Source organism: Enhydra lutris, unplaced genomic scaffold (assembly GCF_002288905.1).
Source record: "Enhydra lutris kenyoni isolate GAN:26980312 unplaced genomic scaffold, ASM228890v2 scaffoldscaffold39, whole genome shotgun sequence".
In the NCBI taxonomy this organism is placed as follows: Eukaryota; Metazoa; Chordata; class Mammalia; order Carnivora; family Mustelidae; genus Enhydra; species Enhydra lutris.
In genome coordinates this window covers 28,441,412-28,513,231 of record NW_019154123.1, presented here as the reverse complement: position 1 = coordinate 28,513,231, position 71,820 = coordinate 28,441,412, and the positions used below count along the sequence as shown (strand labels likewise).

Here is a 71,820-nt window from a genome sequence, read left to right as displayed (position 1 = left end):
ATGTAAGTTTCCTTTGCTATTATTAAAACTGCCACCTACCAAGCCATCTTCCGCCCAGGTATATGGTCTCTTAATAACTCTGAGAAATAGGTAGAAGTAGGTACTGATAGTCTTAATTTACAAAAAAAAAAAAAAAAAAAAAAAAATCAGGCTCAGGTTGATCACGTGTTTTGCCTGAGGCCACACACTCAAAAGTGTCAGTACCAAGTTGTTTTTAGTAACAGTTAGTGGTTTCTTTAAAAAAAAAATTCCGATTATAAAAGCATTACATAGATACTGGAAAGGCTAAAAAGGAGAAAATCAACCACAGAGGCATAATACAGAGACAACTCATTATTAACATTACGTTCTGCTGCCTCCCAAGCTTTTTCTATGCTTAAGTGATATTTTTTAATATAAAGTTAAGACCAGATTCCATGTGTTCTTTTTAAAACTTATATATAAATAATTTATAACAATACGCTGGACTTGTTTTCCTAGGTCCTTAAGTTTTCGTGGATAGGATTTTGATTTGCTCCACAGTATTCTGTCACATGGGTGTCTCTAATTATGTATCAGTCCTCTTTCTTGTGGCATTACAGTCCAGGTCCAAATAATTGGTTCTTATGCCAAAATCCTGGGGCCAAAGGTGTTTTAAAAAATCATAATTTGTCATGATTTATAAGGGTGACACAGGGCATATGCCCGCTAATTCTTTCAACAGGGTCTAGAACCACACTCCCAAATCACCACATTAATATTTTGGCAACAAACGTACATATCCACATTCGGGGGTAAATGATAAAGGGAACAAAATAAGCTTCTGTCAGCTCAGGTCAGGTTTGGCAACCGAATGAGTTTGTGCCCATCAGGGAGCAGGTGGGTCTCAAATCATTGGGTTAGCTCCTCTTGCTTCTTGGGGCCCACCAGGTGGGGACTCACACAGTTCATAAAACTCTCCCAGGAGAAGAAGCCCATGGCCTCTCTCAGCCACTAATTCCAGTGACTGGCCTCTGTGTGGACACTGCCTCTTCCTCTTCCAGAAACACTGACAGTATCAACATACGATCAAAGATTTTGTGTGGCGCACAGATGACAAGAATCTGGCAGAAGTCTCCTATCAGTGCCAGGGTGTGGTGAGCCCTGGGTTGTTGAGGGGGAGGGACACGCACAGTAGGCATGTTTCTGTTCAGGGCAGAATTGAGGGGAATCATAGACAGGAATGAGGCGCTGGGAGGGTCATGGGAGAAGCACCCACGGCTAGTGGGTGACTTCAGAGGCAGTTTTGTGGAAGAGGCAGCATCTGAATTGTGTCCTTCAGAGACGGGATTGGGACTGGGGTCAAAGACTAAGAAGAGATAAGGAAGACGGTGTGTGAGATAAAGTCCCCGAGAGGAGAGACTGTAGGAGAGATGATGGGATCTCTTTGTGTCTCTACGGGACTCTGATCACGGTTCTGTCTAGTGCTGCCCACGGCCAGTTCTTGTTCTGGTTCTGCAGGTCCTGGGGCCAGGGGTCCTGCCAGGGATTATGGTTTGCTCACTTTGGTGTGGATGCCCAATAACACCTAGTCTAGCACCTAGTGCGTACCTAGCAAATTTTTTTTCTTCTTTATTGAATTATAATGGGCACACAACACATAAAATTGTATTTTGTTTTAGGGGTACAACTTAGTGATTCAACATCTATATACATTAAGAAGTGATCTGTGATAAGCCTAACTTTTGTCACCATACAGGGTTGTTACAATATTATTAACTATATTCCCTATGGGGTATATGACATTGCCTTGATTTCTTTCTTTTATACCTGGAAATTTGTGCCTTTTAATCCTCTTCTCCTATTTTACCCATCCCCCAAGCCCCTTCCCTCTGGCAACCACCAGACTGTTTTCTGTATGAATCTGTTTCCGTTTGTTTTGTTTTTTAGCAACAAAAATTTCTTTAAATGAATGAAGGTTAAAGTGTCATTTGCTCTGGAGCAGTTGGAGAGGTTGAAGTTTTAAAAAAAATCACTTGTTGGTCATTGAGAAATCCTTTTTCATAATTGATGACTATAAATCTGAGTCCTTACCATGGTTTCTAGGCCTTGCATGATCTGGTCCTGTTGGGGGAATGTGATCAAAAAAGACATGACCACTGGGATGCCTGGGTGGTTCAGTCGGTTCAACGTCTGTCTTCGGCTCAGGTCATGACTCCAGGGTCTTGGGATCAAGTCCCACATCAGGCTCCCTGCTCATTGGGGAGCCTGCTTCTCCCGCTCCTTCTGGCGCTCCTCCTGTTTGTGCTCTCTCTTCTCTCTGTCAAATGAATAAATAAATAAATAAATAAATAAACAAATAAAATCTTTTACTTAAAAAAAAAAAAAGACATGACCACTGATTAACCCATGAGCTGGACGAGGATATTTTCAGGTTCTTCACTCCCTCCTGTATCCTGGGAATGTGGGTTCCACTTGCCTTTCCCGCTCCCAGAGGCTGCTGCATGGACATAGCCTTGAGATGGTGACAAGATGTTGAAAATACCTGCAGGGTATATGTGGCTGAACCTGGTTAGGTCGTCTTTATACACTTTTAAGATCGGAGGTCAGGTCGGGGGATCTATTCATCTTGCCGCTCCCCATGACAAACCTGGTATGTAAGTTTCCTTTGCTATTATTAAAACTGCCACCTACCAAGCCATCTTCCGCCCAGGTATATGGTCTCTTAATAACTCTGAGAAATAGGTAGAAGTAGGTACTGATAGTCTTAATTTACAAAAAAAAAAAAAAAAAAAAAAAAAATCAGGCTCAGGTTGATCACGTGTTTTGCCTGAGGCCACACACTCAAAAGTGTCAGTACCAAGTTGTTTTTAGTAACAGTTAGTGGTTTCTTTAAAAAAAAAATTCCGATTATAAAAGCATTACATAGATACTGGAAAGGCTAAAAAGGAGAAAATCAACCACAGAGGCATAATACAGAGACAACTCATTATTAACATTACGTTCTGCTGCCTCCCAAGCTTTTTCTATGCTTAAGTGATATTTTTTAATATAAAGTTAAGACCAGATTCCATGTGTTCTTTTTAAAACTTATATATAAATAATTTATAACAATACGCTGGACTTGTTTTCCTAGGTCCTTAAGTTTTCGTGGATAGGATTTTGATTTGCTCCACAGTATTCTGTCACATGGGTGTCTCTAATTATGTATCAGTCCTCTTTCTTGTGGCATTACAGTCCAGGTCCAAATAATTGGTTCTTATGCCAAAATCCTGGGGCCAAAGGTGTTTTAAAAAATCATAATTTGTCATGATTTATAAGGGTGACACAGGGCATATGCCCGCTAATTCTTTCAACAGGGTCTAGAACCACACTCCCAAATCACCACATTAATATTTTGGCAACAAACGTACATATCCACATTCGGGGGTAAATGATAAAGGGAACAAAATAAGCTTCTGTCAGCTCAGGTCAGGTTTGGCAACCGAATGAGTTTGTGCCCAACACACACACACACACACACACACACACACACACACACACACACACACATTGCTGGCTTTTAGAGTTATTTGGATTTCAGAGTGGTGGACTCCTGGGGCAGATTCGAAGCCCGGCTTGTTCCACATGCCTGAAGACTATGGCATTCTAGAATGACAGCAGAAGGAAAGGCATAACCATGAAACAAGGTCCCGACTGCTCAGGGACGAAAAAGAATTTTTAAAAAAATAGTTGGGGGGCATCAGGCTTCTTGCTTCGCGGGGAGCCTGCTTCTCCCTCTGTCTGCCTGTACTCTCTCTGTCTCTCTGACAAATAAATAAATAAAATCTTAAAAACAAAATGGTGGGGGGATTCCTCAAACAGGGAGGGGTGCAGGCCTGAAGGCCAACTGTAGGACAAAGAGCAGGTTCCTTAGAAGTGAGGGAGTGCTCGGGAGGGAAGGAAGTGCAGGTTATGGAGACCAAAGGGGCCTCAGCAGTGAGGCAAAGTGCAAATGTCACAGAGCACTGGTCAAAAGCTCCCAAATTCAGTTCTCACACACACACACACACACACACACACACCTCAGAAGCTCTACATGTCAAAGAGGAAGACTACCCCAGGGGCTCCTGCCAGGCCTCCTGAGACCCTGGGATTGAGGAGAGAAGGGTCAAAGGCTCAGAAGCAGCCTGTTGTGGGAGAAGAAGGAGCACAACCTTGTTGATTTCATAGAGGAGTAGAGTGTGGGCCCCATTCTCCTCCCTGTTCCTGTGTCAAGTGTGGTTTGCTGTCAAGTGGTAGCAGGTTCAGCCACAGCCAAGGCAGGTAGTGGGGAGAGGCGCCCAGAGAGCGAGAGGTCCTGTGCTGGGCGCCCTGAATCCGGAGGATGATTTGCTACGGCTGCTTTCAGCTGGGGAACAGAATGAATGGTGGGGACTGGGGCTTCTGGGGTGTGCAAGGCATGCTGGGAAGTGTGGGTTTTAATTGGCAGTTGGGCAGTTTAGCCACAAGCTGGGGGCAGGGTGGGGTCCGAAGACGAGGGGAAGCTGGTGAGCTGGAAACAGGGAGGAGTGATCTTTTTTTTTTTTTTTTCACATCAGCACACCAGAGGATGATTGACCTATCAGAACCCATTTTTATTAGCCTAGCACTGAGCAAAAAGGCTGAATTTAGGCCTTTCCCCGGCTCTGAAGGACATTCTTCCTCTTGTTCACTTCTCAGCACAGTTACCAAGATCTGTCACAGCCGCGATGCATTTCCCATATGCATCTTGCCAATTCCCTCCTTTGGGAATCTCCTCATCTCTACCAGGTTATTGTCACGACCCTCTTAGTGATTTCACTAAAGACTCACCTCCCCAGAAACCTGCTCCAATGAATCCCATCCTATTCACTCTATTATCTCTCCTTACACAAAAACACCACCTAATTCTTCCAACTGTCAGCATCTTGATGCTTGAAAACATTATACTAAGTGACAGAGTGACACGGTTCTTGACCGTACTATCTTGAAAGAGTGCAGAGTTTCTCTTTGTTGCTGTGGGGTATTTTGAGGCTATACATTTAGCTTTCCAAAGGAAAAATATTTCCCTGCCATTGACCTCTCCCTTTAACATCTATTTAAATGTTTTTAAATGTTATGTTTTGGAGATTTTTTAAGTTATAGATTTTTTTAATTTATCATTCCAATTTTCGAATACGAGCTGCCAGAGGGAGTGCTACAGATTTCTTATTTAAAATGGAATTATCGGGGCACCTGGGTGGCTCAGTGGGTTAAGGCCTCTGCCTTCGGCTCAGGTCATGATCCCAGGGTCCTGGGATCGAGTACCGCATCGGGCTCTCTGCTCCGCAGGGAGCCTGCTTCCTCCTCTCTCTGCCTGCCTCTACCTGCTTGTGATTTCTGTCTGTCAAATAAATAAATAAAATCTTTTAAAAAAATAAATAAATAAAAAATAAAATAAAATGGAATTATCCTTGGGGCGCCTGGCTGGTTCATTCAGTTGAGCCTCTGACTCTCGATTTTGACTCAGGTCGTGATCTCGGGGTCATAAGAATGACTCTTGCGTGGGTTCCATGGTCAGCACGGAGTCTGGGAGTCTCTGCCTTTCCCTCTGCCTCTACTCCTCCCCCTGCTCATGCTTTCTAGCTCTCACTAAAATAAATAAATAAAATCTTTAAAATACAATTATCCTGGGGGGCCAGGGTGGCTCAGTTAGTTGGGCGTCTGCCTTGGGCTCAGGTCATGATTTCAGGGTCCTGGGCTCGAGTCCCACATCAGGCTCCTTGCTCTATGGGTAGCCTGCTTCTCTCTCTCTCTCCCGCTGCCTGCTGCTCCCTCTGCTTGTACTCTCTCTCTCCCTGTCAAAAAAATAAATACAATCTTAAAAATGTGTATAAAAAGAAACATTTCTTTCTCTCTACATGTGAAATAAAGAGCCCTTTGGCCTTGACTAAGAAAGCTTTAAAAAATAAGTAAAATAGGGGCACCTGGGTGGTTCAGTTGATTAAGCAACTGCCTTAGGCTCAGGCCATGATCCTGGAGTCCCGGGATGGAGTCCCAGGATTGAGTTCCTCAGTGCGCTCCTTGCTCAGTGGGGAGTCTGCTTCTCCTTCTGACCTCTCCCCTCTCATGCTGTCTCTCTCTCAGATAAATAAATAAAATCTTTTAAAAATAAACAAATAAAATAAAATAAAATTATCCTTAATCCTATGTTGGAGGTGGTTGCTAAGGAGATCTTTAATGTATATTAATTAAACCATATTAATATACTATCCAATTATTTTAAGTATAATATAAAGATAATAAATACTTAAATATTTATAAATTTATATAATTTAATGTAGAAATTAATTATATATCATTAGATATCAGAAAACTCCAGGCAGCTGGTATTCCTTGTTAGAGAGAAAGGGGCACTCATCACTCTGAGAGCAGAAATGACTCCCTTCATCTGTTAGAGGAAAAGAAGACTGTGTACCTAAGGCTTGGATCTATACTAGTATTTGCTGGGCTTCTGAGGAGTGGTCAGCATCCAAACCCCCTTACTATGTAGGGCAGTCATTCTTTGCCTGGCCTTGGTAGGAAACAGAGCCCCATCCCTTGGAAATTAGGGAGTGATTGCATGATCCAGGCTCATCCATCTGAATCAGAGAACCATGGGTCTGAAGTAAGCAAGACAAAGAAGCTGACTGCACCAGAGGCATGGCAGGGGCCTCTGATGTCTGAGCCAATGGTGGCAGCAACGCCAGGGCCAGGGCTCAGCAGCCAGAGTGACACCGCTTTCCAACCAGGCTGTCCCCTTAGCATGACCACGGCTGTGGTTACAGCTGCCCACTTCCCCTTGGTGCTGCTCATTTGCTCATCAGGATCTTCAGCCTTCACATTGACGCTCACCCACTATCCTTCCAAGAATCCCTTTCCTGCTCAAAGGAGCCAGCATCAGTTTCTGTTGGGTGCAGTCGAGAATCCCTCCAAATGGGGGAAAAAAATACAAAAAACCCTCTTAAAGTTGGAAAAGTTGATGGGGGAAAGAGGAGAGGCAGGGGAAGGGAGGAGGTATTGCAATTTAGAAAGGTAAACTATAAGGTTTTTCCTGGAATTAGCAGAAAGCCATGACAGCAACAACTCTTGCTGGAATAAGAACACATTAGGGGCTCCTGGGTGGCTTAGTCGGTTGGGCATCCAAGTCTTGATTTCAGCTCAGGTTATGATGTCTTAGGTCATGATCTCAGGGTTGTGAGATCAAGTCCCACATCAGGCTCTATGCTCACTATGGAGTCTGCTTAGGACCCTCTCTTCCTCTGCCTCTCCCCACCGCCCCTGCTCTCTCTCTCAAATAAACACATAAATCTTTAAAAAAAAAAATCTCTCTCCCTCTCCCTCACCACTCTCACCCATCTCTTTCTCTCTCTTTCTAAAAAAAAAAAAGAAAAGAAAAGAAAAAAGGGATAAGAGTACATTACATTCAGTTATGAGCAAAGCTTTTGGATTCCCAAGGAAACCAGGACTACAATTCAACTGGCACAAGTCAAAAACTAGAGTCCACCGCCATAGAAGGACTTGTGTGAGTGATAAAATTCTTTTCAGAGACAGCTGTGTCTGATATTCTGAAATGGTGTTTTTGGTGGGTGTACTTTAGGAGTTAAGCCTGGAAACACATTAAAGAACAAGAGTGAAATGTTAGCCAAAACTCGATAGTAAGAAATCTGAAATATTTAAAACATGCCAAAAATATTAGAGGAAACATTAAGAAAGAATAATTTTTTCAGGTGAAGTCATCTCAGCTCAAACTGAAGAACTGAAAGAATTAGCTTATGATTATGTGGTAGAAATATTGCAGTTTGGGTTATAATTACTATTTAAATTATTCTGAAATTAGAATTCTATGTAATTATAATCACAGTTGTTATAATTGAAATTATTGACAAGAAAATGGTATTTTCTAAGTTTATAGTGATTTATAGGTTAAATTTGGCAATACTGAATTTAAGATCACTTTAATGAAATGATCCTTCTTTCAACCTTAGGATCAAACATCTTCAGTCATACAGATGGTTTTTTATTACATGGGATAAAGTCAGATATACTCCCGGTGACTGGAAAAGGAAGCAGGCTTAGGCAACAGCTTAATTGAAACAGCATTACTTAAGAAACCCAAAAGGTATAGCACTCTCCAAACTCACATAATTTTAGAAGAAAAAGAAAAACAAACAAAAAGAGAAGAACTCTTTCTTTCAAGGAGGAGCCACAAGGAATAACCATTCTACTTGGAATCCATCGCTAACCTCAAGCGGTCCCCAGAAGTGTGCCCCTGTTTTCGTTCTGTGTCTGTGAGGAGTGCGAGATGGTTCGTTGGCAGGAGAAGGAAAAGGTGTTTAAGAAAAGCCTTCCTGCGCCACTTGTCCTAGGAGGGGATGAAGGTGTCCTGGGAGGTTAGGAATGGAAATGGTGTCAGGTTGTAGGTCATGGGGAAAAAAGGCTGAATGTGGAAGGAGAGAAGAGATCCAGAAATCAGATCACCAGCCTCTGCACATCAGAAAAATGGCCCCAAAGTGGGGAGATGCGGCTGGAGGGGGGCAGATCTTTCCATCCTCAGGCCGGCTGGATGTCTGTCCAGCTAGAACCAGACCGTGTGACAAGATCTTTTAACCAGAGACAGAACTTGGGCTTCAGAGTTAGACTCTGGCTCGAATGCTCATGCTTCAGCAGCTGGCAGGAGGATGAACTTGAGTAGACACGTGTCCTTTGGGCCTCGGCTTCCCCATAGGGAAGGTGCCTCTCACACAGCAAGCGTTCAATAGACCTTAGCTATTATTATTGCCTGCTGACAATTTCATCTTCCAGAGAGCAGAGGAAGTACTAAGGGGAACTGCCACTCTGAGCCTAAATTTGGCCAAAAGGAGGAATTGGTTGGCAGAGTGGAAGTGACAGAACCTTGCAAGAAGGCAACTGTATCTTCTTGAAGTTGGCGATGGTGAGAAAAATGACAGCGCACTGGGAGATGTGGTCCCTCGATTTTAATAACTGAAAGAAAATACAGGGCTTGAGACTTTAGAAAGATAATTTCTTTTCTTTTTTTTTTTTAAGATTATTTATTTATTTATTTGACAGAGAGACACAGCGAGAGAGGGAACACAGCAGAGGGGGTAGGAGATGCTGGCTTCCTGCCAAGCAGGGAGCCCCATGCGGGGCTCGATCTCAGGATCCTGGGATCATGACCCAAGCCAAAGGCAGACACTTAACGATAGAGCCATCCAGGCGCCCACAGTTCAGTAGCTTCTTAAGAATAGTCACTTTACCCCTCAGATCCCAAGTAAGTGAATAAAGGGAAAGGAGCTTAAAGAAGCCATATAGGTACATATATGTTTGACTATAAGAGAAAGGCAGCCTAAGATGAACAGAGAGGGGCATGCCCACTGGTGAACACAGAACATAGAACGGATACCCAACACACTTTTGAGAAAGTGAAAGCCTCACATGACTAGAGGCCCATTAAGTGCTCCGTAAAGTCATATTCAAAGCAAAAAAGGGATACGCTGTTTGTGGTCAATGCTGTCATGTTGGTGGGTGACAAAGAGAAAGCAGAACTCCTCAATTTATGTTTTGCTTCTGTTTTCTCTGTCAGCGGGAATGTTCTTAGAACAGAAACACCCAGAGGAAAAGTTAACTCAAGGTGGGAGAAAAGGCCGCAAGAGACAACCCCAGTGTCTCTACACGAATTCCAGGAATCCGACCAGAAGAAATGATCTTCCAGAATGTGGGGGGATTGCGAATGAATTACCCTGGAAGCATCATCCAACTGTGGAGGCAGGTACTCATCACAATGTTCAAAACAGTGAGAAAATTCAGTTCCACACACCACAAGCCATTGTATTTATTCTGATTCCTAGAACCAAAATGGATTATTAATGAGAAGGTTCACGAGCACTTCAAAGGGGCAGTGGTCACTAAGAGTCAGCTTAGAGGACTACACATTTTGATCCTTGCCATCTCGTCCCCAGGGAAGTTTGCAGTGCAAACACTTTAAATGAATTATGCCAACATTGATTAATTTCCATCAGGATTGTGTTTTCTGGAACAAACAGTAAGTCACTTTAATGCTTTGATCATCTTTCGATGACACTGAGACATTTCCATTTTATCTGTTTTAGTTTTAATCAACTGAAAGATTTTTCACCAAGATCAATGCTTCTTCATTTCAGTTTTTAAATTTTGTCTCATGGCTTGGTTCCTTTATCTGTGTCAGATTGGTCTCAAATTTTACTAACGTTCCTATCATTTTAGGTGACATTGTGATTGCATCCCTGCCCCCCACCACCACATCTGTTTCCTTATTCCCGGTGACTACCCCAACTTTTGTCCATATCTCCACCAGGCAATCTGGGAACTCTGAGGGAAGCTAACACCACCCCTGGCTGAAGCAATGGGATGTTATTATGGCAGGAGATAAGACGACTTAATTCAGGCCAATGAGGTTTAAAAAGGCCTTTTGTGGGGCTTCTAGGGAAGCAGTTCCCTTCTCTTCCTTGCCTAATGTGGTATGAAGATGTGACGTCTAGAAGCACTGCAGCCATTTTGCTGCCATGAGGAAACCTCAGCTGAGGGCTAAGCCAGCACACAGAGTAGGTCAGGACCTGGGGGCTTGCATGGAAACTAAGCTGACAAACTATGTTTGAAGGAGTTATTTATGGGCTTTACAGTTGTAGAAGCCATTAAGTCCCCTTTCTGCCCCCCTTTTTTTTAGCTAAGTTTAGTTGAGCTTTCTGTTCCTTGCAACTGAAACTGTCTTAACAACTCTTAGGAGTTGTTTAAATGGCCATTATGGGTATAATTTTTCTTTTTTTTTTAAAGTTTATGTATTTATTTTTAGCAACCTCTACACCCAATATGGGGCTCAAGCTCACAACACCAAGATCAAGAGTTGCATGCTCTTCCGGCTGAGCCAGCCAGGCACCCCTACCAAGTCCAATTTTCTGCCTCAAAGTTTGCAGGCCTAAATTTTGTTAAAATTTTTATTTTCAATTGTTTAGTTAAAAAAATTGGGGGGTGCTTGGGTGGCTCAGTCCTTAAGCATCTGCCTTTGGCTCGGGTCATGATCCCAGGGTCCTGGGATCAAGCCCCACATCAGGATCCCTGCTCCCCTGGAAGTTTGCTTCTCCCTCTCCCACTCCCCTTGCTTGTGTTCCCTCTCTCACTGTATCTCTCTCTGTCAAATAAATAAAATCTTTTAAAAAAATTTTATGTTTCATTAAAAGCAATTATCAGTTTTATTTTCTATTGATTGTGTCTGTCAGTGATAGTCATTATGAATGGGATAAAAGATTAAAGATGGTTTAGGGTATTGCTAGCAGTGAGTCAGAAAGAAGGAGGGAGAGAAACAGGTGGAAGGTAATCCTGCAAGCATAATGTAAGAATATAAATGTATGCAACAGAGAAAACACTTAACAAAGCTAAAAGGCAACCTACAGAATGGGAGAAGATATTCACAAATGACATATCAGATAAAGGGCTAGTATCCAAAATCTATAAAGAACTTATCAAAGTCAACACTCAAAAAAAGAAAAAATCCAGTCAAGAAATGAGCAAAAGACATGAACAGACATTTCTCCAAAGAAAACACACAAAGGACCAAAAGACACATGAAAAAATGCTCAACATCACTCAGCATCAAAACATCACTTACAAATCAAAAGCACAATGAGATATCACCTCACACCAGTCAGAATGGCTAAAATGAACAACTCAGGAAACAACAGATGTTGGCGAGGATGTGGGGAAAGGAGAACCCTCTTGCACTGTTGGTGGGAATGCAAGCTGGTGCAGCCACTCTGGAAAAACAGTATGGAGTTTCCCCGTGAAGCTAAAAATAGAACTACCCTATTGACCCAGCAATTGCACTGCTAGGTATTTATCCAAAGGATACAAAAATGGTGATTTGAAGGGGCATCTGCATTCCAGTGTTTATAGCAGGAATGTCCAAACTATAGAAAGACACCGGATGTCCACTGACAGCTGAATGGATAAAGAAGATGTGGTAGGGTGCCCGGGTGGCTTAGTGGGTTAAAGCCTCTGCCTTTGGTTCAGGTCATGATCCCAGGGTCCTCAGATCGAGCACTGCATTGGGATCTCTGCTCAGCAGGGAGCCTGCTTCCTCCTCTCTCTCTGCCTGCTTGTGATCTCTGTCTGTCAAATAAATAAATAAAATCTTAAAAAAGAAAAAAAAAAAGATATGGTGTAGGGATGCCTGGGTTGTTCCATTGGTTAAGCAGCTGCCTTCAGCTCAGGTCATGATCCCAGGGTCCCGGAATCGAGGCTGGAATTGGGCTCCCTGCTCAACGGGGAGCATGCTTCTCCCTCTCACTCTGCCTGCTGCTCTGCCTACTTGTGTTCTCTAGCTCTCTGTTAAATAAATTAATAAAATCTTTAAAAAAAGAAAAAGAAAGAAACAATGTCTCTGGGGGCATCTGGGTGGCTCTGTCATTAAGCCTTTGCTTTTGGCTCAGGTCATGATCCTTGCTCAGGGGTAAGCCTGCTTCTCCCTCTCCCAGCCCCCCTGCTTGTTTTCCCTCTTTCACTGTGTCTCTCTGCCAAGTAAATAAATAAAATCTTAGAAAAAAGTAAAGATAAAATAAAAATAAAACGATGTCTTTGTGTGAGTTAGAAGGAATGCCACTCCAGCCAGACACAGCCTCCCAGTAAAAGAGGAGGTTTAGCCTTTCCTCCTCCCCTTTGCAGTAACCCAGCACAACTATATGGCGTGGTGGTGAGCTTGGCAGAAACTTTGGCCCCTGGGCCATGTTACTGGGAGCACCGAGCTGAGGGACCCAAAGTTTCAGGGACATCAGTCTGGGTCATGAAGGGATGATAGTCTGCTGAGGAAAGAAGCAATGACTGGCCAAGTAGGTTGGCTCAGGGCTGTATAGCTTCCTAAGAGCAGGGCAAGATGAAGTGGCTCCAGCATTGGTCTGATTTTAAAAATAGATTAAGTATTAAGTAATTGTAATTAATTTTGCTAGGTATTATATTTTGATTTCAGCTCTGCTGGAAAATATTCTTTTTTTTCCCCTAAAGATTTTATTTATTTATTTGAGAGAGACAGCATGCAGGGGTGGGGCAGAGGGAGAGGGAGAAAGAGAAGCAGACTCCCCATAGAGCAGGGAGCCAGATCTCGGTCCTGGGATCATGACTTGAGCCAAAGGCAGATGCTTAACTGACTGAGCCACCCAACCGTCCCTGGAAAATATTCTTATGTTGTAAAGATATATACGGAAGTATTTAGGAGCAAAATGGCATGATGTATTTAAATATACTTTTAAATATGTTAACAAAAATTTAATAAAGTGAGCTGAATGGGGAAAAAATATTCCCAGAAGACATTAGGGACACAGGAGGAGGAAAAGGGAATATGTCAAGGTTGTAGTAAACATCGGGGTAAACCCCAGGCTCCTGGGCCAGGAAAAGAGCTCACTAAAGGCATTGTTCTCAGCATTTCCTTCCCACTTAGGTTCCTGTCCTGACTCCCTTTGGGTTTGCAAGTTTCTGAGAAATTCATGCTCTTAGCAGGATCTTCCCAGGGTGTGAGCAGTCAGCCTGAGGACCAAGACATCTGAAGGGCTGTCCCATGTAGAGATGGCAAGAAGGACTGAGAAAAGCAGATTTCAGCTGGAGAAAAAGCAAAACAAAGCTGATTTCTTGGGGAAGCAGCCAAACTCCCATCTCTGGAAGTATCAGGCACAGGCTGGAAGACTTGAGAGCGTTGGCCTTGACTTCTACACCCTTTCAGCCTCATAGGCCAGGATCCAGGGAAAGGGGTGTGTGAGGCCAGAGGCATCGGAACACGACAGAGCTGTAGGAAAGGAGGGGCCAGAGCTGGGCCTTGAGCTTTTTCTCTGGCTTCCCTCCTGGACCCTGCCTCATAGTGCTGCTTCCTGTCTCTCACCATCTGGAGAAGCCAGTTTCCTTCAGTGGCTGATTTCATTTGATAAGGAAAGGGAGGGGAGCCCCAAGTTAAGCCATCATGGGGCCTGTCCTTGAGCAGAAACTGGAGTTCAGTCTCTCCAGTTCCTACTCCCGTCCTGCTCAGTCCCCCAAGGAGGGAGAGTTAGGAGAGAAGATGCAAGCCAAATTATTGCTGCAAGGTGTGTTTTGAACTTGGCAAATACTGTATTTCAAGAATGGGGACCACCTGGGTGACTCAGTTGGTCAAGCATCTGCCTCCGGCTCAGGTCCTGACCCCAGGGTCCTGGGATCAAGTTCCATAGTAGGGTCCCTGCTCAGCAGGGAGTTTGCTTCTCCCCCTCCTTCTGCCCCTCCCTCCCACTTGTGCACATCCACTCACTCACTCGCTCTCTCTCTTTCTCCAATAAAAAAGTAAAATCTTGGGGCGCCTGGGTGGCTCAGTGGGTTAAAGCCTCTGCCTTTGGCTCAGGTCATGATCCCAGAATCCTGGGATCGAGCCCCGCATCGGGCTCTCTGCTCGGCGGGGAACCTGCTTCCTCCTCTCTCTCTCTGCCTGCCTCTCTGCCTACTTGTGAACTCTGTCTGTCAAATAAATAAATAAAATCTTAAAAAAAAAAAAAGGTAAAATCTTAAAAAAAAATAAAAGGATTTTCTATCTCTGTTGAGGACAGAACAATACAGATCAGGTCAACAAAGAGGGCCCCAGGACCATTTTGTGCTGGGCTTATATGGGATATGAGGATGAATAGAGGCTTTCCTTCCCTCAGAGCATTCAGAAACTTCAACTGCAGCCAAAGGGCAAAAATAAAATATATAGACTCACTGTAAAACATACTTAGTTCTGAGTTACCAGGAGAGAATATAGAATTTCACTGGAAACACCTAACAGACTATCTGCCACATTCTTTCTTATCCGTCTGGTGTAGTTTAGATGCAGGCTTAGGTGAGGGGCAGGGAAATGGTCGGATACTAATGACTCTCTGGTGGTCTTGTCCAGACCAGAATTCTAGAGGAAGATATATCCTTATTAGCCTCTCTTGGCCACGGGTTGGGGGTGGGGTGGAGAAACCCTCCTCTCATAGAAGGTTAGAAGCCAAGTCCCTAGAAATAGTCCCACTCTGTTCTGTCCTGTCTTGCTTCTCGATAGCCTTGGAACCTTCAAGAATCCAATTTGTCCTAATACTTCATTCCGTGCCCATGAAACGGGAGCCAAAGAATTCTTGAGGAAGAAATAGTCATGACAAATGATGTTTTGGAAGACTTCTATTGTTAGTAAAACCTTACCATATCATTATCTTAGGTGACTAGCTCAGTTCTGTGAGGTGGTCACAGAAAGCACTGTTAAATTCCATGGGCAGAGGAGAGAGAGCGAAGGCTTGAAAGTAAGTGATTGGCCAAAACCACACAGCAGGAAAATCAGCATGTGGTTTTCGGCCAAGCCCCACCAGGCCCGAGGTGATAAACTCCCATGTCCTTTCTCCTCCTGACACTGCCTCTACTGGAACATGCCAGGGTAGAGAGACTGTAGAAGGCACTGGCACAGTGGATTTGGGGGGCAAAGCAGTGAGAAGGTACTAGGGTCACATTCTTTTGGAATCCCCACCAAGCTATCTCTCATCAATGTACTTTGGTCCCCAACCCCACGTGTTCGGTTCCCCAAGATGCCTTCCCCACATGGCATGTTGGAGCAGACCAAGCTACAGTCCGGACTGTAAGTGGGTGCCCACACTCTCCTCCAGCAAGTGATGGAAGGTGTGTAAGAGATAGACTGTCAGAGGCAACTGAAGTCTTGAAGAGAAATGTGATCCTTCTGGGGGCAAGGTGAAGAGCTAGAGGAACACCCCGCTTTGCCCTCCTTCTCAGTGCCTCTCTGCTCCCACAGTGACTGGGTGTCAATAAGGAGATTCTGTAGATTGGTTAATAATCATGGCAGTGGGAAAATGGAGGAAATGAAAGAACAGAAGAAAGAAAGCTGGAGGAACTAGAACTTTCATGGGCAAAAGCAGAAGATAAAGAATAAGGAAAAACAAAGAACAAAAAGTCAGGTCCTCAGAACTACTGAGAGCATCCTCCTCCTTCTAGAAGAAAAACACCATCAGCTTTACAGAAAACACGGTGTTTGTGGCTTAACCCACCCAGGGTGTGTGTTTGGCTCTGAAGTGGAACTGAGGAACTAGTTAACTTTTTCCACTCTATGGGTTTCCTCCTACAAGCTCCTCCCCTCAGGGCCCCTCACAGCACCTCACCCTCCCACTAGCACCTGAAGTGTACCACTGCTGCCCCCTGCTGGGAGAACCCTGTTGGACTCCAAGAAAAGGGATGCCTTCCGAGGGTGGCCTCTTTCCACATCAGGGGCATTTAAAGTACTCCAAGGAGTAGGCAGTAAAACACAGTATTTTAAATACAGAAACACACTAATGTGGAAAATGTCTGAAAGGTCTGGGCTTGTAATAAGCATATAGGCCTGTTAAAAGAAGGCAGGATAAGGAGAGATCCCCCCCACCACCAGAGACAAAAGGATTTTAATGGGTCTTAAACTATCCATCTTCTCCCTTTGGACTTTCTGAAATATATTAACCTTCCTAAAGCACAGTGTTTATTGTGTGTGTGTGGGGGGTAGTCTTCAGAGACTACATACGTAACTAAGAGAATAATGTTGAAAATCTTCAGCTATGCTTTTCTCACCTCTTATTCCAAAGTCCACAGACTGACATGGACCTACCTTGTCAGCCTTTCCTCCCATGGATCCTCCTTCCACAGACTGTGCGTCTTCTTCTTCTTTTTTTTTTTAAAAAAAAAGATTTTATTTATTTATTTGTCAGAGAGAGTGAGAGAACACAAGCAGGAGGGGTGGGAGAGGGAGAGGCAGGCGCCCCACTAAGCAAGCTACACTTGTTGTGAAATTGCATAATGTATAAACCCATCGAATCACCATGTTTTGCACTTAAACTAACGTAATATTGTGTGCCAATTAGCCTCTTTTTTTTTTTTAAAGCACATGCTGACTTCTAAGCAAGATAAATAAAAACAAATTTACATCTGGGCACACTGAGGTGGAATGGTGAAATAATAAGTATAAAGAAAATATCTTAATAGCTATCAGAGAAAAAAAGATTAACTACAGAGAGGTGATAAGACTGACAGCAGACTTCTTATTATCAACTATTCATGACAGAAGATAATAGGGTAATATTTTCAAAGTGCTAAGGAAAAGGAATGGTTAACTTAGAATTTGTTTCACTAGTCAAACCTATTCAAGAGTGAGGGCAGGGCACCTGGGTGGCTCAGTTGTTTCAGTGTCTGCCTTTGGCTCAGGACATGATCCCAGGGTTCTGGGGTCCTGGGATAGAGCCTCATGTTGGTCTCCCTGCTCAGTGGGGAGCCTGTGTCTCTCTCTCTCCCTCTGCCCATCCCCTTGTTTGTGATCTCTCTCTCAAATAAATATATAAATTTTTTTAAAAAAAGATTTTATGTATTTATTTGACAGACAGAGATCACAAGTAGGCAGAGAGGCAGGTGGGGGGCAGGAGAAGCAGGTTCCCTGCTGAGCAGAGAGCCTGATGCAGGGCTCATTCCCAGAACCCTGAGATCATGACCTGAGATGAAGGCAGAGGCTTAACCCACTGAGCCACCCAGGCACCCCTAAATACATAAAATCTTTTAAAAAAAATGAGGCAAAATGGAGACATTTTCTAGACACTTAAAGCATTAAGAGAGCCTCACAAAAAGATAATTGTCAAATGCCCAGATTTTATTTTCTAAATACCATTGCCTACTAAAAGAAACCAGGGCTTCTTGCTAAAACAATTGACTCCTGATCTGGAACAGGAAAGGTGCAAGATGAACCTAGGACATCTTGTTATGCCAAAATTCTATCCCATGTACAAGATTATTTATTACAGCATATCTGTAATAAGGGAAGACAGAGAATAACATAAATGACCATCAATAGGGTAATAAGTGATTATAGGTAGTAATAGGGTAAATAAGTGATGGGTCATCCATACAATGACCACGCATTAGTGTGAAAGATTTAGTGTGATGACTCTGGAATCAGACTGCCTAGACCAGAGCCAGTCTCTCCTACTTTCTAGGTTTGTGACCTTGAACAAGCTACTTAAACTCTTCATTGACTCAGTTTTCCCTATCTAGAAGAGGAATACTAACAGTGCATATTCCATAAGATTGTTCTAATGTTGCTTAAAAAGGGGTCACCATAGATAAACCGGTAGAATTCTTATATGCTGTTAATAACCAATGAGAAAATGTAATGTGAAACAAATTCTATTTTAATTTAAAGAAATAAGACACCTTAGATACCTCTAAGGAAGAATACTTCTTTCCTACTTATAAGATTTTTATCCATTTGAAAGGATATGTACTAGTGGGGTGCTCCATCACTCTGCCCCATTACTCATTCTGCTCCTTGGAGGACACAGTGACATTAAATAGCATGTTTAGGAAGAATAATCTGGGCATGCCAGGCTCAGTTCTGTTTTTCTTCTTGGGGAACAAACTGCTGACAGTGTCCTATATATAACTATATCTATGAGATTATTTGCATACATATTTTGAGTGCCTACTAATATTTGTTGGCTTGATCTACTAAGCACTTAGTTATCTAACCTACAGCCACATCTTCCAACTTGGTCTCTATCAGCAGTAAAGGTAATATTCTGGGTACTACTCCTGGGTACCCTCCTGGGTTCTACTGTTTTTTCCCTCAGTTTGTTCCAAACCTAAGTGGGCAACCTAATCTAATTATTGTATCCTCAAAGATAATATTGAAAGATATAAAAGATGGTAAGATATACCCTGATCATGGATGAGAATCCACTTTATCGGGGCACCTGGGTGGCTCAGTGGGCTAAAGCCTCTGCCTTTGGCTCAGGTCATGGTCTCAGGGTCCTGGGATCGAGCCCCGCATTGGGCTCTCTGCTCCGCATGGAGTCTGCTTCCTCCTCTCTCTTTCTGCCTGCCTCTCTGCCTACTTGTGATCTCTGTCAAATAAATAAATAAAATCTTTAAAAAAAAAGAATACACTTTATCATAAAGATAACAGTTCTTCCCAAAGCTATTAATTCAATATGTATATTGGTGTATATTTTCTATATTTATTTTTTTATTTTTAAAAGATTTTATTTATTTATTTGACAGAGAGCACAAGTGGGGGAGTGGCAGGCAAAGGGAGGGGGAGAAGTAGACTCTCCACTGAGCAGGGAGTCCAACACAGGCTAGATTCCAGGACCCTGAAATCATAACCTGAGCAGAAGGCAGATGCTTAACTGACTGAGCCACCCAGGCACTCCTATTTATTCATTTATTTATTTATTTTAAGTAGGCTCCATACTCAGCATGGAACCCAACACAGGGCTTGAACTGACCCGGAGATCCAGACCTGAGCTGAGATCAAGAGTCCGACACTTAATCGACTGAACCACCCAGGTGTCTCTATATTTTCTACTTTTAATACAAATCATAACAAAACTTTCAGGTAACTTGGCAAGCTAGGTCTAACATCCACATGGAAGAGCAAAAGGACTAAGAATAATCAAAACAATTTTTTAAAATTACGAGTTTGAGGGAACTGCTTTTTGAAAAATGATCATAAGAGGGGCGCCTGGGTAGCTCAGTCATTAGGCATCTGCCTTCAGCTCAGGTCATGATCCTGGAATCCTGGGATTAAGCCCACATCGAGCCCCACATTTTAAAGTAAGAACAACAAAGAGTAGATGATTTAGCCTATGCGTAGATAAATAGACCAGAGAAATACAAGAGACAAAGAAATAGAACAAATAACATATATGGAAAAAATTGGTAAGCACAGAAGGGGCATTGCAAGTCAATGGCAGAAAGCATGTGAACCATTCAGTAAGAAGCATTACATATTAATTACATCTTTTTTTTTTTTTTTAAGATTTTATTTATTTGTTTGAGAGCAACACTGCAAGAGAGGGAACGCAAGCAGGGGGAGGGGGAGAGGCAGAAGCAGGCTTCCTGAAAAGCAGGGAGCCCGATGCGGGGCTCGATGCGGGGCTCGATGCGGTGCTCAGTCCCAGGACTCTGGGATCATGTCCTGAGCCGAAGGTAGATGCTTAACAACTGAGCCACCCAGGTGTCCAATCACTTTGTTCTAAATAAGGAAACTTTGACTTTCTCCATAATAAAAATAAGTTCTAGGTAGATTAAAGACCTATATTAAATTTGCTTAAATACTCTCCCTTTGTACTACAGAAAGAACAAAAAGCCTTAAAATACCTTTTATAAAAATGCCTTTCACAGTCCGTGATGCAAACTCATCACAATGTTGTCAATGAATACACGCCCTGGGTTAGAAAACCTATATTTATTTTTTTTTTAAGATTTTATTTAGGGCGCCTGGGTGGCTCAGTGGGTTAAGCCACTGCCTTCGGCTCAGGTCATGATCCCAGGGTCCTGGGATCGAGTCCCGCATCGGGCTCTCTGCTCAGCAGGGAGCCTGCTTCCCTCTCTCTCTCTCTCTGCCTGCCTCTGTCTACTGTGATCTCTCTCTGTCAAATAAATAAATAAAATCTTTAAAAAAAAAATAAAAAAAAATAAAAAAAAATATTTTATTTATTTATTTGACAGAGAGAGATCACAAGTAGATGGAGAGGCAGGCAGAGAGAGAGAGAGGGAAGCAGGATCTCTGCCGAGCAGAGAACCCGATGCGGGACTCGATCCCAGGACCCTGAGATCATGACCTGAGCCGAAGGCAGCGGCTTAACCCACTGAGCCACCCAGGCGCCCTAGAAAACCTATATTTAATAAGCTCGCAGGGCCAAGCTGAAATGCAGAGAGAGAAACCAGCTTTTCACCTGAATAACCATGGTGAGCCTCTCTCAGATGGCCTAGCAATAAATTGACTCTTCATGGAACACTGCGAAGCATTTAGTGTATAAATTCTCTGAATTATTGGGCTGTTTCTAACACATTTCTCATACCAGAAAGGCTGACCCCTTAATCACAAAGCCAGCTTGGTCAGACAATCCTGATTCCTCCACACTCCTTTATAAAAGTGTGTGGAATTCTGCTAGTGTCTTTCTGGAGTCTTTCTAGAGTCCTTCTCTGGCACACAGGGCATGTTATGTCCAACTGTGCCGGGCCTGAGTGCACTTGCCCATGAAGTGGTCAGAATTTGGGTTTCCACATACATCCCCTTACTCCCGCAGGTTGAAACGTGCTTATATCAGGTATTATCCGTGGGTTTTGCCCTTGCACCTGGCTTGATAAACAGAAGTACTGCTCAGAAGAGTAATTGGTCTAAATAACTGATAAACAATTAGGCAATGTCCAGCAAAGGTAAAGCTGGTCTATAACCTATAACCCAAGAGTGCCATTTCTAGCAAAACATTCTAGAGAGAGGATAGCATTTGTACAGAATACACCCCAGTTTTGTTTATAATAATAAAAAGTAGGAAATAACCCAAATGGTCATCAACAGAAGAATAAATATATTGGAGTATATTTGTAAATGGAATACTATACAGTAATTTACAATGAATTAACAGTTCTACGATCCAGTTTGGTTAAGCCACAGGACATAACGATATAAAAGGACGTAAGCAGTATTATATACTCATAGATGGTAAATATGCAAAACTATAAACATTCTTTATGGAATCATGCATATGTAGAAAGTATATAAACAAACATGGGAATGACAACTGTCAGAATCTGGAGGGGAAGGGAAAGGAAAGGAATCAAATCACAGGCAAGGGCATATAGGAGCTTCAACTGTATCTATAGCTTTCTCTTCTGGGAAAAAAATTATCTGGAGCAAATATGGCAAAAATGATAAGATTTATTAAAACTGCATGGCGGGCACAAGGGTGTTTGTTGTTATTCTCTTCATTCTTCTGTTTATTTCAAAGATGTCAAAATTACAAAGGAATAGTCACAAAGCAGAGAAAACTTCAAGCATGTGTCAGGAGCAGGGGGTACAAATGGGAATCAAGTCAGTGCAGTCACAGAAGCCCAGGGAGGCAGAGAAATTGATTTTTTTAAAAGATATTATTTATTTATTTGACAGAGAAAGATAGAGCACACACAAGGTGGGGAGCTTCAGGCAGAAAGAGAGGAAGAAGCAGGCTTCCCCCCTGAGCAAGGAGCCCAACGTGGGGCTCGATCGCAGGACGCTGGGATCATGACCTGAGCTGAAAACAGACACCTAACCGACTGAGCCACCCAAGTGCCCCGGGAAAATAGATTTAAAATTGGATGGAAAAGAGAAATAAACCTTATATTATTTATGACACTTGGATCATGAATATCACCAGAGATTTAAAAAAAAAAAAAAAAAGGAATGAACTCATTATTTGGAAGTCTTGGTGAAAAAAACCCAATTGCTATAGATTCTACAAATACTTAAACAAGGTTTTAGTGAGCTGATCTTTTGACAAATTGATGAACTGCTATTAATCAGTGTTCAATGATTTAATGTTTAGCAAATTGAAAGACGTTTAAACAGTATTTATCCTTTGATAAATGTCCTTTGCTCAGATGACACCTCCTCCGTGAGTTTGCCCAGGTTGAATCACTTGCTTCCCCCCAAATGCCCTCTTCTTCCTCTGAAGTCCCACAGCATTCGCTCTGCACTTTCCTCAGGCGATATCATTTTCTACCACATGTTTGTTACAGGTTTTTAGATGGGTCTTGGCTTCCTTGCAGGACCACAAGATGCCCAAGAGCAAAGTTTTATTTGTCTTTGCTTGCCTGATAATGTGGTGCCCATGGTAGGTCCTTAGTATGTATCTGAACAGAGGAGAGGAGAGGAGAGAGACCAAGAATTCTAACCAAGGAAAGAATCAAGTAACCAAAACGTCTGCTTCTTTCCAGTGTGCAAAGTGAAAGAGGTTTTTACCTGCCCATGCTTTGAGTTTAGGCTGCAAATTTCTGCTGTTTCAACATTGTGTTCTCTTGGGCCATTTCCTTTGAGATGAACTTCTGCCAGTTTCTACCTTCAGGCTCAGCGTGTGGTGCCGAGGAAGCAAAGTCAGAAAAAAAATGATGAGACCTTTTCCCTACCCTGACAGCGGCTCCCAGTGTCATACAGACAGCGGCAGAGGAGTGCTTGGATGGGGAGCAGAAGCCCAACCAACCCCTATCAGGATGCTACACGGAAAAGCCATGGGTTCCCAAGGCTGCTGACAGCTGAGACAAGACAAGAGGCCTCTGGTTGGCTTTTAAAGTCACCAGATTTAGCAAATAAAAATAGAGGACACCTGGAGGAATTTGAATTCCAGATAAGTGCCGAATATTTCTTTTCTTTTAAAGTTTATTTATTATGTATGTATTTATTCATTTATTTAACAGAGAGCAAGAGATCACAAGTAGGGGCGCCTGGGTGGCTCAGTGGGTTAAGCCTCTGCCTTTGGCTCAGGTCGTGATCCCAGGGTCCTGGGATCAAGCCCCGCATCGGGCTCTCTGCTCAGCAGGGAGCCTGCTTTCCCTCCTCTGTCTCTCTCTCTGCCTGCCTCTCTGCCTACTTGTGATCTCTCTCTCTGTCAAATAAATAAATAAAATCTTAAAAAAAAAAGAGAGAGAGATCACAAGTAGGCAGAGAGGCAGGCAGAGAGAGAGGGGGAAGCAGGCTCCCTGTTGAGTAGAGAGCCCGATGCAGGGCTCGATCCTAGGACCCTGGGATCACGACCTGAGCCGAAGGCAGAGGCTTAACCCACTGAGCCACCCAGGCACCCCATTGTGCCGAATAATTCTTCAACATAATTATTATCTCAGGCAACATTGGAGGGGCATACTTAAACCAAAAAATGATTCATTTATCTGAAATTCAAATTTCACTGGGCATCCTGTGTTTTCTCTGGCAAGCCAGACATGGGCCAGGGATTGTGTAGTTATTGGTGGTTATAATTAATAGGCAGAGTAAGAGGGATTTATTCTCAGAGGTGGGGAGGGAAGCAGAGAGGAGCTCGTCCAGACCCTGACTTAGCCTTCCGGACAGGCTGAAAAATAAACAAGCCTGAAAAATAAAACATCTACCTGTGTCTCCAGTCTCTCCAGGCAAGCCAGCCACTGCCACCGCTCATGTCTGCCTTTTGAGGAGCACCCACCTGGTGATCTGTGGACATGTCTTATCCCCCCTTGAATAGATAGTGACCAAGCTTTTGAGTTAGAGATCTGGGTTCAAATCTGAATTCGGACACTTAAAGATGGGTGACTTGAACAGGTCACTTATCTGCTGAAAACATCCATTTTCCTTGCCTATGGAAAAGAAAAGCCATCATGGGGTGCCTGGGTGGCTCAGTCTTTAGGCATCTGCCTTCAGCCAGGGTCATGATCCTAGGGTCCTGGGATCGAGCCGCCCGTCAGGCTTCTTGCTCAGCGGGAGCCTGCTTCCCCCTCTCCCTCTGTGAGCTGCTCCCCCTGCTTATGCTCTCTCTCTCTCGCTGTGTCAAATAAATAAATAAAATATCTTTTAAAATGAAAGCCATCAAGATATTATGATAAATACACGAAGTTGTGCAGGTAAAGCCCACTGCAGGTGCTCTGACCTAGGAGCACATCTCCAAGGACCCGAGGACGGGGTCCTCCGGGCTGTGGGCTGTGGAGGAAGTGCTCAGCAGATGCAGGGACACGAATGAACGGTCCAAGTGAGGAGGGTGAGCTCTTGATTCATTATCTACACTAAAGCCTCTTAAATTTTGTTCTTACTGTTAGTCATGATCTGATGGAAAGATATAAGAAAGCCTCAGTCATAATTTTCCGCCAGAGGCTACCGATAAGGCTCTGAGGGAGAGAGGCCCCATGGGCAGGGCCTGGGGGTGCTCTTGTCACTTAGCTGGTCCTGTGCTTCCTCCCGGGAGGGGCCCCTGTGGGGAAGAGCCCCAAACTCCTCATGGGGTCCCAAAAGAGGGCAGGCCACAACAGCTTGGGCCATGTGGGGACACATCCAGGTTTGGGCAGGTAGGACTGGTCCCGAGGGTCCAGCAGGTCCTCATGAGCACCCCCTGGGCAGATGTCTGGCTCCATCTTCCTTCAAGAGCTCCTTTTCTCCATCACAACCTGCAGCCCGGGGTGCCTGGGGGGCTCATTTGGTTAAGTGTCTGCCTTTGGCTCAGGTCATGATCTGAGTCCCGGGATCAAGTCCCTGCGTCGGTCTCCCTGTCAGGAGGGAGTCTGCTTCTCCCTCTGCCCCTCACCCCGCTTGTGCTCTCTCTCTCTCTCTCACGCATGCACAGGTGCTCTCTCACTCAAATAAAATTAAAAGAACAACAACAAAACCCTGTAGCTCCACCCAATGAGAACCAGGAGCAATTTCATTTGGTTGAAGCAGTAGAGGCTTTGAACAAAAATTCCCTTGCTGTCTGTTATGGACGGAACGATTTCTACCAAAATTCATAGGTTGTGACCCTAACCCCCTCCACCATGTGACAGTATCAGGAGGCGGAGCCTTCTGGAGGTAAGTAGAATTAGATGGCGTTGCAAGGGTGGGGCCTTAGTGAGCGGGTTAGTGACCTTCAGAGTCAGGGGAGAGCACGCATCATCACTATGCTCTCTGCCTTGCTGGGGTACAAGTCTGAAGTCAGCTATTGGAAGAGGGGCTCTCACCACAGGCCAGCCCTGCTGATGCCCTGATCTTGGACTTCCAGTCTCCACAACTGTGAGAAATACATTTCTGTCATTCATAAGCTACCCTGTCTGTTCATGGTATTTTGTTATCATAGCCCCATCTGACTAGGATGCTGTCCTTTCCCTAAAATATTTTCTCAGTTTACCACATCACCAAACTCCCCTCCAGACTGACCCTCCCCAAAAGCAACTAAAATTAAAGTCGGGGGCAGATCACTGAACTGGCTTTCCTTTGAAATACCAACCTCACCCTCCTTGACTCTCTCTCTTAAACAGGGAACAGAAGCTTGAGGCAAGAAGCACAGTCTCTTTTTTCAAGATCCAAAAGACTTGAGCTTCTTATTCTTGCCCTTGGCGTAGCCGACCAGCTCCTGCCAAGACGCAGCCCCTGCTGTTTGGGCAGTGCCTGTTGCTTCTCAGAGCTGAGTGTGGCGCTAAGAAGCAAGTCCTCTCCCTCCCTTTCAGCTTCCTTTGTCTTTTCATGTTCTTGGATTCCTTAAGAATGCTACTCTTTACCTGGCCAAACTTTGAAATTACAGCATGTCTGTTAGTGTCCGTGCAGAACCTGGCCTCTCTGCTTTGTGACTGCCCCCCACCGACCACCCCCACCCCCGCCAGCCACAGGGGCTCAGAGCGGGGATCCCAGCAGCTTCCCAGGTGCTGTGTGAACCCCCTCCCACCCCTTGACCCCAGCTGAGGACCAGCAGGGAAGCGGCGGCCCGGGCTTCAGAATTTGGTATTAGGACTATGAGTCCAATCTGGTCATGGGTTGATCTCTCTCTTTCTCTTTTTTTTTTTTTTTAAGATTTTATTTATTTATTTGACAGACAGAGATCATAGAGGCAGAGAGGCAGGCAGAGAGAGAGGGGGAAGCAGACTCCCTGCTGAGCAGAGAGCACGATGCGTGCTTTAACCAACTGAGCCAGCCGGCGCCCCATGGGTTGATCTCTTAAAAGGAGGATATATACTGGCAACTATTTTCCCACAATGTGGACTGTGCAGAAGAGAAAGTTTAGGGAAAGAGTGATGTCTCAGAGGTGAGACAAGGAAGAGGTGAATTTCTGCTCAAAATTTCTATAATGAACTCCTTTTGCTTAAACTACTTCACGTTTCTGTTGCTTCAAATATTTTTAAGTGTTTCCTAGTCCCAATTTTAAGACCAAATGAGTTAAAAGTTGTTTTTCACACATACACGCAACCTACAAAAAAGATTGCTTTTCTTTCATGGTTGGTTCCTAATGATATTTGCGTACTGTAGACCAGCTCAGTAATAATATTGAGAAATGGGGGAGCCTGGGTGGCTCAGTGCGTTAAGCCTCTGCCTTCAGCTCAGGTCATGATCCCAGGGTCCTGGGATCGAGCCCCACAACAGGCTCTCTGTTCAGCGGGGAGCCTGCTTCCCCCTCTCTCTCTGCCTGCCTCTCTGTCTATTTGTGATCTCTCTCTCTGTCAAATAAATAAGTAAAATCTTTAAAAAATAATAATAATATTGAGAAATGTACTGAATGTTTACTATGTTCCTGGCACTATTCTAAGCTGCTCAATGTGCCTTTCCTTTCATCCTCACAACACTTTAAAGGAGGTAGTACTCTTCTACACATTTTACAGATAAAGAAACTGAGGCACAAAGAAATCAAATATCCTCCTCAAAGTAACAGAACTAGTCAGTGGTAGTAGTGGGTTTGAACTGAAGCAGTACTGACTTACTCACTACACTACGCGCTTTCGGAACATTACCGATGCAACCTGACAAAAGACCTCCCAACAAATCTCTCACGCCCTAAAATGTTTCCTGCCCCTTGTTCCAGCAAACCAGCAAACACAGCATCGAAGTTGTCTCCACAGAGAGATAGCAGGATCAGTAAAGAGAAAACTTACGGGGCGTGCTAGTTTCCTAGGGCTGCTACAGGAAAATACCACACGGGGTGGCTTCAACAACAGCATCATCTCACTGTTCTGGAGAAGTCCGAGACCAAAGTGTGGGCAGAAAGTGGTTCCTTCTGAGAGCCGTGAGGGAGGAATCTGTTCCCTGCCTCCTTCCTAGCATATGGGGCTTGGCTGACAATCTTTGGCATTCCTTGGCTCCTACTGCATCATACCAGTTTCTGCCTTCCTCTTCACATGGTGTTCTCCCCTGTGCATGCCTATGCCCAAATACCCTCTTTTTATAAGGATACCAGTCACACTGGATTAGAGGCCCAGCTTTCTCCAGTATGGCCTCAACTAACTATACCTGCAAGACTCTATTTCCAAATAAGGTCATATTTGGAGGTCCTGGGAGTTAGGACTTCAACATATGAATTTTGGGGAAGCCACCATGCCACCCATACAACAAGGTTTTATTATTTCTTTCCTGTTGCAGTTTTTGTAGTTGATGTAATTAATGACACAGGAAAATGGTATTATGAAACAAGCTGGTTACAAGGAGGGGGTAGAGGATGACTTCAGTTCTGATAGAAAAATTTAAAAGTATATATGCAAAACATAGGATGGCTATGTACAAAAATATTGACGGGGGGCGCCTGGGTGGCTCAGTGGGTTAAGCCGTTGCCTTCGGCTCAGGTCATGATCCCAGGTCCTGGGTTCGAGCCCCACATCGGGCTTTCTGCTCAGCGGGGAGCCTGCTTCCTCCTCTCTCTCTGCCTGCTTCTCTGCCTACTTGTGATTTCTCTCTGTCAAATAAATAAATAAAATCTTTAAAAAAAAATATTGACGGTATTTACCTCTGCTCTGTGATTAAATATTCTTCCCTTTGTTTTTGTGTATTTTCCTGCTGCAATTTTTAGTGATTATATCTCCTTTTTTTCAAAGTGATAAAAAGTTTGATTCTAAGATGTGACAAACCTCAGGTGCAGCTTTTCGGCTTTGGTTTATTTATTTATTTTTTAATTTTTTAAAGACTTTGTGTATCCATTTGACAGATCACAAGTAGGCAGAGAGACAGGCAGGGGCGGGGGAAGCAGGCTCCCCGCTGAGCAGAGAGCCTGACTCGGGGCTCGATCCCAGGACCCTGAGATCATGACCTGAGCCAAAGGCAGAGGCTTAACCCACTGAGCCACCCAGGTGCCCCTCAGCTTTGGTTTAACACTCAAATTTCATTGCTACTCTGCTTCAGTAAGAATACCAACTACACTGTCCCTGAAGAAATCCCAATAAGGACACTGACCTCTCTCTTTCTCTCTCTCTTAAGATTTGTTTATTTTAAAGAGAGAGAGAGAGAGAGAGGAGTGTGTGTGTGTGTCTGTGTGTGTGTGTGAGCACAGGCAGGAGGGACAGAGGGAGACAGAGAATCTTAAGCAGACCCCATGTCCAGCATGGAGCCCAACACCTCTCCATCCCACGACCCCTAGACCATGACCCAAGCCAAAACCAAGAGTCAAAAGCCCAACCGACTGCGCCACTTAGGTACCCCAAGGACACTGACCTCTTTTAAGTGACTGCATAAATGTACGCACTAAGGGACATAGAAGGACCAACAGAAGAGATGCCTTCAGTACTAGTTCTGGCTTTGCCAGAAACTTGCTCTCAGCATATGGTTAGTTGTTTTTTGTTTTTGTTTTTCTGTATGTATTTTCCTGGTCATAAAACAGAGATTTTGCCTCTCCTCTCAGGCTTCTCAAAAATCAGTCCCAAATCGTGATCTCTTAGTTCAAGGGAGAATTACCTGGGAACTTAAAACACAACAAAACAAACAGACACTGAAGCCTGAATGCATCCCCCACGCTATCTAATCTCATTTGTCTGGGCATCCTATCTTATAACATCTTCCCAAGTATACAGTCTCTTGATCATGATGGGTGCATACAGACATCAAAAATTATCAAATTAGGACACCTAGGTGGCTCAGTCGGGTAAACGTCTGCCTTCAGCTCCGGTCATGATCCCGGGGTCCTGGGACCAAACCCCCCACCGACTCCTTGCTCAACTGAGAGCCTGCTTCTCCCTCTGTCTGTCACTCCCCCTGCTTGTGCTCTGTCTCTGACAAATAAATAAATAAAATATTTTTTAGATTTTAAATTTTTTTAGATTTAAAATTTTTTAATTTTAGTCTTTAAAATTAAAAGCCTTCCAGGTGATTCTAATGGGCATCCTAAAATGAACACTATTGAGCTGGGAAAACCTCCTGAGTTGAGCAGATGAAGAAATGGCCCTAGAAGGGAAGAAGTCGGCTTGGGCATCACGTCATGGCCAGCAGCGACACCAGCACTTAGAATCTCTAATTCCTGCCTACTGCACCAGTGTTATCGCCTGAAAACCAAAATGATAGGACATTTATAAATTTAAAAGGGGGCATTAAAATTTATGAAGGACTAGGATTGTTACTCAGAGATGTAGGGCACACAAGAGCTAAAACAGAAAACAACCCACCAGCGTTTACCTGATAGAGCCACCACTTGGAGCGGCAGTTGGGTTGTCTTGTCCATGTCTTTTCACTCTGCCCCGCCCCCGGGGTTGTGGGGCCCTGTGGGGCTAGGAAAGTGAGGAAAGCAACATGTCAGCAGCTCCCGCCCACTGTCAGCGGCCTGTTGGCTGCCTCTTTCCTTAACTCCAGACTTCATAGTTCTCACTGCTTTTTGAGTATTTCCACCTCAGATTCAACGTGTTCAAAATTGAACTCATCTCCTTCTCCAATCTATTCCTCCTTCTCAATTCCTTAACAGAGTGCCATGATTCCACCAAATACCCACACTAAAAAGAGTACCTCATGGGGCACCTAGGTGGCTCAGTGGGTTAAGCCTCTGCCTTCGGCTCAGGTCATGATCTCAGGGTCCTGGGATCGAGTCCCGCTTCGGGCTCTCTGCTCAGTGGGGAGCCTGCTTCTCCTCTCTCTGCCTGCTTCTCTGCCTACTTGTGATCTCTCTCTCTGTCAAATAAATAAATAAAATCTTAAAAAAATAAAAAGAGTACCCCACCCTCTACACACAATGACATCCATTTATCTTCGATGTCTTAAATACATCCTTCCTTTACATCTTTACAGTCACTTTTTGGTCCTGGTCATTGCCTGCCTAGGCCTCCTGACGCATCTCCCATTTTTCTATCACTGCCTTTTGCAGCTAGAGCAACCATCCAAGACCACAGATCATGCCGTGCCCCCACTTGAAAACCTTTGAACGTCTTTCCCCATGAAAAATAGGATGAAACCCAAACTCCTTAGCATGGCAGTTGATCTGGCCCCAGTTGTCCCATTTCATATCCTCTCCCACCACTCCTGCACTGTCCCCATACATACTGGGTCCACTTACACCTCTGTCTCATGTACATGCTCTTCCATGGGCCTACAACAGTGAATCTACCCTTACTAACTCGAATTTGTTTTCTAAGACTGTTTAAATATCACTCCGGGGACACCTGGGTAGCTCAGTTGTTAAGTTTCTGCCTTCGGCTCTGGTCATGATCCCAGGATCCTGGGATTGAGCCCCACATCGGGCTCCCTGCTCAGCGGGAAGCCTGCTTCTCCCTCTCCTACTCCCCCTGCTTGTGTTCCCTCTCTTTCTGTGTCTCCCTCTGTCAAATAAATAAATATATAAGCTCTTTATAAATAAATAAATAAATAAATAAATCTCACTCCAGATTAAGTCAAATACTCCCTCTCTCCCATGCCACACTATTCCTAATACATAATTCCATGAAAATTTTTCTACTCTTTCATGGTAGTCTATTTCCATGTGCTTTCTCACTAGATTGTGAACAACTTTATTTTTTTGTAAAGGTTTTTTTTGTTTTTGTGTTTGTTTGTTTTTTTGAGAGAGAGAGGGAGAGCACGAGCAGGGGGAAAGGGAAGAGGCAGAGGGAGAGAAACCACAAGCAGATTCCCCACTGAGTGCAGAGCATGTTGTGGGGCTTGGTCTCACGACCCTGAGATCATGACCTGAGCAGAAACCAAGAGTCAGATGCCCAATCCACTGAGCCACTCAGGCACCCCTCAACCATCAAATAAAAAGACCTTTTAAATACTGTTTGAAAAATGTGGACAGGAAAGCTACACTAAAATAAACAAAGATATATGGCCTATTTCCATTACAATATGCCTCTAATTAATCTAACTTTAGATATTAGCATTTTAATAAATTACTTCAAGAAGTCTTTCTCAAGGAATATAGGACCTCAAAATTTATTCCCACTACTCAATCTTATCCCTAATTTGTTTATAAAGGAAAAGAAGCAGCAGAAATATAATTTTTTAAAAATACAATAAAATTTACTAAATATCATACAGCAGATAGACAGAATTCAATTTCCCTAAACTCTTTCTTGCATGTTTTCTTGTCTAAAACGAAACAGATGTTAAGGACTGTTAATCTACAGAGAACTCCCTAAATGAGTCTTACTTCCTAAGTCACTCATCATGAAATCCTGTATTCACGAGCTAATTAATGACAATCTCCAATTCTGAGGGGCTCTTTTAAAGAACCATATACTGAAGAGGATAGAATATGCCCTCAATAATATTTTAATGACTACATCAAATAAAATGCAAATGGTTCAGGGGGAGGTTCCAAAAAGGAAATTAGGACAGACTAGTAAAGCTCTCCCTTACAAAAAGATAAATGCAGAAATTCTACTTTTTTAAGGAAATTAAAATCCTTTGTAAAATTTGAACCTATTAAAAAAGGTTGACGTGTCAAGCAACTTTTAGCAACATGATCAACTAATTCTCTTTTAAGCTTTTGGATCACTGGACCAATTTCTTCAGCCATGCTTGCCTCTTATAACTCTTGGCAAACAACATTATCAAACATTACCATACCTAGGGTGGAGGTGATAGGAGAACAGGATCCTAGAGAATTACTATCCCCTATTCACCTTCCATTCTAAACATGGGAAATGTGGATTCCATTATTAAAAGACATGCATCTTATACGTAAATTCCATCACCAAATTCCCTACTAAGCTATACCCCCATTTTCCTTTCCAACCAATAGATATAAAAGTTGTTTTAAATGTAAGCAATCACAGGTGGTTAGTTTTAACTTTTTATTAAGAAACTAAAGCAAAACGACAGAATTTCAAAAAATTAAAATACAGAATTCTAATTTTAATTCTAAACAAATATGAAATCTACACCAAAAACTAAATCAGTTTATTAGTATTTAAGAATAAAGGGGAATGGCTAAAATGCATTCACAGTCATCATTTCTTCCTTATTAGCTTCAGATTTATATCCCTTTCCTTCATGCTTCCCTTCAACAGGATACAGAATTTCTTCCTATCTACCTTTTGTAATAGTCTGTAACCTCAGAGCAGCTTTAGTCGGCCTACGTAATTCTTTCTCTGTTCCTTCAGCAAATATGTGTGCACCTGCCTATTGGGCTCTGATGATGAGGGCATAAATATGAGTCCATCAGAGATCCTGTCCTAAGATGTTTAGAGGAGATAAGATACCAACAAATAATAAAAATAAATAAATTTATACAAGATATAAAGTAATATAGCATGAGTTAAGTATAAATATAAAAATAGGGAAATTTCAAGGAAGAAACGATCACATCCAGCTAGAGAAATTAGGGATGCTTTATGAGGGTAGTATTTGGATTGGTTATGGACTGTTCCTTCCAGGAGGGTATCAGAGGGGTCCTAATGATGATGGTGTTGATTTCCAGAAAGTAATCTTTAAAACTCTTTACATTTCTAGTTCTTCAAAACTGTTCATTTTTTTAAAAAGGTGAAAAAATATTAGTATTATAGTCTATATAAACAGTAGTTTGGGGACTTAAATCAAAAGTTAACTGTAATGCCTATTATATGGTTTAGGGCTGTTATTTTTGCAACTCTCTTTCCCAGCTCAAATCATATCTAAAAAGCAGAAGATGCCTCATCACTGAGCCATGACTTTAAGTATTCAACTGGGCAAAACCTACTTGCTTTAGGTGCTTTATAAAATCTATACCTAAACTTATATAAGAATGAAGATGAAATAAATGGCTTTTAATATTCAAGTCAGATAATGAAAAAAAAATGGTTAACTATGAAATAATATATTAACCACAGAACTCCTTGTATGAAAAGTTTTAATGAATTATGAGCCATTGGCCATTACAGACTTTCAGCCTCAATTTTTCTTTCCTATGTAGAACCAGATAATTAAAACAGACTATCTCAAGTATGACAGAAGACCATAGTATGAATAATAGTATTGTTTGTTTACACATCTGCATGCTTTGCTGAAGTTAAGAACCAAAGAGAATGCTCCCAGTTTCCCAAGTCAACAAGATAAACTCAATTACACATTTTTCTTTCCTGATCATAGTTCTAGCTAAAATACAACCAATACTACTTTGCCTTTCAATAGCACATTTTATCCATCATACAAGTATTTTCCTATTATTTTCTCCTTTACCTTCAATATGCTTGTGAGGTAGTGAAGGGAGGGAGCAAAGATTTTTTTTTTTTAATTTTGCAGATGAGAAGACTTAAGATGAATTTAAAACTCAAACTTAGCAGCATACTTAAGTCACCTAGGAAGTTTTAAAAAATCCTTATGATCACGTCATATCCCAGACCAACATCAGAATTTTAGGGTATGGGACCCAAGGAACAATATTTTTCAAAATGCACATGACTCCAAAGCACAGCTAAGTTTGAGAACCACTGGTCTAGATGATTTATACTTAACCTTCAGGTGCAACTATCTTCTACCTGAATGCTCTCTCAGCACCAATGAAAGAGATTCCTTTTCCTTAAACATTGTTAACAGTTTAATATTCTCTGTACAACTACTATTGGTCTCCAGTAATAAAATAATTTATCAGGTTATAAATGAAGGCTCTTCATTCCCCTGATGCTCATTCTAAGTATGAACCTTCATTTTATAAAATTTGCAAATAGCATATTAGAGAATTTAAGTCTTTGAGATAAGAATGGCTTTTTGTTCAATATTGACACAATTATTTGATTCTAGGTTCAGTGTGCAATAACCACGTGTTTCTGTTTTCTATTCAGCACCTTCAAAACTTTGTTACAAATGAGTATTAAATGAATATTACACTAATACGACAAAACGGAAATTATAAGCAAAATTCTCGGCAAAAGCTCTTGGAATTGGCTATATCACACCCTGAAAAAAAACAATAAAGTACATAAGGGGCTTTATTGATTTATCATTTATCAACCTTCATCCTAAACCTCTTTTCTTTAATTTTTAAACTTTGCCAAATTGAGTTGTTCTACACCAAGAAAAATCAATTTCTGTAGCAGCTATATTCTCTAACACTTTTAACATATAATTTCACTATGTACTATTAAATATGGTTTCCATGAGGTTTCTTCTTGACATGTATATTGAAAAGATCATTAACAGAGTTTACCTTTAAGCAACGTACCAAATACGCAATAAAAATTTGTGAACCTGTCAGGTGGCAAAAATAAATCTTTGCTCATCACTGAAATCCCGTTTCATAAAAGTATTGATAATCTTAACTCTTGAGGAGCAAGCCAAAAACCCCAGCCAGCTGCTTATTGTCCCTAACTTGATTAGATTTAAAACAAAATTACACACAGCAGTAAGCTGAAAGGCAAAGAACCATCTGCCTTAGCCAAGTCTTATCACAAAGATGTATCTGAAACCATACAGTTATACTTTCATACAGAAAGATGTTTGTTTCTCTTACAACAAAAGAAAATCTCAGCTCGTGTATGTTAGACTGTTAATTCAAGAATATTAGTGAAATCGGATTTATGAGTCAAAAACTAAGAACAGGATCAATGTCAAGCTCTTCTACAAGGAAATCTTCAAAATATTGCCAACCTGAAGTTTTCAGCACAAGGTATTTTATTTCAAGTCCCATGGGGGCAATTATCTATAATGAGATTAAGAACATTCTTAACCTGGGTTCAGGCTGGCACTGTTTCAGATGGTTAAGTAAACATTTCTTGATAACCCCAACGAAGAGTTTGAGGCTTAGATTTGTTGCCATGATGTAAACAATATAAAATTAAAAAAAAAAAATTGTAGTATCTACAGCATTATAAAGTTACAAAATAAAAGGACCATTAATTCTTTTCTGAAGGTCTGTGACTAACAGCTTTCATATTTGAGGCTATAAGAGCAAATGGCAATGTTCTGTATTAATATGAGATACTTTCTCAAAGGGCCAAAAAATAAAACTGACACTGTAAGGTGCACATTATTATTATTACTACTGACATATGTATGATTAGAAATAGATTTGCCTTCCCTCAATCTTAAACCAGGAGATCGAGGGGTCTATACAATAATTTTGATTGTTAAAAGAAAAAATACTAGACTGTAACAGCTATGGAAACTATAAACCAAATTAATGTAAAAATGAGCCAATACAACACATCTCCTCTTAAAATCCTCTTCTTTGTAGTTACCTAATTTTCCCTAAATGTTACTGTAATTTTGTACCATGTAGTGGTTTTTAAGAAATTGAACTAGAACAAAGCAACCCCTTTGTCCTTTTTTTTTTTTTTAGTTTTTTTTACACACTTATTATACATACAACTTTTAAAATAGCTGCACAATTTTACATCTCACTGTTAGAGAAGTGCAGTCCAGGCAGACCATGCTTCTCAATATATTAAAAATATTAAATAAAACCCAACCAGTTTCATACTTTCTAATAGTCAAGCTGGCTGGATAAAAGGGTCTGGAGAAAAAACAGGCAGTTGTAAAACAGGATCAGTCTTTCTTCACAAACACACTACTTAAAAATCTTGCTATTTCCTTATCTTATCCCTTTTATAGCATCTCTAAAATCTCACCTTAAAAGTTGGTAATGACACATTGCTAACTTAGAGACAAAATCTGTTGCAACATGCATATGTCTACTGCCCACTCAACCAACTGCAACCCTGAGGATTTTTCTGGCCCAGTACAAAGAGGAAACACTAAGATAATCTCTGCCATAGAGTTGCTTCTCCAGTTAACAATTTCATGTGTTTTTCAGGATGTTTCTTGGGCATGCATGTATGACACTGTCACTTCATGATTCTACTTTCCACAAGTAGGTATCTCCTCCATTCTGTCTTTCATCCCAAGAAAGCCACTGTCATCCATCCAAAGGTTTTCCAAGGTAAACCAAAGTCACTTCTGTGTTGCCATATACAGCAGAAACTGCTGGATATAAGCAGACTTTTGGAAGTCCTCTAAAGGCAACGCCCAGGAACTCATATCCACGTTCAAAAGCTAAAGTCTTATCTTCCATGTCTAAGATGACGCGGATTCTTTCTCCTATCTGTAAACAAACAACAAAAGAAGGTTAGAAGGAAACTCACCACAAGGGCATAGCTAGAATAACATACAAATCAACAAGTTGAAAATATTAAGAATATATATCTTAAAAATTATCTGGAAAAATGATCAGAGAAGTTTTCTGGTCAGGGAGAAACATCTAGAAGAAACAAAATATATCAACTTCGTCACAAATGCTTATTTTGTTAAGTATTTTTTAAGATGGGATCTACATTTAATACCAAAAATTTAAATGCTCCCCCTGAATAGCTCCCAGATTTTATTTACTCTTCGTTTAAAGGTTTTTCTTAGAAAGTTTACTACTAAAATCTGTAACTTGGTACATTTCATACACACACACAAAAAAGTTATCTAAATAAACTTTTCAAATTATTCTAGTATAGTACAAAAGAATATTATTCAGCCATAAAAAAGAAATATAATTTTGATACATGCTACAACATGGATGATCCTTGAAAACATTATGATAAGTGATGAACTAAGCCAGACACAAAAAGATAAATATTATATGATTCCATTTATATGAAGCACCTGCAATATTCAAGTTGTAGAGTCAGAAAATGGAATACAGGTTGCCAGAGGTTAGAGGAAGAGACACAGATGGAAAGTTATTGTTTAATGAGCACAGAGTTTGTGTTGGGAAAGACAAAAAAGTCTTAGGTATAGATAGTTGTGATGGATACACACATTGTATTAATGCCATTGTATTGTACACTCACAATAGTTAAAACAATAAATAATGCTGTGTATATTTTATCACAATAAAAAGTTACCATAATAAAAAACACATAACATCTGAAGTTTACAAGCAGTTCTAAATATACTGTGGAACTTATATAATCATGAGGAGCCAAATCTGACTATAGATTCTGAAGATGCATAATAAGCTTATTAGTCATTTTATGGGCCACTGCTCTGAAATACCTGTTATAAAAACAGCAGCACTGATTGTTAAACTAAAGCAGAAGCACAATATATCCAGCTTTTTTCCCACACGGAAAAGTGGGAAAGCAGACAAATAAGGATATTTTTACAATTTGCATTTATAAAAGGTTGTTTCACCTATACACCTGGAGGCAGAAAGTCCTAACATTTGCAGTCAAAAATCAGAATTTAGTATTTCCCAATTATGTCAATTCCTGCTGTTGCTATTACTTTTCTTTGTTGTATTTAAACAACTTCCCTTTGCCCAACTTATAGATTAACTTGTACCCCATTTTATGGACCTAAAAACATCCTAATCACCATCACCACTATTGCCACCAACAAAACAAACAATAAAAATGAAAAATGAATATTTTGCTGGGTATTCATTTTGTAGTTTATTTGTATTATCTCATTTAATTCTCCCCCATCTATCCTAATATTTGTCCCTATTTTACATAAGATGGAAACTAAGATGACAGAACCATTCCTGGTGAAATTTGCAAGTCTGCTTCACCACTGATTGATTGAGTGTACAGCACACACACAACACAGGGAGCAGAAAGCAGAAGTCTCACTAGCTTTAGGTGTCAGAGGGCAAAACTTGGGAGATGGCAGAGCACCTGGAAACTTAGAGGAGGAACTCCATAAGCAAACGGAACCACAAAGAAGATGAGCCCCAAATCCCAGAATAAACTGCCCAAATCATTGTGTGATCACTGTCTTACATAGACAAAGAGGAAATCCCCACAGAATCAGGCTGGAAAAGTAACGGGTAGAAGTCAAACCCCCCATCCCCCAACCAAAACAAACAAACAAACAAACAAACCTAAACAAAGACCTAGCTGTTATACACCATGGTGGAGACAGAGTTTAGTCTGAAGACTGCAGGCAGCTTAACTGCCTACTAGAACATCTATACTTGTCGGAAAAACAAAGTAATTTCTAAAAACAAAACATTCCAGTATTACTACTACATATTATCTATAATTTCCAATTTTCACTTTAAATAATTGACTGGATGGGACACCTGGGGGGCTTAGTTGGTTAAGCATCTGCCTTTGGCTCAGGTCATGATCCCAGCATCCTGGGATTAAGTCCCACATCCAGCTCCTTACTCAGCAGGGTGCCTGCTTCTCCCTCTGCCTACTCTGGCTGTAGCTCTCTGTGCTCTGCTCTCTGACAAATAAATAAAAATCTTTTTTAAAAAAATAAAATAAGGGCGCCTGGGTGGCTCAGTGGGTTAAAGCCTCTACCTTCAGCTCAGGTCATGATCTCAGGGTCCTGGGATCGAGCCTCACATCGGGCTCTCTGCTCAGCAGGGAGCCTGCTTTCTCCTCTCTCTCTGCCTGCCTCTCTGCCTACTTGTGATTTCTGTCTGTCAAATAAATAAATAAAATTAAAAAAATAAATAAATAAAATAAAATCTTTAAAAAAAATATATATAAAAAAAATTTCAAAAATAAAAAAATAAAACTGACCGGATAGGAAAAGAAACAGGAAAGTACAATCCATACTCTGAGGGAAAAAAGCAGTCAATAGAAACTGATTTGGCAGACAAAGAATTCAAAGTAGTTATTATAAATATGTGCAAAGAATTAAAGCAAAATCTAAACTGATAAATGGACAGAGATTCTCAGTAGAGAAATGGAAACTACAAAAAAGAACCAAACAAAAATTTTAGAGCTCTAGAGTAAAATAACCAAAATTCACTAGACTGGCTTAGTAGAAAAATCGATACGGTAAGGAGAATGAATCTATGAACTTGAAGATGGAGTAACAGAAATTATCTAATCCAAAAAACAAAGAGAAAAAAGATTTTTTTAAACAAGAATACAGCTTCAGTGATAGAAAGACAATGACAACATCAAGCAGCCCAACAACTACATTAAATGTAAATGGGTTAAACATTCAGATCAAAAGACAGAGATTATGAGATTGGGCTAGATTAAAAAGACCCAATTATATGCCCTCTAGGAGACACATTTTAAACACAAAGACAGATTGAAAGTAAAAGAATAGAGAAAAAGAGATACCTTGCAATAGTAAGCATAAGAAAGTTGAAGTTGCTATATTAACACTAGACAAAATAGACTTAAAAACAAAAAGTAATGAAATCTCCAACTATACTTGCTAATTTACCTAGTCCTTCTTTCAGTTCTGTGTTTGTTTCATGTGTTTTGGAGTTCTGTTATTAGGTGCATATATGTTTACACAGTTGTTGTATCTCCCTATATGATTAATTCTTTTATCATTATGAAATGACTCTAATAATATTCCTTATCTTTAAGTCTATAAATCCTTAAAACTTCCAATTTCTTGTCAGATTACTGTGTTTTAAATTCAGCTGATTCTATGGCAATCATATGGCTTTTTACAAATAAGAATATAATTTTGACCCCAGAATCAAGTGAGTATGGCATAAGGCTAGGATGAAAAGAATAGGGGTGCCTGGGTGGCTCAGTGGGTTAAGTCTCTGCATTTGGGTCAGGTCATGATCCCAGGGTCCTGGGATCGAGCCCCACATCGGGCTCTCTGCTTGGCAGGGAGCCTGCTTCCTCCTCTCTCTCTGCCTGCCTCTCTGCCTACTTGTGATCTTTGTCTGTTAAATAAATAAGTAAAATCTTAAAAAAAGAAAAGAAGAGAATAAAAAAATGCAGTAGTTTGCCTGAATTTGCCTGTCTTATAGAAATCATTGACACCTCAAGAGGCTTTGAATCCAAAGATTAATGAATAGCAGAGGGTATGTGTGTGCATGTGCATGGTGCATTTATGGGAATAAGAAGTCTAGAAAAAGGAGATTTGGATGTGCAGGATATATGAAAGATGACAATCTAGATAGAGCACAAGTTGGGAAACTATGGTCATTGGGCCAAATATGCCAGCAGCCCATAAATAAGGTTTTACTGGAACACAGTTATGCTCACTCATTTATATATCATCTATGGCTGTTTTTGTACTATAAAAACAAAACTGAACAGCTATGACAGAGACCAAATGGACCGCAATTCCTGAACTATTTACTACCCACCCTGTACAGAAAAAAGTTCGCCAACTCCCAACTTAGAGCAAAGACAGATTGCTCAAGGTCAAATATGTATCAGGAAACAAATATGGAAATACTAAGAGATTATTAGAGTAGCAAAGAAAGGCCAATTACACTATTTAAGTTATCAAAAAGACATACAAAGCTACTATATAAAACTTTGTAAATTTAAAACAAATGAAGGCATGATTTGACAAAGGCCCACAACTGAGAAAATACCCAGTTTCTCACCTGATATTTTGGTGCATTGTTGCATTGTGGAAAACTGCCATTGACTTCTCCGTTATGTAGTAGATTATTGTCCACCAGATTCCAGCCCCAGCTCTGGTCATCACTACCCAGTAATGCCACATAACCTTGACACTGCATGGGGGCCCGTTTTGTGGCAATTCCAATCACTGCCACAGTGCCCAGAGGGCCTTCCCACCACACTTCCCATGCATGGCGGCCCTCACTGAAACCAATCTTGGTCCTTGCACCATCAGTACTCTGGGCAATGGGGTTTCGATGTAAAGTAAAGCCATTTTTCTTAATGTAGACATTCCTGGAGCAGTCATTAGTGCTGAAGGCATGTTGGAAAGCACGTACCTGAAAACATGAAAAACAGACCAAAGAAACAGAAATTTGATTTTTCTTAATAAACATTAAAAAGTACCCAAACTTTAGGGGCGCCTGGGTGGCTCAGTAAGCCTCCAACTTTTGATCTCAGGGTCGTGAGATTGACCCCTGGGTTGGGTTCCATGCTAGGGGTGTTGACTGCTTAGATTCTCTCTCTACCTCACCCTCTGCCCCTTCTCACCCCCTGCCACTTCTGTGTGCTATCTTAAAAAAAAAAAGTACCAAACTCTCGGCTCCATGTTTTTAAACAATAAAGTGATATATATATATACACACACACACACACACACATATATTTTTTTAAAGTCACATTGTCTCATTATTGATCAAAATTCTGAACTGTAGTATAATTTCTCCAAATCAATTTCTTAAAATATCTAAAGATATACGCAAGAATCCTTATATTTTAGAGATAATGCTGAAATGTTTATGGATGATGATATCTCAGAATTGCTTTGAAATATCTAGGACTGGCAAAGGAAAGTGGGTGGGGTAAACATGAAAATAAGACTGTCCATGAATTAACCACTGGTAAAGCTTGGTGATAGGTTTGGGAGGTTCTTTAAACTATTTTCTCTAGTCTTGTTTATATTTAATATTTTATATCAAAAAGTTAAGGGATGTATAATTTTCATGTTGGCAATACTGTCATAAAAAATATTTTAACAGAGAACTTAGTCATAGCAGCTCTAAAGTTTATGAAAAATTTTAATAACCACAAACTATGTTAGATCCTCAGCTTCCTTGCCAGTTATTACTCACGTATTGAGACAGCACCACTCTCATTTTACCAAATCAAATAACCCCATAAATAGCACCTAATTTCAAACACTAGAGTTTATAAGGAAATAGTCAATACAAACAGCTGCCATTGATAGGACAGATTAGTTGACCTGCACTAACCAGTTTTTTAAGCTTCCAAAACCCAGTACAAAAATTTCTACTCTGTACAAATAGTAAACACTTCCCATGCTTTAGTAATTTAAAGTTTTTGATTTGGGGGAGGGAGAAAAAAATAAAGTGTTTGCTTTGTATGTTTGCTGAAATTCTTTCTTTACTTTATTCAAACTACCTCAAAGCAGCCAAAGGTTGGGGCCTATTGCTTTAGTTAACCTAAGCCACCAACTCCAGAATCAAAGATTTAAGCATTAGGAGGGGCCTCAAAAAGACCTAGTGCAACACAGGGATGAGGACACAGACCTAAAACTCAACAGCTAGTTAGAGCAAGAACCCCAAAGAGAAGTCAGGTATCCCTTCATCCAGTGTTCAGTTACTATTAGCCAGTATCTCACTGCTTCACTGTTGCACTGAAGACCAGAGACAAAAAACAAACAAACAAAACCCCTGCTTGATTTAGGAGGCTATAATACTGAAATATTTCTAAATTTTTTCCTATCTGTTCCTACTTTTAAGCACATTTAAAAAATCAGAACATAATGGGGCGCCTGGGTGGCTCAGTGGGTTAAGCCGCTGCCTTCAGCTCGGGTCATGATCTCAGGGTCCTGGGATCAAGTCCCACATCGGGCTCTCTGCTTGGCAGGGAGCCTGCTTCCCTCCCTCTCTCTGCTTGCCTCTCTGTCTACTTGTGATCTCTCTCTGTCAACTTGTGATATCTCTCTGTCAAATAAATAAATATTAAAAAAAAAAAAATCAGAACATAAGATTAAATGGGGGAGTAAAATGTCCCCAAAATATTAAGTATTAAAAAACTCAAGAGGGGGGCGCCTGGGTGGCTCAGTGGGTTAAGCCTCTGCCTTCAGCTCAGGTCATGATCCCAGGGTCCTGGGATCGAGCCCCACATCGAGCCCCGCATCGGGCTCTCTGCTCCTCAGGGAGCCTGCCTCCACCTCTCTCTCTGCCTGCCTCTCTGCCTACTTGTGATCTCTGTCAAATAAATAAATAAAATCTTTAAAAAAAAAAAAAAAAAAAAAAACTCAAGAGGGTTTAACAACTAAAATATAAAATACTTTATAAAATCTTTATTATAAAAAAAAAAATTTTTTTTTTATTTGAGAGAGAGAGACAGTGAGAGAGAGCATGAGCGAGGAGAAGGTCAGAGGGAGAAGCAGACTCCCCGTGGAGCTGGGAGCCCGATGCAGGACTCAATCCCGGGACTCCAGGATCATGACCTGAGCTGAAGGCAGTTGTTTAACCAACTGAGCCACCCAGGCGCCCTATTATAAAATTTTTAACTAATACTTACCTATGTCTATTCCCCAATTCTTATAAATACTAATTGCTTTTTCTCTATGTTTCTTCTCTTTGTCACAGAGATATTGTTGACAGCCACTTCTTCAGATTTCTGACTTCTTCCTGTTACTCTGGACTGATCTTTCTTCACTGTACTCTTTTCTGGTGGCCATCCTACTTCTGCCCCCTAAAACTCTCCAGAACTCAGTCCTTAACTCTCTTCCTAATTTCTTTCCAGACCTAGTTTTCTAAAAGAGCACCTTTATTACATTTCATCCCAGTTCAATAACCACAGATGGTTCTATACTAACTACCATATTAACTGTGAATTTTTCTTCCTGGCTTTCAAAGCCCTTCAGGTATGGTTCTCCCTACTTCCCTTTCTAACTTCCCGTCATTCTCCCTGTCTGTAATATACCTGCTTTCCTTCTCAAACACATCCTATATCCTCTAAGACAGATCTAGTCTTGCCACCTCTATGAAGGTAGTCTAACTGGAACCACTCAATCCCCAATTTCTCTCTCCTAAGTTCTTATCCATCATAGTTGGCACCATACAACATTTTTTTTTTAAGATTTTATTTATTTATTTGACAGAGAGAGATCACAAGTAGATGGAGAGGCAGGCAGAGAGAGAGAGAGAGAGAGAGAGGGAAGCAGGCTCCCCGCTGAGCAGAGAGCCCGATGCAGGACTCGATCCCAGGACCCTGAGATCATGACCTGAGCCGAAGGCAGCGGCTTAACCCACTGAGCCACCCAGGCGCCCCGGCACCATACAACATTTAAGTCTGTATCCAACCCGGGATGCCTGGATGGCTTAGGAGGTTAAGCGTCTGCCTTCGGCTTAGGTCATGACCCCAGCCTCCTGGGATCAAGTCCCCCATCAGGCTCCTTCCTCAGTGGGGAGCCTGCCTCTCCCCCTGCTTGTGCATGCTCTCTCTGACAAATAAAATCTTAAAAACAAACAAACAAACAGGGTGCCTAGGTAGCTCAGTGGGTTAAATCTTTGCACAGACATTTGCACAGAGGAGTGACAAGAGCTGTGGTTTAGAAAAACTAGGCCGTAAGATGAATTGGACAGAACAGGGGTTAGTACCTATACCAGAGGTCCTTAAGACCTGAATAAATATGCAGAGGAGAGAAGAGGATGTTTAGGAGAGCTATCACAGAGAACAAATGCCATAAGTGGACAGCTGACTGGGAGTGAATGAGATGAAGAAGAAGAAAGATAAAGTCATAGGATTTCCAGGGAGCCTGTCCAGCTAAGAGGAGGATGGGAACAGGCATAGGATAGCATAAAACTCTAAAGTATTTGGAATCTCCAGTCTATTTAAGATTTGTCTTCTTTTTAAAAGTTCATATTTTAGGCTGCCTGGGTGGCTCAGTGGGTTAAAGCTTCTGCCTTTGGCTCAGGTCATGATCTCAGGGTCCTGGGATCGAGTCCCGTATCCGGCTCTCTCCTTGGCTGGAAGCCTGCTTCCCCCTCTCTCTCTCTGCCTCTCTACGACCACGTAGAATGTCTAGGACCACAGTAGAAGGTCTAGGACCACACTCCTAAGCCTGAAACATAATGGAGGGAATTAGAGAACTTGGGAGAAAATAGGGGAGAAAAACAGTTAAAAATCAGAGCCTGGAAAAGGTGAGGTGAATGTGGGGAGAAAGCAAACATCTTAGAAACTAAGCCGGTGTTAAGACAGCCGAGATGACCTAATAAAAAACAAGGTAAGAGTACTGGTCCTTTAAAAAGTACATCACGGAAGTGGGGTAGGTTAAGGAGCAGAACTTCAAAGAGAAGAGGATCTTTATGGAGGGGGGAGGTGAGGAATAAAGTCCAAACTATACAATGAAGCCGATATGCCAAGAACATCCATAGTATATCTAGTCTCAACTTACCTTTACAATTATACTCCCCACTTCTTCAATTCAATCTCCCTAAACCCTTTTATATCTCTAGCCTTTCCTCTAAGCTCCAAACTGTAACAGCTGCCTATCTGAAATCTCTCAGATGTCTCAAAAACACTGTAAATTCTACTCTACCAAAATTGAACTCAGGCTATTCCTCCTAAATCTAGCCCAGGTGATTCCCATAATTATATAATTGAGATATCTAGGAGTCATTCTTAGCACCTCCCTCTCCCCCACCCCTATTTCAAATCTATTGCCAAGTCCTGTAGATTTTACTTTCTAAATATTTCCTACATTTCTCCCCATCTCCTACACTACCCACTTTCTAACTGATCTACCCGTATTTCTAAGGTCCTCCTCCAATCTGTTCTCTATACTGAAGTCAGAAATAACCTCTTAAAAATGCAAAAAAAAAAAAAAAAAAAAAAAAAAAAATCACACCAATCTCCACACTCCTAACCCCCTCTTGCTTACAAGTCAAAATGGCTTCCCTATAGTTTGGCCTCAACCCACCTCTTTATTTTTCTCTCAAACCTGTCTCACCTTTGCTCTCCATGATCCAGCCATACTGATGTGTTTTCTACCTCTCATACTCATCAAGTTTCCTCCGGGAAGGCTCTTTTCTCTCCCCTTGGCCTTACTGTTCAGGTTTTACTTCATGCATTGTATCCTCAGAGAAAGCCTTCCTTGACCTCCCTACCTTGGTCGAATCCTCCATTACTGACATTCAGAGTACTATGTATTTCTCCTTCATAGTGTCTACCACAGATGCAATTTTATAACTGTGTGATTATTTTATTATCTATCTCGGGGCGCCTGGGTGGCTCAGTGGGTTAAGGCCTCTGCCTTCGGCTCGGGTCATGATCCCAGGGTCCTGGGATCGAGCCCCACATCGGGCTTTCTGCTTGGCGGGGAGCCTGCTTCCTCCTCTCTCTCTCTGCCTCTGCCTATTTGTGATCTCTATCTGTCAAATAAATAAATAAAATCTTTAAAATATATATATATATCTATCTCCTCACCCCCCACTAAACTATAAGCTCCAAAAAGTAAGGCATCCATACAAGTTTTGGGTCTGTTTTTATTCCACTGCATTTGCAAAACTGAGCACAGTGCCTGGCACTCACGTTTTTTAAAATAAAAACATACGCTCTACAAATCCTTTGCTTTCCTCTTGTCTTGCATTTGCTCAGGGTATTTCTTCTTAGTAAAATGTTCAAATCCTATCTTTAAAATTCAGCTCAGATATAATCCTAACCTCAAAACTTCTCCAAGCCTCCACTCAACTTGTACATTTTTCCTTTCACTGAAATTCTAATGTGTATGAACATATATATTTCTAGTATTTATAATAACTCTAACAGGAGCAATTTCTATCATGTGTTATTTCTATACATTTTTCTTCTCTCCTTGACTGAGGACTTCCTTACTAGGCTATCTGACTTCTTTTGAATTAATCTTTTTATTCTCAAGACATGCAAGAAAAGTTCTGCAACATCTGAATGAACATATGATTAATACTAGTTTACAATACCTACCATGAGTGTGGTAGAAAGACATATAAAGTGTTTAAAAACCTAAGAAACCTAAAATATCTCTGGAAGAATACAAAAAACAAGTAACATAGGGTTGCGTACAAGAAAGGAAACTAAACTGGGTGGCTGGCAGACAGGGGCAAAAGAAGACATTTTGCTGATATTATTTTGCTTCTTTTGCATGTTGGCTCACATTAACACATTACCTAACATGTGAATCTGGACTCGTGTAAATAGATACATTACAGACCAATTACAAAAAGGTCTTGTTGAAAATAAGTAAAAACAATAAGGTTTATAAAAAAATAAAAGCTAAATAAAATGTATGAAGCCTATCTGTTTTCAGGCAAAGCAGGACAAAACTGCCATGTTCTGTGCTCTACTACATAAATTACAACTAGTATCCACTAAGCATCCACCATGTACAAATATTGTCCTAGTAAATTAACATGTTATTTCACTTAATAAAAATTTGATAGTTGACATACATAATGGCAATATTCCTTATTGTATTAAACTAAAATTTCCTTTATTACATAAGAATAAATTTTACATCTATTTCACAAAGAAAAAAATTTACTTCTTACTCTGACTCCTCCTTGGCAGTCTAGTTTGAAAAGTGGTATCTACCCTTTTTAGTTATTAATGTATTTTTTTATGTTTACCACATTCTAGGGCAGGCTTCATCCTCTCTCATATATGCTCCCAGTGACTGCTGTACTGAACAGTTGTTATCTATCCAACTGAATACAAGCTCCAGGCCTTTGTTTATATTGCCTGAAGAATCTTCTCAGCCCTGCCATAACCTGTTACTTGAAATTTTCACTTGTATATGAACAAGGCAGGAATATGCCAAAGAAACTAGGAGGCAAAAAGGCAGCAAAACCGGTATCAGCACATTAGATGACAAATGGAACGGAAAAGGCATACCATCAAGGTGGAACTATGAAAAAGTTGGCAGAGAAGTAGCCAAATAGTGAGACAAGGCAGCATTAGGACAGTTAAGTGGTGCCCATGGGGGAGAAAGGGATGTTCTGTTAAAGCCTGTATCTTGAAACTTAGTAGAATCCCTACGACCACGGTAGAATGTCTAGGACCACAGTAGAAGGTCTAGGACCACACTCCTAAGCCTGAAACATAATGGAGGGAATTAGAGAACTTGGGAGACAATAGGGGAGAAAAACAGTTAAAAATCAGAGCCTGGAAAAGGTGAGGTGAATGTGGGGAGAAAGCAAACATCTTAGAAACTAAGCCGGTGTTAAGACAGCCGAGATGACCTAATAAAAAACAAGATAAGAGTACTGAAAGGTACAAAAATGGAGTGGGGGGTGGTCTGCCTTTTGGGGAGAAGACTGTGGAAAGTGGAATGAGTGATGGGAACCAGGAACTGCAAACTATCTGGTCCTTTAAAAAGTACATCACGGAAGTGGGGCAGGTTAAGGAGCAGAACTTCAAAGAGAAGAGGATCTTTATGGAGGGGGGAGGTGAGGTAAGGTATTGACTGCAGCCGCGCAAAGGCGGGATGAGGCGAGGCGTCTGAGTCAGAGCTTAGATGAGAAGCACTGAGACTGAGAGCGGCGCAGAGAAGCGGGACTGGGGGCAGTGGCGTGGCCCCGGGCTCCCTCACCTTGGCCTTGTAGCTGGGCAGGTTGCAGAGGATGTCCGTGCGTAGAGCCTCTTCTGCCAGGCTGCGGGCGCAAAGGCTCCGCCACACCTCGCTGTTCTCATCACCGTGCAGGCAGCGGTACCAGTGCTTGCACACCAGGGCGCAGCTTCGCAGCTCGGACAGCTCCAGGTAGGAGAACACCAATTCCAGCACCCGGCTAGGCAGCCGGCCCCCTGCCCCCGCAGACCCTGAGCCCGAACCGCCGACCGCGCCGCCGCCGCCGCCGCTACAGCCAGCCCCGCCGGAGGCTCCCCCAGGCCCCGGGGCTGGCGCCGCCATCGCCTCACCAGCCGGCCCAAGGGCCGCCGCTGCCGCCGCCGCTTCCCCCCGTCTCTGCTGGGGAGGCCAAGCCTCGCCTAGCGACCAGAGAACCTCGCTCACCGCCCCTTCCACAGCCAACCACGGCCCTCCACCCCTCCCGCCCCTGCCCGGGGGCGTCCGCCGCGCGCCCCGCCTCACTAAGGGCAGACGCACCGGCTGCACGGGCGTCCCCCGCCCCTCCTCCCCGGCTCAGCGCGGGTGTAGGAACCGCCCGACTCGCACGGCCTCCCCGCGGCGCGCCCGTGGCTCCGCCATACTGGTTGAGGGCACGAAGCAAGGGCGCACGCCCAGCTCGCTCGCGGTTCCTCTCGGCCCCGGATGTGACTGTTTGGCTGAGGCGCCCCGCGCCCAATCCTACATGGGATTGGGCGCTCACGGGTGAGGTCATCGCGAGGCGCCGAGGAGGGAAGCGGGAAACGCAGGTATGAGGCTGGAGCTGCGGTTTTGTGGCTGTCCTCCGGTGCCTTTTCCTCTTTTTGATCTAGTGTTCTCGCGTCTGCCTTCCTGGGCCCCTTTCCCTGTGAGGTTTCCCTGTGTCAGATCCCTGCCTCAGGCTCCAACCTAACGCATGAAACTTCCCTCGCTTTGCTAGCCAGTTCCTAGCTTTCCACCTTCGGCTTGAATTGGATCTTCTTTCTTTACTTTTAGCAGCTGAGGTCGTCTTCTCCTGGTCAGATCCTTTTGTTCTTTATTGGTAGTGTACTTAATCAGAACATGTAGTTAATCCGAATAGCATATATTCAGCAAGTAAGGTCGTCATTTGAATCTTCTACCCCCCGCCCAAATGTTTGGATAGCCTCAAAGTGCCGTGTAATTGCTGATTAAGTGCTCCATTCTTTTGGACAAAATGCAGCCTTTCCCAGTCTTTCCTACTAACCCGATTAGTAGGCGGATCAAGGCAGCGTGTTTTTATATAATTAGACATTCCAAAAGGGAGAATGATGTGGAGGCTATAATTATAGATAACATCTTGGAAGTGAAAGAATTTACGCATTTGATCATACTGCATTTTCCTAAGTGACCAGAAGTTTTCTGACAGGTTTTAAAGAATGTTTAGTGAGGGAAAATACTAGCCATCATGTGAACAAGGCACTGTGGTAGGGTCCTTTACTCGGGTTTTATATAACTCTCAAAACAACTCTGAGGTTATTACTATAATAGGGCTCACAGATTCCCTTAGTAGTGAACTCCACTGTCTTGCCTTTATGTAGTAAGAAATCTTTTAAGTAGTTCCCCTGCCGTGTATAATACATTTCTAGTTCACCATTAAAAACAAAAGAACAGCAATTGCCTTCTCTACTCTATGGTAAATGGTGTTTGATTATTATTTGCTAGTCCCTTCATCCCAGATGTTTGTTTTGTTTTTTCTCCCAGCTTAGTATCCCAGATTCTTTCCTTACTAGTGCTGATACCATAGGCCTTCAATCATTTTGGTCGCTATCCAGCTTCTCCACATCAACACCAACTTTGGAAAACTCTAAACATGTGAAGAAAAGTTGACTTATATTTACTATAGTGATAGTGATATTATTTGATATTATTTGAATGGTACTGTAATCTCAGACTAGGAAGTTTTATTCATTATTCATTTTTCAACTTTGAACTGTAAGACATCCAAGGAAGGAGGTCCAAGTTTTGTCTGGGAAGGCACTTAGATTTCTTTAAAAAATTTTTTTCTTTTTTTTTTTAAATAAATTTAAAGATTTTATTTATTTATTTGACAGACAGAGATCACATATAGGTAGAGAGGCAGGCAGGGAGAAGGGTGGGGAAGCAGGCTGCCTGCTGAGCAGAGAGCCTGATGTGGGGCTCGATCCCAGGACCCTGAGATCAGGACCCTGAGATCATGACCTGAACAGAAGGCAGAGGCTTAACCCACTGAGCCACCCAGATGCCCCTAAAAAAATTTTTTTTTTCTAAATAAGCTCCACACTCATTGTGGACCCCCATGAAGGCTTGAACTCACCACCTGGAGATGAAGACCTGAGCTGAGATCAAGAGTCAGATGCCTAACCGACTGAGCCACTCAGGTGCCCTGGAAAAGATTATCTTTATGACTAAGTCCTTTTCTTTCTACAAATCGCCCTCCTGACCTTGCCCCTCCCCAATTTTTAGTACCCTCTTGCCCTCTGACTGACTTCAGAACTTCCATCTTTGTCTTCTACCCTTTCTAAAACTGCTCTCAAGATACCCCACCTTTCCCTGCCCACTCCATGATCTCATAGATGTTGAAGGAATTTATTATCTAATTAGAGTCATTCACAGCAGGACGTGATTAATTGCTGTGCTTTAGACATTACCTATGAGAAGAGAAACTTGTTGACCTGATACCTGAATTTGGAAATAGTGGCACTACCTATTTCTGGTAGGCTTTCCAGTCCCAGTAAGAGAAAAACAAGAAACAGTGGCTTGACAAATCATTTCTGAAAGATTGTTTTCCTTTAACTCAGATTTAATTATATGTTTTTTTCCCACTGCCTTCTACCACAGCAGTCTATTATTAATACTTTTTGATGGTGGTCTTTGGGTGTGTTTTAAGTAATAACAAATAATTTTGTAGACTAAGGAAACGTGATTTGGGGGGCTCTGGTTGACTCATTGATTAATAGTCTGCTTAAGCTAATAGGTCTCTATTTTTATTTTTCTAACTAGGTTAGTGATCAGTAAATATTATCCATATGATGTAGAGATTAGAAGTCTAATTTGTTTAAGAGGTTAAGGTAGAGCTGACCTTGTTCTTGTGAGATTAATAGGTAGATGTTACTGCTTCCATTATGGAAGAATTTACGGGAACAGTGTTTCTTTTTTTTCTTTTTTTTTAAATTTTATTTATTTATTTGACAGACAGAGATCACAAGTAGGCAGAGAGGCAGGCAGAGAGAGAGGAAGGGAAGCAGGCTCCCTGCTGAGCAGAGAGCCCGATGCGGGACTCGATCCCAGGACCCTGAGATCATGACCTGAGCCGAAGGCAGCGGCTTAACCCACTGAGCCACCCAGGCGCCCGGGAACAGTGTTCTTATCTATAATAATTCCTTTAAGTACAAAATCCATTTATTACCTAATTTCTCACACTTGGGGTGAGCTTAACCAAATGTGTCTTTAAAATTGAGTTAATCGGGGGCGCCTGGGTGGCTCAGTGGGTTAAAGCCTCTGCCTTCGGCTCAGGTCCTGATCTCAGGGTCCTGGGATCGAGCCCCGCATCGGGCTCTCTGCTCAGCGGGAAGCCTGCTTCCTCCTCTTTCTGCCTGCCTCTCTGCCTACTTGTGATTTCTCTCTGTCAAATAAATAAAATCTTTAAAAAAAAAAATTGAGTTAATCGTTTCCTTTTAAAAAATTATATTTAGAAGAAATATACTTTGTCTGATAGTCAGCATTTATTTAGGTCCCCTGTGGGTAGAAAATGTGATGGAGAAATAGAAGTACTAGAAGCCCTATTTCATTCTTGACATAGATAAAACCTAAAATCCCAGCAGGGATCCAAAACCTCTATGCACATAAAATCCTAAAGCTGTAGAGGGCAGACTTCCGGACTTTAAAGTTGTTTCACTGTAGAAAAACTAAAACTAATGTAGGAAATACGTGATCAGATCTCTAAAGAAAAGAGTTAAACAAAATTATTTGTTTTTTGTTTTTTAATATTTTATTTATTCATTTGATAGGGCGAGACACAGTGAGAGAGGGAACACAAGCAGGGGGAGTGGGAGAGAGAGAGAAGCAGGCTTCCCGCTGAGAAGGGAGCCTGATGAGGGGCTCCATCCCAGGATACTGGGATCATGACCTGAGCCAAAGGCAGCCTCTTAACCAACTGAGCCACCCAGGTGCCCCTAAACAAAATTATTTGTAGTTGAAGTGGCCTTTTCTTTTTTTTTTTTTTTTTAAAGATTTTATTTATTTATTTGACAGAGAGAGATCACAAGCACGCAGAGAGGCAGGTAGAGAGAGAGGAGGAAGCAGGCTCCCTGCTGAGCAGAGAGCCCGATGCGGGGCTTGATCCCAGGACCCTGAGATCATGACCTGAGCCGAAGGCAGCGGCCTAACCCACTGAGCCACCCAGGCGCCCCTTGAAGTGGCCTTTTCAATGGTTACTACAAATTTCATATTTTAAGGTAGTATATTGTTTATATTATCTGACAAATCAGTAGTCACCACAGATGACAGTCCCTAAGCCTAAATATTAATACCTTTCATTTTAAATTGGGCTAAGTGTTCTTTTTTCTTGGCTTATCTTGAACATTTGGCAAAAGTTTTTTATGGTAGAAAATTATTTAACTATTTTTTTTTGGTAGAAAATTATTTTATGGTAGAAAATTATTTAACTACTGTTTCATTACTTGTCAGCAAAAATCAAACCACCAGAGTTCCCTGTCTTTACTCTTTCTGAGTCATTTCCTCTCCAAACCTCTCCTTTAAAACTTATTTCGTCTCTAGTTTCCTCTGTATTCTAATTCAGTGCTTCTGCTGAAATAAGGTATCTTTTTGTCTTTCCCATTTTGTCATCTTTATGAAAATTACTATATAAGATTTTGTGACCATGTTTCTGTTACTCCCCCCACCCCTCTGTTACTTTGATTACTGAAAGTTTTTTTTTAGCAGTCTAGTTATTTTGTGTATGTGTGAGTGCCTAAAAATGGGAGGAAGTAAGCTTTGTGTCAGGAATAGAAACTTTAGGCAGATTGCCAGTATTTTAAATTATTTTTCAAAACAATATTAGGAAATTTATCTGTATAATTGGATTGAATTCAGGTGTCATATCTGAAAATATGAAAGCAGCTATGGCAGTTTCTCAGAGAAATTCTCCCTTGGCTTGTGAAATTAAACATTAAATTTGTTCAGGTAGATTTGTTTGCTTCTTTTTGTCTGAACATTTAGAGTTACATAAATTGCCCTTATTTCCTTTTTTGATTTACCCAACAGGCAGTTGAGGCAGGGTACTCTTATGTGGCAATTTCATTGTATAAATCTGGGATGCCTAGTGTATCAGGAGTCTAAATTTTGCACATAAGCACTACTGTTAAGTGTAAGCAGGTGATAAGAAAATTAAAAACACGTGAGTATGGGGTACCTGGCTGGCTTATTCAGTAGAGCATGTGACTCTTGATCTCAGGGTTATGAATTTGAGCCCCATGTTGGGTGTAGAGATAAATAAATAAACTTTAATAAAAAATAGTAAAAATATATGAGTACATTTAAAAGCCATAATGAGGGGTCCCTTGGTGGCTCAGTCCTTTAAGAGTCTGCCTTCCATCCAGGTCAGCAAGCCACGGAGCAGGACATCAAGCTCCTTGCTCAACAGGGAGCCTGCTTCTCTCTCCCTCTCTGCTTTCCCCTCCTCCTGCTTGTATGAGCACACCACTCACTAAATCTTTAAAAATAAAATTTTAAAAAGCAGTAATGAATTATTTGTGACTTTGGGTTATTTTCTGTACTTTCAGAGAATACTAAAGTTAAAAACTATTGTCAAGGGGTGCCTGGGTGGCTTAGTGGGTTAAAGCTTCTGCCTTCAGCTCAGGTCATGATCCCAGGGTCTTGGGATCTAGCTCCACATCGGGCTCTCTGCTTGGCAGGGAGCCTGCTTCCTCCTCTCTCTCTGCCTGCCTCTCTGCCTACCTGTGATCTCTGTCTGTCAAATAAATAAATAAAATCTTAACCAAATAAAACAACTATTGTCAGTGGAATTATTAGAAAACGGTCTTCGTTATTCAAAAATCAGGGAGCCAGGGACGCCTAGGAGGCTCAGTTGATTAAGCAACTGCCTTTGGCTCAGGTCATCATCCCAGGGTCCTGGGATCAAGCCCCACATCAGGCTCCCTGCTCAGTGGGGACCCTGCTTCTCCCTCTGCCACTGCCCTGCTGTGCTCTCCTGCTCTCTCTCTCTGTGTAATAAATAAATAAAATCTCTAATAAATAAAATAAAAATTTGGGATCCCTTTATATCGGGTCCCATGGACAAATCGTAAAGGCCAGATGACTTTGATCAAATTATTTAACACTTCTGAAACTCAAGTTTTATTATCTTTAAAATGGAATAATACTAAACAGAAGGGTTGTCTTGAGGGCGCCTGGGTGGCTCAGTGGGTTAAGCCTCTGCCTTCGGCTCGGGTCATGGTCTCAGGGTCCTGGGATCGAGTCCCGCATCGGGCTCTCTGCTAGGCGGGGAGCCTGCTTCCTCCTCTCTCTCTCTCTCTGCCTGCTTCTCTGCCTACTTGTGATCTCTCTCTGTCAAATGAATAAATAAATTCTTTTAAAAAAAAAAAAAAAAGAAGGGTTGTCTTGAGAATAAAGTTAAATAATGTACTGAATTAGTCTCTGGTGGTAAAATCCAAGGGTCTTTTTTTAACCATTTCCCTGGATGATTATTGGTGTAGTATTCTCAAATTTTAGCATACCTCAGCATCACCTGGAGGGCTTGTTAAAACACATGGCTGGGCCCCAACCCCAGTATTTCTGGTTCAGTTGGTCTAGGGTGGTATTGGGCAATTTCTAAGTTCCTAGGTGATGCTCACAGTCTGGAGGCCATACTTTGAGCACTATTGGTGTAGATCTAAGATGTCACTTTGACCAGCCTAATAAAACTGGGAAAAGTGAGGGGCGTCTGACTGACTCAGTTGATGGAGCTTGCCACTCTTGATCTCGGGTTGTGGGTTCAAGCCCCACGTTGGGTGTAGAGATTACTTTAAAAAAAGCGATAATGGTAATATTTGTTGAGCAGTCATGTACCAAGCACTATTATATGTGCTTTACATTTTTTTTTAAAGATTTTATTTATGACAGAGAGAGAGATCACAAGTAGGCAGAGAGGCAGGCAGAGAGAGGGGAGAAGCAGGCTCCCTGCTGAGCAGAGAGCCCAATGCGGGGCTTTATCTCAGGACCCTGAGATCATGACCTGAGACGAAGGCAGAGGCTTAACCCACTGAGCCACCCAGGCGCCCTGAGCAGATCTCTTTTAAAAAGTATTTTCTTAGTTTAAATATATAATGTTTGTTTGTTTGTTTGTTTTAAGATTTATTTATTTCAGGAGGGGTAGAGAATGAATTGGGGTGTAGAGGGCAGAGGGAAAGGGAGAAGCAGACCCCGCTGGGCAGGGAACCCGACACGGGGCTCAATCCCAGGACCCCAGGATCATGACCTGAGTGGAAGGCATACACTTAACTGACTGAGCTACCCAGGTTCCCCTATAATGTTTATTCTTGTGTGGGCCTCACATCAAATACTGGAAGACCAGGTTTGCCTGGGACCCTGATTACAAAGAAAGCCTATTTATGCATGTGCCAGCCAGGGGTCCCATGATCCTGTGTCCCAGCTAGGCTTTTGTAGACTTGATCTTCAAATGTCTTCTTTTTTTAAATTAAGTTTTTTTAGATGTCTTTTTAAAAATATTTAAATGAAATACTGCGTATTGCATTTGTCTGCTACCATCAGGATCTTAAATAAGAGATTGTAGTTTTTCCCCCTCTTCTCAGGGTCTCCTGGGCCATAATGGCTGTCAAATGGACTGGTGGACATTCTTCTCCTATTCTCTGCCTGAATGCAAGTCAAGAAGGGCTAGTGGCTTCTGGAGCAGAAGGTGGTGATCTCATGGCTTGGGGTGAAGATGGGACTCCTTTAGGACATACACGCTTCCAAGGAGCTGATGATGTTACCAGTGTCTTATTCTCTCCCTCCTGCCCCACCAAGCTCTATGCCTCGCATGGAGAAACCATTAGCTTACTGGATGTCCGGTCCCTCAAAGGTTCTGTGGACCATTTTCACGTGAATGAAGAAGAAATCAATTGCCTCTCATTGAATGACACTGAAAACCTGCTGGCTTCTGCTGATGACTCCGGGGCAATTAAAATCCTAGACTTGGAAAATAACAAAGTTAGCAGATCACTGAAGAGACATTCCAATATCTGTTCCTCTATAGCTTTTCGGCCTCAAAGGCCTCAGAGCCTGGTATCATGTGGACTGGATATGCAGGTAATGCTTTGCAGAGAGTACTTGGATAATTTCTATATTAGGAATGATCAAATTACTGATCAGGCTAAGTATATCTTTGCTTTTTCTGTTCTCTACTGACATATCTTTTCTATGTATGAATCATTAGCCTTACTTCTACTGCATTTTTAATGCTAACTTGACAAAGCCTAGTAGGTTTCATTCAGAAAGTAATCATTTATCCTTTAGCTTTCCTTCCTCTATACCTAAGAGTCATAAACTCTGGGAATTCAAATATTTGATTCTAAATATCTTTTTAAAGAAAAGAGCATGCTAAAGGCAGACTTTATCACCCACTCTCTACAAACTTTTTTTTTTAAATAAGGATTTTTTTGTTTTTACTTTGTTTTTACTTTAAAATTCTGTGGTACATCTATTGAAGTATTGTGTATTGGTGACCAAGATCAGAGCATTGCATTCAATGAGTTTTGAAAGGAATATAACAAGTTAGACCAAATTCAGAGGAAAGCCATCAGGAGAGTAGATGTATCTAGAAACTCCATTTTGTGGGGTAAATGGAAGTGTTTAATTCTTGGTTTTCATGAGAGGGAAAAGTAGAATGTGCTAGTCTAAATAGAAGTCCTATAGAAGCAGATTTCGGGTTTGTTTGTTTGTTTTTTAAGATTTTATTTATTTGAGAGAGAGAAGGAGCATAAGCAGGGAGGAGAGGGAGAAGCAGATCCCTGCCAAGCTTGATTCCAGGACCCTGGGTTCATGACCCAAGCCAAAAGCAGACATTTAACCAACTGAACCACCCAGGTGCCCCTAGATTTTTGTTTAATAAAAGAGAGCTCCCCCCTGTCCCCGATAGCTTGAACTTTCTCATAGCAGATGTACTTCTTCTTAAAAGTAAATCTTGTATCACTGGAGTGAGAATAATCATTACTTCTCTTTGGTGAGCACTTAGTACTTGCCAGCTTTACATATATTAGTCTTCACTGTAATCACACCCTGATAGTTACTATTTCTTTTTTAGAAAGAGACTGAGGTTTAAAATAAGTGTCCACAGGGACGCCTGGGTGGCTCAGTTGGTTAAGCGGCTGCCTTCGGCTCAGGTCATGATCCCAGCGTCCTGGGATCGAGTCCCGCATCGGGCTCCTTGCTCAGCAGGAAGCCTGCTTTTCCCTCTGCCTGCCACTCTGTCTGCCTGTGCTCATTCTCTCTGACAAAAAAAAAAAAAAAAATAAGTGTCCACATAGCTGCCTCAATTGAGATTCCAATCTTCATTCTCTCTGGCTCCAAAGCCTGTATGTTTTTTCTGTGATATCAGCGGTATCAAGCAGGATATCATGTGTAATGTAGTAGAAAAAGTTCTTGGTTTGGGAACAGGTGAGTTCTAGAAAAAGAACCGTTGATTAATGACCTGTGTGCCCTGCACTGTTGTAGGCATTTAATCTACATCCTTAACTGTGTACAGTTATCTTTCAAGACTCTGTGATTTCATTAATTGCATCAAAGATTTATCTATCTTTTTGGCCAACAATATTTACTATTCCCTTCTCTACCCTCTGCACCCACTCAAAAGTCAGAAGAAAATGAGGCTGATGTTGTTATTTTCATAATGACTGCCATTACCCTCCCCCAAGCTACTGGTATTTAGTAGGCAGAATCAGGGAGTGTCTTAAAGCACTGGGACAGTCCCTAAACAGTAAAGAACTGTCTTACCTAAAATGTGATCCCAGGACCCTGGGATCATGACCTGAGCCGAAGGTAGAGGCTTTAACCCACTGAGCCATCCAGGAACCCCTCATTCTTTCATTCTTCAACTTAATACCAGTTGTCAGTCACCGGTTCATTAACTTACTAGGCATGGCAGTAAACAATTCAGTGTGCAAAAATAACGTATATACTTTTCACGTTACATAAGAAATGGGCATCCAGAATTTATCATTTTGCCTCCAGTTCTAGGAGAGAAGTTATAGTGGCAGGCAGCTGCTAGAGGACAGTGTAGGATATAAGTATTTTGTGAGAAGGAGATTTAGATGATTTGACTCCCAAGACTTATTAAAATGTCACTGTAGATTAATTTCTACATTGGGTTGTGCTATACCAACAGTGGTAAGACAGCTCAACTATGCTTTTAGGGAATTACTTTCCTTATCTGAAGTTGAAACTGTAATATATTCCACAGTTTACTTCTTAAAACCTGGCTATCCAGTATTATTCTAAACTTCAAGAATAGCCAGCCTATGGAAGGGTCCAAGAATGTAGATACGGGGCGCTTGGATGGCTCAGTGGGTTAAAGCCTCTGCCTTCGGCTCAGGTCATGATCCCAGGGTCCTGGGATCGAGCCCCACATCAGGCTCCCTGCTCAGTAGGGAGCCTGCTTCCCCCTCTCTCTCTGCCTTCCTCTCTGCCTACTTGTGATCTGTCAAATAAACAAATAAAATCTTTTTTAAAAAGAAAAAAGAATATAGATACAGTAGTGGAAGGGAATTCTTATCAGGTTAATTTTGGGAGCGCTTTCTCTCTGAACAAATATTTTATCTCAAGGCAGGAATTGAATTACTGCCACACATAGTAGATGCATTTATTGTAACTATCTTTGTTATTATAGAAATTATAAAAATTATATCTTTCAATCTAGATAGGTTTAAATGATTAGGCAAGCACACTTAGAGGGGCAGGGATCTTAAAGTGGTTTATTAAGACAGTTGAGGGCACGTGGGTGGGTCAATCAGTTAGGAGGCTGCCTTTGGCTCAGGTCGTGATTCCAGGGTCCTGGGATTGAGCCCCGAGTCTGGCTCCCTGATCGGGGGGGTGCCTGCTTCTCCCTCTCGCACTCCCCTGCTTGTATTCCCTCTCTTGCTGTCTTTCTCCCTGTCAAATAAATAAAATCTTAAAAAAAAAAATTTGAGGGCACCTGGGTGGCTCAGTGGGTTAAGCCTCTGCCTTCGGCTCAGGTCATGATCCCGGGGTCCTGGGATTGAGCCCCCATTGGGTTCTCTGCTCGTCCGGGAGCCTGCTTCCTCCTCTCTCTCTTCCTGCCTCTCTGTCTACTTGTGATCTCTATCAAATAAATAAAAAAAAAATCTTAAAAATTAAAAAAAAAAAAAAGAATAACGTTAAATAAATACATGGGTAGCCACCACTCAAATACAGTTTTCTCTTATAAAGACCTTTGGAAATTTAAGACCATCCTGTATTTCTGTGGCATAAACATTGATTTTTTTTGCCCTTCCTTTCCACATCTGAAAATAAATCCTTCAAAGGTTAGTGTTCTTTCTGGAGTTTGAAAGATCACTAGTACCAGCACTTAAGGATCAGGCTGGTAAAAGAGGCTTTTTTTTCTTGAAGATTATTCTTCCGTGTGGAAAGAAATGTTTCTGTAGGAGGAGTAATTCATGAGTGGAGTCATATTGATGTGATTGCTTTCACTTCTGAATGTTTGCCAGTTGTCCACTTTCTCCTCCTCTGACATTTTGTAGGATCATAAACCCCAAACTTTTGAATTCTTTTCTTTCAGCATCTCTTGCTTTCCTTCTTAGGGTGAGACCACTGGAACCAGTGGTTGAGAAATTGTGAAACACCTTAGAATATTCAGCAGTTAGGAAGAATAAAGTGATGGTATAGAGAATGTCCAGGCAGGAACAGTCTGGAAGCTTCAGTATTTGGAAATGATTCTTGGATTGGTAGAATCTGAGATGACTGTTACTACAATTAGATGATTTCAGTAAATACAAAAAAATGTGTAAGCTGCTGAAAACACTCTGGGTATAGTTCTTGTTTAGATGTCTTACAAGGACAGAAAATATAATCCAGGCATCATGCAGGACTGTGCAAGAAAGACTTGGGGATACCTGCCAAGACATGTAAGCTAGCAGATTCTGAAATGTCTGTCTTCCTTGTGTTTAGACTTTTTTATAGAGATTGTTTCACATTACATTTTTTTTAAAGATTTTATTTATTTATTTGACAGAGATCACAAGTAGGCAGAGAGAGAGAGAGAGAGAGAGAGGAGGAAGCAGGCTCCCTGCTGAGGAGAGAGCCCGATGCGGGACCCGATCCCAGGACCCCGAGATCATGACCCGAGCCGAAAGTAGAGGCCCAACTCACTGAGCCACCCAGGCGCCCTGTTTCACATTACATTTTTAAAGATTTTATTTCTTTATTTGACAGAGAGAGATACAGCAAGAGAAGGGAACATAAGCAGGGGGAGTGGAAGAAAGAAACAAGCTCCCCACCAAGCAGGGAGCCCAATGCAGGGCTCAATCCCAGGACCCTGGGATCATGACCTGAGCCAGAGGCAGATGCTTAATGACTGAGCCACCCAGGCACCCCTACACCTTACATTTTAGTACTTGTTCATCTTTGTTATAGTTTCTGATATTTCTTTATTTTACTTTAATTTACTTTGACTTTTTTAGTATTCTGTCTTCAGTCAAATAGCAACTGCTGACTACTTAGTATAATGTTATAAATCTAATCCAGAAGGGTTCAGTGCTTTCCTTGATAGAAACAGAATATAAGTGTTACTGGATGTCACTTCTTTTGGAAGGCTAAGTTGAGGGAAGTTACCATCAAAAGAAAACCAAATTGTTAGTATCATCAGCAGTAGTAATCTTTTTTTAAAAAAATTTGTTTGTCAGAAAGAGAGAGAGAACACAAGTAGGGGGAGCTGCAGAGGCAGAGGGAGAAGCAGACGCCCCGCTGAGCAGGGAGCCTGATTTGGGACTTAATCCCAGGACACAGGGATCCTGACCTGAGCCAAAGGCAGTCACTTAACTGACTGAGCTACCCAGGCATCCCAGCAGTAGTAATCTTGTCAGTTCAGATCTATGCTTTTGACTGAACATGGTCATGCTTATTCTAGTGTCCATTTAAATTGTGACTCGTAATTATGAGCTAATACTAGTTGGTAAAATATGGGGCGCCTGGGTGGCTCAGTTATTAAGCATCTGACTCATGGTTTCGGCTCAGGTCATGACCTCAGGGTCTAAGGATGGAGCCCAACATTGGGCTCTGCACTCGGTGTGGAGTCTGCTTGAGATTCTCTTTTTTTCTCTCTCTCCCTTTTTCTCTCTCCCCACTTGCCCATGCACTTTTTCTCTCAAATAAATAAACAAATAAAATATTTTTATTTTTATTTTTTTTTAACTTTTTTTTTTTTTATTTAAAGATTTTATTTATTTATTTGACAGATAGAGATCACAAGTAGGCAGAGAGGCAGGCAGAAAGAGAGGAGGAAGCAGGCTCCCTGCCGAGCAGAGAGCCCCATGTGGGGCTCGATCCCCGGACCCTGGGATCATGACCTGAGCTGAAGGCAGAGGCTTTAACCCACTGAGCCACCCAAGCGCCCCACAAATAAAATATTTTTAAAAGATATTAGATGGTAAAATAAGGATGTCTATTCTCTGAAATATGAAGAATATTTTCCTTTTCAGATTAGTTGCTATGGGAATAAAATGCATCACTAGATTATAGAGTAAAATCAATTCACAAAGCTTTTTGTTTTGTTTTATACAGGTTTTAGTTAGCCTTTCATTCAAATCAATTTAGTAGGTCCAAAATCATAGTATGAAACAACAAAAAAACTGCATATATCAGGATGTCAAATTAACCAACAGACAGGTATGGAACTTCTGCTCTTTTCCAGGCATTGTGCTAGATATTAGCAAAGATGAATTAAATCTCAGGGCTCCTGGCTGGCTTAGCAGTGGAGTATGTGACTCTTGATCTTGAGGTAATGAGTTCCTGCCCCATACTGGGCATGAAGTCTACTTAAAATAAAAAAAAAAAGAAGAATTAAATCTCAAGAAACTGACAAGCTAGTAGTATATGTTGGTAAATAGCATAGAAATCAAATATGGGAGAGAAGTAAGCTGGAATAGTTAGAAAAGCCGTCTTAGAGGGATAGGGACTTGAGGTAAGCCCCTAAAATGGGTAATTTAGGTAATGTGAAAGGAAAGAGAAAGCGTTCCAGATTTCATGTATTTAACTTGACAGGCTTTTTGACTTGCAACTGGCATAGGCTAAAATTAATAAATCTCATTATTTATTAATGACTTCAGGGTGCCTGGATGGCTTCAGGGTGCCTAGATGGCTCAGTCAGTTAAGCATCTTCCTTCAGCTCAAGTCATGATCCCACAGCCCGGGATCAAGCCCCACGTCATTTTCCCTGCTCAGAGGGGAGTCTACTTCTCCCTCTCTGCCACTCCCCCTGCTTGTGCTTTCTCTCTCTGTCAAATAAATAAAGTATTTTAAAAAATTAAATACATTTCATACTCTTCCATTTTACTTGCAGAGATAAGGGTACAATGACTTAAACTGGCAATTGCTTAAGAATGTGGATTGCACTTTAATGGGGTTGTTAATCACAAGTTATTTAGGATCTTGTTTTCTAAATTCTACCTCACTGCCCACTGGCATCCTGGTTTTGGCTCCAGGGTAGCATTCCCCTGGCATATTATAGTGCTGTGTGAATTTTTAAAAATGTAATATTGCTGGACCTGTGTTGTAGTAATTATGAGACTACTTTGGTGACTTTATTAGAAGTGGAATAAGCATGGTAATTGAGCAAAATGGCTAAATGTCTGTTTGCATGACTCCCTCTTATTTAAAGGTAATGCTATGGAACCTTCAGAAAGCACGGCCACTCTGGATTACAAATTTGCAGGAAGATGAAACAGAAGAGATGGAAAGCCCACAATCACCTGGTCAGCTTTTAAACCCTGCTTTAGCCCACTCTGTGTCTGTGGCATCATGTGGTAATATTTTTAGCTGTGGTGCAGAAGATGGTAAGGTTCGAATCTTTAGGGTGATGGGAGTTAAGTGTGATCAAGAATTAGGATTTAAGGGCCATTCTTTGGGAGTATCCCAGGTCTGCTTTCTGCCAGAATCCTATTTGCTGCTTACAGGAGGGAATGATGGGAAGATAATGTTGTGGGATGTAAGCAGTGAAGTTGAAAAAAAACAGAAGAGTCCTACGAAACCTACTCACAGGAAGAAAACTAAGAGAGCATCTTATACGAAGCAGGGTGGAAACACTTATCATGCCCCAGCAGATGAAGAAGAACATGGCAAAATTTTACCAAAGCTAAGTATTGAACATGGAGAAAAAGTGAACTGGCTCTTAAGTACAAGAATAAAGGGATACCAAAATATATTAGTAGCTGATCAAACTAGTTGTATATCTGTATATCCCTTAAAGGAATTTTAAATCCAATAAAATCATTTGAAAAACTGCAGCAACTTTTTATAGTTTAAAAAAAATCCTGATGGTTCATTTTTGTCATTCTTAATGTCTGTCATATGTGGAATAGTACTATTCCATCGTATAAATTATAAGGCATCTGAATGAAAGATAATTGGGTAATACTTTATATAGTAAGTGACATATTAAAATTTGAGGGAGGAGAATATTCATTCTGTAATGGCCATATTATACCAGCCATTTTACATGTTTCATTTCTTCTTCCAAATCCATGATGTGGGTGCTTTCTCTCATTTTATTGCCATAGTAATTGAGACTTAAAGATATTAAATAACAAAGAACCAGGAAAATTGCAGGCATGATTACTTGCCTAGAAAGGATCTTGGTTGTCTTGTCAAGCCTCCTGCCTCAGGGAAGCCCACATGTGATCTAGTCCAAGTGTAGTCACCACATTAGTTAGAACTGGTTATTTCAGATCCTAGGATGTCATGAGGAGCCTTACAAAGGTGGAAGAGGGGGGCGCCTGGGTGGCTCAGTGGGTTAGGCCGCTGCCTTCAGCTCAGGTCATGATCCCAGGGTCCTGGGATCGAGTCCCGCATCAGGCTCTCTGCTCAGCGGGGGGCCTGCTTCCCTTCCTCTCTCTCTGCCTGCCTCTCTGCCTACTTGTGATCTCTGTCTGTCAAATAAATAAACAAAATCTTTAAAAAAAAAACAAAAAAAAAAAACAAAGGTGGAAGAGGAAACCTCTTCTTGCTTGTTCTGTGTAAAGCCCAGAAGGCTTTGCTGACAATTACTTGGTGTTGTTTCTAAGAAAAAGACTTCAGAGTCAAATCAGTTTAGGATATTATGCAGTAATCCAATCTGTGATGCTGATAGAACCAAGAATAGGCTAAAGTTACGAACAAGAAATTTTTTTTTTTTAAGATTTTATTTATTTATTTAACAGAGAGAGATCACAAGTACGCAGAGAGGCAGGCAGAGAGAGAAGGGGAAGCAGGCTCCCCGCTGAGCAGAGAGCCCGATGCGGGGCTGGATCCCAGGACCCTGGGATCATGACCCGAGCCAAAGGCAGAGGCTTTTAACCCACACAGCCACCCAGGCACTCCATGAATAAGAAATTCTAAGAAGATAAAAAGTAGGGTGCCTGTGTGGCTCAGTTGGTTGGACAACTGCCTTTGGCTCAGGTCATGATCCTGGAGTCCTGGGATCAAGTCCCACGTCGGGCTCCCTGCTTGGTGGGGAGTCTGTTTCTCCCTCTGACCCTCTCCCCTTTCATGCTCTCTGTCTCACTCTCTCAAGTAAATAGATAGAGAAAAGGAAAATCATTCTAAAATTTTTTTTTTTTTTTAAAGATAAAAAGTAGAGAAGAGATAAAAGAGGTAAAGAATATGGGGCACCTGGGTGGCTCAGTTCATTGAGCATCCGACTCTTGGTTTCAGCTCAGGTCGTGATCTCGGTTTGCGAGACATAGCCCTGCATCAGACTCTGGGCTTAGCACAGAGTCTGGAATTCTCCCTCTCCCACTATACCTCTCCCTGCATGCATACTCGTGCTCTTTCTTGATCCCGTTCTCTCAAATAAAGAAATAAAATCTTAAAAAAGAATAGAAACCAAGATAGTATATCAGGCCTGGGTGGCTGTCTTCTCTATGTGTTCTTTCTGCTTCTACTTATCTTGTCTACTCTTTTTTCTTTCTTTTTTTTTTTTTTTGAAGAGCTTCAGGGCAAGCGGGGTTGGGGGTGAGGCAAGGGAGTTTTTTTTTTTTTTTTTAAGATTTTATTTAGGGCGCCTGGGTGGCTCAGTGGGTTAGGCCGCTGCCTTCAGCTCAGGTCATGATCCCAGGGTCCTGGGATCGAGTCCCGCATCAGGCTCTCTGCTCAGCGGGGGGCCTGCTTCCCTTCCTCTCTCTCTGCCTGCCTCTCTGCCTACTTGTGATCTCTGTCTGTCAAATAAATAAATAAAATCTTTAAAAAAAAAAAAAAAGATTTTATTTACTTATTTGACAGACCCAGATCACAGGCAGAGAGGCAGGCAGAGAGAGAGGGGAAGGGAAGCAGGCTCCCCGCTGAGCAGAGAGCCCGATGTGGGGCTCAATCCCAGAACCCTGGGATCATGATCTGACCCGAAGGCAGAGGCTTTAACCCATTGAGCCACCCAGGCGCACCGAGGCAAGGGAGATTCTTAAGCAGGCTCCATACCCACTGTTGAACCCAGCATGGGGCTGAATCTGAGATCCTGAGATCATGACCAGAGCCGAAATCAAGAGTCAGAACCAACTGAGACACCCAGGTGTCCTTATACTAACTACTCTTACATTCCATGTTTTAAAGAGAATCTGGTTATCATTATCCTTGTTTGCAAAGAATTTTCTGATAAGTGTGATTTTAGTCTGTACACTTTTCAGTGACAGAAACCAAATTCAAATTGGCTTAAGGGAATAAAAAGGAGTTTTTTGCTCACATAACTGAGAAGTCCAAGGATAATCCAGCATGTCCTGCTGGAGTAGCTAAGCTGATAAGATGTGAGTCTACAGGTATCCCACCTACAGAAAGTCTTTCCTAGAGGTGAAGAAAATACTCACGGTGATTTGGAGCCTTGAAACAACAGTACCTGAAACAAATGTATTCCTGGAGACTTTTTTTTTTTTTTAACTTGCAACTAAGAGTCCTGACCAATTAAGTGGGCAATCAATAAATATTGTTGAGTGATCTCACTTGGAATTTAAAGAAAGGACAATACCATCTTGGCTCTAAAAAAAAATTCACTGGTAGGGGCAGCGGGCACAGTTAGTGGAGCTTGCAACTCTTGATCTGGGGGTTGTGAGTTTGATCTGCACATTGGGAACAGAGATTACTTTTTTTTTTTTTTAAGATTTCATTCATTTATTTGACAGATCACAAGTAGGCAGAGAGGCAGGCAGAGAGAGAAAGAGGAGGAAGGGGGCTCCCTGCTGAGCAGAGAGCCAGATAATGGGGCTCATCCCAGGACCTGAGATTATGACCTGAGCCGAAACCAGAGGCTTAACCGACTGAGCCACCCAGGTGCCCCCAGGAATTACTTTAAAAAAAAAAAAAAAAATTCACTGGCAAAGGACCTTGGCCTGAGTGTTGACAGAAACAAGGTTCTAATTCCAACACTGGGCAAGGCTCTTTCCAATTTGGGCTTTAGTTTCCATGAAAGTGAACAGCTTGAGTTAGAAATCCTCTAAGGTTCTTTCATGTCCCTGTTAAACGGAATGAAAATACCATCATTATAATATGCTTATCCAATGATTCTAATATTAAAATGTCAGAAGAACTAATGCTCATGGCTAATCTCGAGGTTTTAGAGGGATCTTTTGAAAAATTACCCAAGTACAGCATCTTTTTGGCTATTGAGTCTGAATAAATTAATGGGAACAAGGTAAGAAGTACTTAAACCAGGGTTGAAACATCAGCCCTAAACTTCTCTTGGTTGCTGATAACATACCCACTCAGACTGCCTAAGCAAAAGAGAAGTTTACTATTAGGGCATAGGGAGCAGAATTCTCTAATTTACTAGAACAGAAATGCCCCTTCACTTGAGTCTTTAATGAGGGAAGCCATAAACGTTCAGAACAGCTGGGTCATCTGGGTGGCTCAGTTGGTTAAGCATCTGCCTTGAGCTCAGGTCATGATGCCAGGGTCCTGGGATCAAGCCCTGAATCAGGATCCTGCTCAGCAGGGAGTCTGTGTATCCCTCTCCCTCTTCCCCTCAGCCCTGTTCATGCTTTCTCTCATTCACTCTGCTTTTTCTCTCTCAAATAAACAAAATCTTAAAAAAAAAAAAAAAAAAAAAAAAACAAGCTATGGACTGGGAGAAAATATTTGTAGAACATAAACCTGCTAAAGGATTTACATACAGATGATATAAGGAACTTTAACAACTCAAGAAAACAATCAATTAAAAAAAATAAGGAATGGGGCACCTGGGTGGCTCAGTGGGTTGGGCCGCTGCCTTCGGCTCAGGTCATGATCTCAGGGTCCTGGGATCGAGCCCCGCATCGGGCTCTCTGCTCGGCGGGGAGCCTGCTTCCTCCTCTCTCTCTGCCTGCCTCTCTGCCTGCTTGTGATCTCTGTCTGTCAAATAAATAAATAAAATCTTTAAAAAAAAAAAAAAAGGAAAATATTTGAACAGACACCTCTCCAAAGTGGATTACAAATGGAGAATAAGGGCACCTGGGTGGCTCAGTTGATTAAGTGACTGCCTTCGGCTCAGGTCATGATCCCAGAGTCCCGGGATAGAGTCCACATCGGGCTCCCAGCTCCATGGGGAGTCTGCTTCTCCCTCTGACCTTCTCCCCTCTCATGCTCTTTCTCTCTCTCTCTCAAATAAATAAAATATTTTTTAAAAGAATATTAAAAAAAAACAAATGGAGAATAAATGCATGAAAAGGTATCAGTGATAAACCAAATTAATACCACAATGTTATGTCTAGACACATCTGTTAAAAGGGCAAAAATGTAAAGACAGACAATGTTGGTGAAGATGCAAACCAATTGGAACTCTTCCTACATTGTTGTTAGGAATGAAAAATGGAACAGCCACTTAGGAAAAAAGTTTGGCAGTTTTTACAAAGTCAAACATGTACTTACTATATGACCCAGCAGTTCCATTCCTAGATATTTACCCAAGAGAAATAAAAACTTATGTCCACACAAAGATCTCTACAGAAAGGTTTATAGCTACTTGACTTAAAATAGCCAGTTGAAAACAAACCAAATAGCCATCAGTGGGTGACCCTTGGAACAAATTGTGGTTTGTGCATGCCCCGGAACACTGCTGAGCAGTAAGAGCAACAAACTGATACTTGCAACGACATGGATGAATTTCAAAAGCATGATGCATGATGGGAGCTGGACACAAAATGCTGCATGAAAGGCAAAGGAGAAAGTAGAGGTTACCAGAGGTCAGAGGTAGGGGACAGGATTGATTGCAAAAAAGTGCAAGAGAACTTTTGGTGGTAATAAGGATAATGTCCTATGCTCTTTATCTTGATCGTGGTAGTGGTCATAGGACTGTAAATATTTGTCAAAACTCAGCAAATCATACTTTTATAATTACTGAATTTTATTGTATGTAAATTACATTCAAAATGGATTTTTTTAAGAAAGGCTGCATGCTATACAAGTATATTTTCAAGTGTCTTAGGGCTCTTTTCAAGCCTATTACCACCCAATGCCCTTGTTTATAGAAAGTGTAAGTGGTCTCACACCATGACTGTGTGTCTTGCTTTATCACTACTACTTTTTCACTTAAAATTAGGATTTTTTACCCCTTAGGTTTCACAATTTACATTAATGTTTTTTCCATTCTTTTTTTCTAATTTTTAAGTTGTGACGTTAGAAATATCAATACCAACAAGAGTTTAAACTGGGCATGTGTTCAACAGAAACACTTTATTCAGCAGACACCAGTCCTCCAGAGCCAGTAGAGTCACTAAACACAAGTGTCAATAACCACCCCCCTCCAATGTTGCATTATCGGTTCTCCATTAACAGCAGTAGCAGAAATAAACAGGAAGAATTTATAATGTCATAGAGTATCTTTGGCTGAAAAAACTAATAAAATCTAAAAATGTTTTAGGGGCGCCTGACTGGCTCAGTTGGAAGAGCATGTGACTATTGATCTTGGGGCTGTGAGTTTGAGCCCTACGTGGGGTGTAGAGATTACAAAAGAGAGGAAAGGAAGGAAGGAAGGATGGAGAAAGAAATGGAGGGAGGAAGGAAAGAAAAAGGAAGGAAGAGAGAAAAAGGAAAGGAAGGAAGGAAAAAGGAAGAAGGAAGAAAAAATGTTTTAAAATAAATGGCAGGTGTAGTTTTGTTTTTTTTTTACAAAATTCTGTAAATCTAAAATTTATAAAGTGAGAATGCATGAACCAAGTGATGCACGTAATTCAATTAGAGAAATGTCTTATAACTGAGTCATTGCTTTGCCCAAGGTAGTTTCAACTTGCCAAATGCAAAGAACCTCCTCTAAAGCAATTAGTGCCAAATTCATGTGAGAGGTAATTTAGTTTCAGCAAAACAGCATCAGCCATCACAATAAATTAATGATGGCAATTTAATTTTATTAGTTGTAATTTGGTTTGTATTTAATATGTACGTTTCTTTTCATTTTATAGTCACATAAGAGTTAAAAGAAGTTGATACTAGGGCTCCTGGGTGGCTCAGTGGGTTAGGCCTCTGCCTTCAGCTCAGGTCATGATCTCAGGGTCCTGGGATCGAGGCCCGCATCGGGCTCTCTGCTCAGCGGGGAGCCTGCTTCCTCCTCTCTCTCTGCCTGCCTCTCTGCCTACTTGTGATCTCTGTCAAATAAATAAATAAATAAAATCTTAAAAAAAAAAAAAGTTGATACTAATGATGCATTTGGACATATTTAAGCAACATTATACTAAAAATAATTTCAGCATAATAAGTAATTACTAATCAATCCTAGAAGCCCAATTTTTTTATCTTTTAAAAACGTACACTACTTAAGCTTGAATGCATGGACTTGTAGATAAGAGTCCTGAAAATCTTCCGGAGTGACCTTTAGCATTTCCATCCATGTGAGACTAGGATGAATTGATGTTGCTGGGGAATGTAGGGAAATTGCAAACGTGGTACCAGTAGTTTGCTGTGGAAGAGGATATTTTGGAGAAGCATAGATTGTCCAGAATAAATTCCAAAATAGCCAGATGGGAAAACTAGTCGCATTTTCAGCAGGAGGTATTAAAGTCAAGAATGAAGCCCAAGTTTTTGGTTTCAGTGACTGGGTGGATCCTAGGGCCCTAAATCCATGTAGGGAGCACAAGAGGCTGGGCAGGTTTGACTACTTAGACCTCCCTTATCTGCTCGGACTGGTCCTTGCCATTCTGGTGTCATTACCATCAGCTCTCCAAAATGGCACAGAGCTGTTAGTAGTCAGGAGTCTGGCTGCACTGGAGAGGCAGGGTGATTTGGAGGATTACTGGACTCTTTAAACCAGAGTGCAGACTAGGTAGACATTTCTTTCTCTTTGCTTCCCCTAAATCGCTTACACTTAGCCTTGTTCCTTTCTTAATAACACACTCTAACTTTCTAATCCGTGTTAGTAATTCACGAAGCATTACGTTTTTTGATTCTTAGAATTTTTTAACATTTTCCTTTCCTGCATTGCTCTGTAGAGATTTTGCGCCCCCTAGAGACATAATTCATAACTTCCTTTGTTTTCACAGATTTTGATAGCCTCAGATTAGTCAAATAACTTGATTAGCCCCGACCTGGACTTTTTTCTAAGTGAGTTGGACAATTATACATCTTCTTATCAACTTTCTTTTTTCTTTCTTGTTAATAAGGAATTCTTCATGCTCTAAGTAACCATTTATTATTTAAATACCAAAATTTTAAATTATTTTTGTCTAAGTAGACCTCTCTAAAGTTAAGTAGACCTCCATTTTGGAGATGGGGGAGGGAAAAATTAAATGAAATCAATTTTTTGAGTTTTCGAAAGTTTAAATAACTATTTTCCAAAAATATTTTCCAGGGTTATAGAATCCTTGTTTGTATTTTGGAAATGTCATTCAGCTCTACTATCCTACCACATATTTTCATTGTCTACGACATTCCCATCATTGGATATGGCTGTTTCTTCAAAGGACGACTTTTCCTTCAAAGCTCTTGTCCTCTGAGATTAGGATGTCTTCATAATCTTAGCTGCAAATTAGATCCACCAATGAAGACTTAAAAATATCTAGAGGGTCACCTGGGTGGTTCAGTTGTTAAGCATCTGC

General features: G+C 41.6%; 2 protein-coding genes across 2 annotated transcripts; one reads left to right on the top strand and one right to left on the bottom strand.

The window, feature by feature from the left end:
- Positions 1-32,962: 32,962 nt before the first annotated feature.
- Positions 32,963-48,890, bottom strand: LOC111155048 (F-box protein 45). Its single transcript, XM_022515075.1, has 3 exons — positions 48,563-48,890; positions 40,923-41,279; positions 32,963-36,704 (listed from the first exon to the last, which is right to left on the bottom strand). The coding sequence occupies exons 1-3, from the start codon at positions 48,878-48,880 to the stop codon at positions 36,519-36,521; spliced, it is 861 nt and encodes a 286-aa protein (XP_022370783.1). The 5' UTR covers positions 48,881-48,890; the 3' UTR covers positions 32,963-36,518.
- Positions 48,891-49,323: 433 nt separating this feature from the next.
- On the top strand, positions 49,324-64,083 carry LOC111155110 (WD repeat domain 53). The gene is made up of 3 exons (XM_022515168.1): positions 49,324-49,344; positions 56,383-56,878; positions 63,459-64,083. The coding sequence occupies exons 2-3, from the start codon at positions 56,399-56,401 to the stop codon at positions 64,053-64,055; spliced, it is 1,077 nt and encodes a 358-aa protein (XP_022370876.1). The 5' UTR covers positions 49,324-49,344; positions 56,383-56,398; the 3' UTR covers positions 64,056-64,083.
- Positions 64,084-71,820: the final 7,737 nt, after the last annotated feature.

Coding starts and splice junctions, on each gene's coding strand:
- LOC111155048 (XM_022515075.1), bottom strand. CDS start 48,880: ATGGCGGCGCCAGCCCCGGGGCCTGGGGGAGCCTCCGGCGGGGCTGGC. Junction 41,280..48,562: donor TGCCCAGCTACAAGGCCAAG/GTGAGGGAGCCC, acceptor TCATGTTTTCAG/GTACGTGCTTTCCAACATGC. Junction 36,705..40,922: donor ACAATGCACCAAAATATCAG/GTGAGAAACTGG, acceptor GTTTGTTTACAG/ATAGGAGAAAGAATCCGCGT.
- LOC111155110 (XM_022515168.1), top strand. CDS start 56,399: ATGGCTGTCAAATGGACTGGTGGACATTCTTCTCCTATTCTCTGCCTG. Junction 56,879..63,458: donor CATGTGGACTGGATATGCAG/GTAATGCTTTGC, acceptor TCTTATTTAAAG/GTAATGCTATGGAACCTTCA.